We start from the raw sequence: 72089 nt of genomic DNA, 5'->3' as shown, positions 1-72089 counted from the left end.
CCTCAACCAACTTGGAATAGTGGTCCGTTATAACCAGGATATATTGGTGTCCACGCGCGGAGCGAGGGAGGGGTCCCATGATATCGCACGCGACCACTTGCCACGGATAGTTGCTAACTACCGGCTTCATCATGCCAGCGGGTTTCCCCGCCCGAGGCTTGGCTACCTGGCAAACAGGACATGTACGGGCGTAGCCCAGCACATCCTTTCTCATACCTGGCCAGGTCGCGACACGGCATAACTTGTCATAAGTCTTACTGCCGCTGCCATGGCCTGCCAGCGCGGAGTCATGGAAGTACTGGAGGAATCGTTTCCGCAACTTCCTCGGGACCACGACTCGGAAGGGGGATGCAATCGCCTCTTCCTCGTCAAGTTGGGGGATGTAGCGGAACAGTAAGCCATCATCGCCCAGCAGATACGCGTCGTACTTGCCCTCAGCATTCCCGGTGCAAGCTGCACTACTCGCAAGCTCTGTCAGCACCCGCTGGCATAGACCGTCTGCTTTCTGGGCCTCAATTAGCTCTTCCCTACTGACCGCTACTCCCCAAGGCAGATTTCTTTCTGCCTCGCTTCTTGGCAGGCGAGTAGTCGCCGCCACCAGCTGCTGCGCCTTCTCTCTCTCGCAGCACAGCGCGGCAACTCTGTCCGCCTCCTTTCTCTCTTTAAATACGCAGGGCGCGACACTCGCGCCCGCCCTCTCCTCCTCTTCAGTAGCGGCGACGCCGCTTTCAGCAAGGCTGGTCTGCGCCTCTTCTGCGCTTCTGCCAGCCTTCAACGGTGCGCGCGATAAAGCATCGGCCGCCTTATTCATGCTTCCGCGGCGGTACTCAATGGCGTACGCGTAACGTTGCAACTTCAGCGCCCATCTCGCGAGTGTGCCTGCGGTGTTTTTCAGCCTCTTTAACCACGAAAGTGCCTGGTGATCTGTCTGCACGGTGAAAACCGCTCCGTCTAGGTACATGTCGAACTTTGACAATGCGAACATTAACGCCAGGCATTCCTTTTGGGTCACGGAGTAATTCCGCTCCGCTGATGTAAGCGTGCGGCTAGCGAACGCGACAGGGCGCAGCTTACCCTCGTGCTCCTGCAACAAAACAGCTCCTACACCAGCATCACTAGCATCTGTCTGCAAGACAAACTGCTTGTTCAGGTCGGGGAGGCGCAAGCTAGCGGTATTCGCTATCGCGCGAGCCAAAGCAACAAAAGCGTCGTTCTGTTCCTTGCCCCAGACCCACTTCGAGCCTTTCCGCAACAGCTGGTTCAACGGCCTAGCGAGCTCTGAACCACTAGGGATGAATTGTCTGTAGAAGGCAACCATTCCCAAAATCCTCTGCAAGCTTTTCATGTCCGTCGGGCAGGGGTAGTTCAGAATTGCCTGCAGTTTGTCATCGTTCGGTCTCAAAGTGCCATCATCAACCACAATTCCCAAGAGGTTCACTCTCTTTGATGCCAAGTGCACTTTCTTTGGGTTGATCGTTATACCCGCACGTCTCATTCTTTCAAGAACTGAATTCAGGTGAATGAGATGCTCTTCGAACGACTGCGAGAATATCACGACGTCGTTGAGGTACGCCATCGCGTAGTTGAACCTTGCATCGCTGAGCACGATGTCCATCAATCGCATGAATGTGCTCTTTGCATTAGACAAACCAAACGGGAGTCGAGTAAATTCGAAGAGCCCGCGGTGACAGGTGAATGCGGTTTTCTGAATGTCACCTTCCGCCACCTCAATCTGCAGGTACCCTCTGCTTGCATCCAGGACTGTGAAGAACCTTGCGTTCCCTAACGCGTACATCACAGCCTCGATCGACTGGAAAGGGTACGCAACCGTAGGCGTCAGTGAGCTCAGCTTTCGATAATCAACACACAGCCTGACCTAACCATCTTTCTTTGGTGCTAGAATCACTGGGGACGCCCAGGGACTTTGTGAGGGTCTCACCGCGCCGGTATCAATCATCTCGTCAAGGGCGCTGTCGAGAAGCTGTCTCTTATGCGCGCTTAACGGCCGCGGGTTACATCTGAAAAGGCGCGCATCACCCGTTTCGATCTCGTGCTGAAGCAAGTCGGTTCTGCCTGGTTTCTCTGTGAAGCAATCCGAAAACGGGAGTAAAGTTTCCACGAGCCTTCGGCGCCGACTACCGGTTCCTGAGAAGGACGCGATAATTGCTTCTAATGGGCTACCATTCAGTGTCGCGGGGGAGCCGTCTACCAGACAAGCGTGGACGCTCGCCCGCTGGGCGACGATTTCCTGTTTGGGTGCGCTAACAAAGGGAATGAGGGGGGTGAAGGGGCTGTAGCGATAGCCGTTCTCCCCCATGTCAAGCACAATGCCTTCGCTCGAAAGAAAATCTCTTCCCAGAATAACTGGTATGGCTAAGCCGGGCAGATAGACGAAGCGATGCCTCCGCTTCCTGCCGTCAAAACGCAGGACCAGACGTACCGCTCCCTCCGCTTTTGCCGTCCCTGCTGCTAAGCTCAAAGGGGTTTCGGCTGGCCTGACAACACATCATCAGGCCTCGAACACGGCAGGCCTCGAACACATCATCACCGACCAATGACAGAGTTGAGCCCGTGTCCACGAGTGCCGAGTAGCTTTGACCAGCTAACCACACTGGCATAAAAGGGCTCGAGCGCGACAACATTCCTTGCGCTCTACAGGCGAGGGGGACAAAAGCCTCTGAGCCCCCGGGGCGGTCGCTCGGTGACGCGGCGTGGGAGTACATTTCCCATTTTCCGCCGTGGCTACCACGAAATGTTCCCGCCGACGGCGACAGGCTGGTGCTACCAATTATAGCCGCTGGCGGTCCGCGTTTCCCTGCATGCGCCTTGCTTGACACTCTCGTGCCACGTGGCCCGGCTGGTTGCAATTTCAGCAAAGCCGATCGTTCACCTGCCGCGCGGTCGGGGGATGCCGCGTTCCACGAAGCGGTTGGGGACGTTTTTCCCCTCTCTCCGAGCCTATGCGGGCGTCGCTGGCGAGCCCAGCTCGACGCTGCTGCTCGAACGCGTACGGGTCAAGAGCGCGAGGAATCGCGGAGCCTTCCGCTGGCCTTTCCTGCCCTACCGTCATTACGTCTGCGCCTCTGGCGCGCGGCGCGGAGTCTTGGCCTCCGGCCCAGGCGCATCGCGGCTCTAGCGATTCGGCTGGCCTGGGGGGTGGCTAGTAGTGCAATTCAGCGAGTAAATCCGCCTGTACTACCTTCGCTCCCTGTGCTAGGGCCTCGAGGTTTGCAAAACCACGTCCCCGCAAATACGGCTTGAAGCGCGGATGGCATTGCCTCATCACGCGCGCGACCTATTCAAGATCGGTTGCGCTGGGATCTGCCCTCTTGTAGAGCTCCTGCACTGCACGTACATACCCGAGGAGGTTCTCCTCTGGGTGCTGTGTGCGCAACGCTAGCTCCTCAAGCATCCGGCGCTCGTAATGGGGCGGCAAGAACTCGGCGCGGAAGCGATCTGTGAAGTCTGCCATCGGCTGGAAGGCCGGCTTGCAGCGTCTCCATCGCGCCGCGCTCTCAACAAGTGCTACGGGAATTACCTGCGCTAGCACCACGTTGTCTGGGGAACCCAGTGCCGTCTGATAATCATCTAGCTCTTGCAAGAACTCGTGGACTGACTTCACGTCCGAGTAGCCGGAGGAACCTCTACATTTATCCGCGGACGCGAGACTGTCGCCGCTGCTGCGGCTTGGTTGACGCTAGCCACCGAACCGAGCTGACGGGTGAACACAGACAATATTTCGTTCATCTGCCTCATCAGGGCGGCCGCATCAAACTCTTGCTTTTGTAATGCCCTAACCCTGCCTTAAGGCAGTACTCCAATGTCAATACCATTTTGATAGCTATGGCTGTCCAACAGCACTCATGTCTTTTATACACTTCTTGTTACTAATCGTTTACCCAAGTGGTGGCTTATACTACGGGGGCGAAAGTCTTTGGACTGTGTATTTGGAGATTTTGGACTAGAATCGCGATGCAAACGAATAGAGGCTTTACAAAAGTTAGCGCCATCTAGTGAAATAAACAGAAACTGTGCGCGGCGGCCATGTTTTGTTCAGTCCGCCCGCGCCTCCCATCGAGTACGCTGTCAACGTGCGCCTTCGTAGAACCCGTGCATGCACTGAAAGGTGCATTGGAATGCTCACAAGCGATTGTTTCATTTTTTAACATCACAGCAGTCGCTGTTAGCTCCAAGCTGTATTCGGAATGATGCCAGCATGTTGTTGCGTGCCCTTCTGCAGCCAGCGCACCGTCGTAGACGCGCACGGAATCAAGGTATACGCGTGTATGTGACCGTTCGTTTGCAGTCTTAATCGGCTTTACAAGGGTCACTTGCATCATGTAAAGCATTACTGCACGCCCCTCTGATTGGGAGCTAACTCACAGAATGTGCTATCGCCTAAAACAGCAAGGTTGTTTTTCGCGCTATGGAGCCTTGTGAACTTGAAGGATAAGCTTATGCTTCGATGGAGGACACGGGAGAAGGAGCAATGCATCTATAACGAAAGCTATTGTGCAAATACGTTCTTTGAAACATTTTGTACGTAGGTTGCATTTACCATTGCGAATTGGATTTAAGACACGGGCATGATTACCGAAACTACTTTTCACAGTCGTACGAAATGGTAGCGCTTGGTGCCGAGAGCAATACGGTTGTCTAGTGCGCCCGAGGTGCGTGTTTCACGCTGCAAAAGCAAGCGGCTGCCAAACCCGCGGCGTCTAGAAAAGCAGGAGAGGATGACATCCCACTAGTGTTTTGTAACATGCTCACGTGCAGCCCGTTTCGACCGGTCCGCCTCCAGAGCGCGCAGCTCAGGTTTTATACGTGCCAGCGCGGCCGATAAAATAACGAAGCGTGCGCTTCACTTTTGTGTGTTTTTTCGAGTCAACCGATGGTTCGCTAATTCACAGTTACCTGAAATTCACTGGAATTATTAAATATGTCGATTTCTTGCTTATTCCCCCTGTCAGAAAGTAAACATTTGAAGACGCGTAATCTCATATGAAAGCGCTGACAGCGGGAGCTTCGAGGAACTCGGAGAAGGAGGAACTCGGCTGAAACGAAAATAAATTTGAAAAGTCAACTCACATTACTGCTAAGTGTTTGTGCTTTGTGCTACTGACTGTGTTCATAAAATCAGATTTATATTATATCATATAGTTATAAAAAAATTAGGGGGTCACTTAAGCTCCACAGTTAAAGGTATACAACGCGATAGTGTCTCTCTCTCATACACACACACGCACGATGCTTTCTTTCTTCACGTGTTATATTTTAGCTCTTTTATTTATTTATTCATTTTATTTACCAAATACTGCAGCTCCTAACTGGGCCCTAGCAGGAGGGGCGAAAAGAATACAATGCAGTGAAATATGAATTCATCAAAAGTAACATACTACACACAAGTGTTGTATGTTATATGTTGTTATGCATGTTATATTTCTATGTTATGTATGTTATGTTATATTTGTATCATTTCTTTATTATTTTTATTTTATTTTACGTTTTATATTTTATACACCATTACGCATGCGTCAGCAACAATCGGCTTTCCATTCTGAGCAATTTGACACTTTTGAACACATTCTTCAATTATTTCAATTAATCAATTACACATTCTAAATTTTCTTTCTTAGCATCACCAAGCACTAGTTTTTCATTCTGACACCTTTAAACCCTTACTCTCCATTTTTTTCGTTTCTTTATTTCATCAATTGATCAAATAATTACAAAGATTTTATTAACTCGTCATCGCCTATCGCACACCAATCAGTATTCAATCACTGGAAGCACAAATTACCATGGCACTTTTTTTTTACGCAGCCCCCGATTATTTCCGAGACTAATGCCAACTACCGCGTCGACGGCATGGGATGGAAAATGCTAAGCGCCAGTCCACCTTCAGCCAAATTACGCACGATCCTTTTATCATAAAATAAAAAGGAAATAAAAACATTCCCCCTTAAAATCAGGTACAGTGTTTCAGCTGGCAGCATCTATACAGACCATATTTTTTTGTAATTTGCGGTGCGTAGTTGAGAAATTTATGGCATACATGCACAGCTGGTTGCCAAAATTATGTAACCATATTTCAGTAACTAACATCCATGCTTTATACCGTCGGTAATACATCAGGAGTTTGTGGTTGCCGGCTTTCTTTTTGTGTTTTGTGTGACTGTAAGCCTTGCTATTGTAATGTCACATATAGCGCTGTGGGTGAACAAATAACTTTACTTTTAACTCTTTTAGAAGATGAAAACCGCACAATCACTGCTGCGGGTTATGCTTCCACATTGGGCTTTAGCCACATGTTAAATATCTATCTTTATTCTGCTGCTGCAGCTTGCATATGTTATCAGTTACACTAACATAAGTTACTTTGTCACAGCTGGTCTAAGGATATGCTTTCTAGACACTTGTGGCCTCGATGTTGATGTCGATATACCACTGACACACCCAGGGAGTGTCTTCGGGAAGGGTACATGGAAACCAGCGAAACGTTGTGCAGTTTACAGAATAAAGAGGTAACAATTTTAAATGATGTTATTATTAGTCACTTCTTTTCAGAGCAGGAATAATGAGTTTAGAAATGTGCCTGTTAAACCGTTTCTGCCACCAATGCGTACCTGTGTAATACTGAAATGCTCTGGCTGTGCTTTATGTTAATATACAGCATCCTTTATGCTTAATTCCTCTGCATGTGCACTCCTAGTCTTGGGCATTGCTGAAGGCGCGTAGCAGCCAACATTTATAACATTCTATGTTTGGTCAGAGTGGCATGTTCAAAAAGACGCCATAAAAACATTAAAATACTGAATGCCAGGTTCTGGTGAAACTACATTTGTATCTTTTGGTATTCTGCATGGGTTTTGCGTCAGTTATATGACCTTTTTATATAGTATGTGACCGTTCTGAATGGAGATGCATGTATACAGTGCCATCTGGAAAAAGCAATTGAGGGAAACTGGCAGTTGCCCTTGGAGATGTGTAATCAAATTTCAGCACAGATAACTTTAATTTCATTTTCCCTTCTATTGCAGGAAAAGCCCAATCTGCTCTTTCTAGCTTAGGCCTGCAAGACCAGCAACAGCTGATCGAGCGAATGCGCAGGATAGTAGCGGCTCCTGGAATCCCAGCCTGCGGAGGCCGCCCACAGAGGACCTGATCATCTCTTCGGTAATTCCCAAATATTATGTTTTAATAAATACCTTTTCCTCCTCCACCTCCCCGAGGGAAAAGCTGTCAAGGCCAAGGATAATTTAAAACATTATTCAAGCAGACTCTTAATAGTCCAGTTAGCTTGCATTTTACCATGCCATTCCATCTATTTTGCATGCAGTTTTAATGTGAATATTTTTTAGTGTAGACTATTTCTGTATGCAGCTTTTGCAATAAAGCCTAAAAAAACGAAAATGCTGTTTTTGCAATCTCGCATGCTGGTATACTTATGCACTTTGCATGTTTTCAGGAATGGCGCATTTGTGTAAAGCTCAGCTAGCATATGTGCCTATTTGATGGAAGTTTTAATTGCACACTGTTGTTCAGTGCTTTGTTGTGTGAAAGTAAAGCAGACAACAGGAAACTTGAACCTGTTGCATATTCTGCTGTCTGCTTTGCTCTCACGACAAATGCATTGAGCACTAGTATGTGATTGAAATTTCCATAGCACATGCTTGCTGAGCTTTACACGAATGTTATTGGCACATTTTCACACCAATAGCGGGTCCTGCAAGCAAGTCCCGGGAAACGTCCGAATTTACGCCTATGGCTCTCCGTCGGACGTCCGTGGGACGCCATCCGGATCCACGAACGATAGTCCGACGGACGTCCGCTGCACGTATATCGAACATAACCGGATTTCCGTCGGACGTCCGAACGACCGAAAACGGACGTCCGTTGGTCGTCTATGGTCGTCTGGGAGCCCTTGTCATGTCCGAACAAAGAACGTCCCTTCACCCGAACAAAGAGTCGTCCAATGTTCCAAGAGAAGGCCACACGTTGGGCGCCAGATGTGATGTTTTAATGAGGGGATAATTTCGTTTTTGCTGCTTATTTGTAGCTGACTGTCCAAATCACTGACCCCACCCCGTGATCGCGTGCGCTAGCGAGCCCGCGCCGATGAATCTAGGTCGTCTGACTCACCAGCAAGGTTACGGGCGAATGTTCTTCCACGCTATGGCAGGGGATAAACTCCAAGGCGCGACAGGACGGGCAGGCGGGAAATGTCCCGCGAAGCTTGGACTCGCCGGCGACTGCGGAGTACCGGATGCGTCCGCTGGCGTCGAGTTCCCGGTGCTGAAGATCTGACATTTACCGCGTGCGCAGTGACAGGCCAGGGATGGCGCTTTTGCTACCGCCCGGTGGCACCATCTCTCGATAGTTCATGTTAACGTTAACTATCTACGCTGGCGCCATTTCGTGACAGCTAGAGTAACTACCGCGGGGGAAAGCAGACTTTAAATGGAACTATGGCGAGATCATTCCGCACATCCCCCAGTGCATGCTGTGGGATTCGGGCTTTCCGCAGCTTGCCTTCGCGTTGTCTCCACCTGCTCCCGTGTTGTTCTCTTTCTATATCTCTCGCCTCTGGCGGCGGAGAGGTGTCGGGACGGCTTATCACTGTCGCTCGACCACAGCTCCGTCCCGGCATCCCAATGGCTTTTTCTCATAGGTGCCTTTTGGCGGGAACACAACACGGCACCGCTTCGATGCCACGCTCGCGCGATGGTCCGAACGGGACCGAGAGACCCCTTCGAAACTTCGCAAGGTGCGCATGCTACTGCTTTTGTCTGCCGGCATTTATCCGCGTTGACCGGTGTGTACTCATGCTCGCCCGTTCCAGGTCTTACCTGAGAGCGCAGCACGTGAAATCACAACGGCATTTGTGGTTTTACGTGGGTGTAGGACACCAACCACCGCGGGTTCGAGCGTCACGCGAGCCGAGGCCCGATCAGCTGTCACCACGCGCACACTGGAACACCGCAGCGCGCTCTCAACCTCCGCCGGGAGGAGAACGCTTCGCTGCAGTGACACAAGCCCCCAAGTTTACAAAGGAGACGTTTATTAAACGCCATCCTCCAGCGATATACACAAACACTCAGTCACCACCTCCCGAGAGCGCGCGAGGAGCAAGGCTCCGCTGCGCGCACGAAGTGACGAGGAATGGGCGCCGCAAGCACGGAAGGGCGTGCTGTGTTCTCTATCTCACGGAGACCAAAAGGCTTCCTTAAAAGATAGTGGGCAATCAACGCAAGTTACTTTGTCGCGGGTCGTTGGATCACGATCGACAGGCACGAGCTGCGCTATCAGGTACGGCCCGGAGCGGGCGAACTCGAGTACACACTGGTCTGCGCGGACAAATGCCGGCAGATAAGAACGAAGAGTCGGACACGACTGAACTGAACTGAAGAACAGCTGCGTACGCACCTTGCGATATCTCGGAGGGGGTCTCTCTCTCGGCCCCGCTCGGACGGTCGCGCGAGCGCGGCCGTCAAAGCAGGGCTGTGTTCCCGCCAAAAGGCGCTAATGAGAAAAAGCCATTGGGATGCTGGGGCAGAGCTGTGGTCGAACGACAGTGACAAGTCGTCCCGACACCTCTCTGCCTCCAAAGGCGGGAGAAAGGGAAAGAAGGAACAACATGGGAGCGGATGGCGGCAGCGCAAAGGACAGCCGCGGAAAGCCCGAGCCCCACGTGATTCGGGCTTTCCAGATTACGTGGATTCGGGCTACGTGGCATATGCCCACGTAGAAACCACAATGCCAATCTGGTAGCATAAAACTGGCTTTCGCTAACCCTAATGACGATTGTGAGGGTCAAGCTACTACACAGCACGCGTTGTGGGCATTGGATACATCTGTGTCGACCTTTTTCACGCAGATGAATCAGAAGCGGGCAACACCAGACCGCACCCGGTCGCCCTCGACCGGAGGTCAGGAATCCCTTCGGCCATCGCGCTACCGGAATCAGGCATCCCACCATCGTCACGATGCCGCATCATCAATGTGGGAGCATCCCCGTCGCAAGGAATACCGCCGCCACTTGCAGGAGAGGCCACACCATCGCCTCCCCGGGACGCCGCCAACTGGAGCTTCCAGGAGGCGATGACGCACTAGTGAGGTACGTGTCATGGACACCGTGGAAGCCCAAGGAGCGAGGGAAGATCGGCACGCCCTCAGCGAGGCTGTTCATTATCTTCCGAGGGCGCACGGTCACCAACGCGCTGACCAGCGGGCCGGGGCACGCGCCCTTTCCCTTGCCCCCCGGAGCTAAAATGTGCCCGTGCGGGGTGCTCCTCATCTGTAAGTCTCACGAGGCGGGTGAACTGCATGCTGAGAGGATGGGGGGGTCATCGACTCTGGGCGGAGGCAACCCTGCGGCGGCGGCTCCCACCGCGGCGTCAAAGGAGATGGAACGAGCAGAGCGGGAGGCCGAGATTGCGGAGTGGTTACTCCACGTCGCCACACGCCACTCCGTCGACCGAGGCTAACCTCCCTCAGCCGTGGCTGCACCACAAACCCTGGCACCGGCGCCGGCCCCCAGCGACGACGCTGCTCTTGCCCCGGTGTCCAGGACCAAAAAATTGAATGAGGGCCACCGGAAGTAGAGGCGACACCCGAATGAGAGCCGGCAACCCGAGGGCTGGACATGTACCTTGACATATGGGCCGCCGATCTGTAATAAACCTGTTTCACGTTGACTGCTTCTGCGTTCAGGAGGCTTCTTAAGGAGGTGAGGATGTGGGGACACATGTATATCTACTATCATTTCTAACCAGCGGCGAACGCGGCAGAGTCAAGAGACGACGCGCGCCCGCCAGGAGATGGTAGGGGAGAAGGCCTTCGCTCCCCATACAATGCCGCGACATCACGGCATCACACTGGTCGCTTAGGGAAGGACGCATTCCAAATGTGAGGAGGAACTACTTGCTTCTCGTTGTCTCCAGAGAAGCAACCCATGGCGTCTCGGTATGAAATGCCGAGAGGGATAAAACCGGGGTAGTCGCGATGGGAAGGCCTCTTTTGTGTCGCCTGCTCCCAATACCTTCGTGCGGACTACTCTGACCTTCCCTGCCCGGCCGACGACCACGACGACCTGGTGAGCCACCCAAACTTTATTGCTTTATTTTATCGCATCGAACATGCTTCCGCAATGTGTGTTTTGCTTTACGTAAGGATAAATAAGCGATCACCTAGCGTGCTCAGTTGTTGCCTATTTCGTCCGAACTTACCGTGGCTCCGACTCTGCCCCACGAGTTGGGGACATGTGTCGTGTACAAGAAACGCCTGCGTGTATAGTTGGCACGGGAGCTCACCTTCCCCGCCGTCTGTGCGCAGTGGGACCCCCTAATTGATGACCTAGCTGGACACGAAAAGTAGAAAGGTAGGCTTGAAAATCAATATGCAGAAGACTAAGGTAATGTGCACCAGTCTCGAAATAGAAAAGCAGTTCACAGTGGGTAGCGGAGCACTCGAAGTGGTGGGCGAATATATCTACGTAGGACAAGATTGTAACCGCGGATACAGACCACGAAATTTAAATAACTAAGAGAATAAGATTGGGATAGAGCGCATTTGACAAGTACTCGCATTCATGCCTAGCAGCTTACCGGTATCGCTTAAGAGGAAAGTTTACAACAGTTGCATCTTACCGGCACTAACCTTAACCGGGGAGGCTAACGAAACGGGTTCTACTTAAATTGAGAACAACGCAGACAGCTAAGGAACGGAAAATTGTTGTGACATTAAGAGATAGAAAGTGGCAGGATGGATGAGATACATAACTTAAGTTGATGATATTCCAGTCGAAATCAAAAGGAGATGGACAAGGGCAGGTGATGTAGCGCGAAGGGAAGATAACAGATGGTCGCTAAGGGTAACAGACTGAATTCCAAGCGAAGGAAAGCGTCGCAAGGGGTGGCAGAAAATTAGCTAGGCGGACGTGGTTAGCAAGTTTGCAGGGACCAAGTGGAGGCAGCTAGCACTGGACCGGGTAAATTGAAGGAAGATGGGAGAGGCCTTCATCCTGCATTGGCTATAGTCGGGCTGCTGCTGCTGCTGCTGATGATGATTATGAATCATTATCATCATTCCGGGGCGCACTCGGTCTTCGAGTCTTTCCACGTGCACCTCCGTGCACACGGAAACACGAACTCAGAAGAAGCAGTGCCTTCGAGCAGTGTGGCAGCGTTTTGTGACACCTCCTACGCCTGTGTTTTAAAACGCTGCTTGTTCTAGCTAACAGCGTTGGAAGTCCACTCAACACACGCAGATACCAGCAGGGGAATGCCTCTCTGCCTGCGGCTGCCTCCATATGGAATGTTCGCGCAGTCCATCCAGCAGCGGGCTGACCCGGCGTGGCCATAGCAGCGCTTTAACGCCGCTGGAGACACACTCGTCACCTCCATCATCGAAACGGCTGGCGCCGAGATCCCCAGGTGGTCGAAATTACTCCGTAGCCCTCCACTACGGCTCCTCTTTCTCTCTTTCCACTTTCATTCCCACCTTCCTCCCTTCCCTTACGGCGCGGTTCGGGTGTCCACAGAGCAAGTGTGACAGTTACTGCGCCTTTCCCTTCCTGTGAACCAATTTAACTTAACAGTGGCCAGGCTATATATAGTAACACTGCCCACGGTAACGGACCCCTACGAAACTTCCATCGACGGCGCGCCACCTGCAAACGCCACTTTATTTACTGCCCGATGCCGCTGCCAATACCATTAACATGTCGATGATTGGGTCCCTGACGTAGTATATCTAGTTCCAGGGAAAGAAAGCGAGCTCTCGCTTTGTGCTTTCCTCTACTAGCGGCAGGAGACAGGTAGGGTCGGCATCTCTTGCAGGCGTAATTCCGTCTCCTCAACGGTAGGGTCCCGCAATTTTTTCTCCCCACTGGTTCCCACTCAGCGGGTTAAACTGCAATTGTTATCGAGAGGTGTCTGTGAACGCAACCTAAAGGTAACATACACTCACTAAAGGCAGGAAATGATTATGGTGAAAATAATTAAATAGTGTTACCGTTTTGAGAACGGTGGCTCTGTTCACGGCTATAGTTTCGTGGCTATTAATAATTAAAAACATCTCATGATGCAACCTTCCCAAGAAAGATATTGGTAGCTCATTTTAATGTTTTGCAATTAAAAAAAATAGAAAAAAAAAGTTGGACATACAGGAATCGAACATAAGTTTTAATTGCGAAGTGCTCAGGTAAGTAGTGTTAATCCAATGCGCCACTGAGGCTTTTTTTTTCTTTTTTCTTTATTTCCTGACTGAGGACGTACACAAAAAGGACACATGTGACATCAATAACATGACAAAATAAAAGATCAAGCTTCGGCCTTCCTTAGCTGAAGTTGTCGGATTAAAAATCCCTCATATGTGACAACCCTTCAAAACTAACCAACCATTCTGACTCTAGTTTTAACGCTTTCTGTTCATCCACATATGCCCGTATGCTCTCTCTAAAGAGCTGTCTCGCTGAACGTGCATCGACGTCACCATGCTCTACAGCCATTCTGCTTTTCCATATGCTGTGGAGAGCCAGTAGCATCAAAAGATCCAACGGTGTATCATTGTTCGCTTCTACTGGCAAGAATCGAATACCATGTGGGCTTATGGGTAGTTCCTTTTTAAGCGTCCTCTGGAGCACGTCCCATAAAAATACGGCGTCCCAGCATTCGAGAAACACGTGTTCAATCGTCTCCTCTTTCCTGCATATTATGCAGTGGACACCCCAGGGTACAAAAAGCCCTTTCTGTTCCTTCCATTTCTTTACCTCCAATGTTCCAGTGTGCAGCTTAAAAAAGAACGTTTTCATCCCTGCCGGCACCATCATCCTCTTCACTCTTTTAAGAACATTTTTGCCCCCGGTAGACGAGTACACAGCTCTGTACAACGGTTCTGGAAGCACCACATCGCACAAGTCTTTATACAGTTTTTTCCGGTTTACACTCCACAAATAGTCTAAAGTAAACCGCACAATCAAGAACCTGTACGCCAAGACCACTTCCCTTAGATACCCGTGGACACCTCCTGACATGCGGTCAGAAGAAACGACAATTCCCGGGAGAGCTTGACCCAGGCGTAACTGACAGACCGTACGAAGAAATGGATTTTTCACATTCCTCAAAAACATGAAACGATTGACTAACTGGCGCAGAAACAGATGTGCCAAACCAAGCCCGCCGTCCTTCACCCGGCGGAAGAGATTTGTCCGACTTGTCCGTTCCCACGAAGACCCCCACACAAAGACGGCAAAGATACGATGCATCTTTTGGACATTAGCTCTTGAACAATATAACACTTGAAGCACGTACCAAACTTTTGTCACTAAAAACAAATTACAAATCGTGGCCTTCGCAAACACCGACCACTGCCATCCATTCCATTTGTCCACACTATCTTTCAATTTACCGACTTGGCTTTTCCAGTATGGGTCACTGTCCCGATACGATTCAAGAGGGGCACCAAGGTAGCTGACAGGGTTGGTAACGAATTCCATGTTAGCAAAAATGCCTGGGGTCGCTGGCCAGTCACCGTGCCAGAAGCCCAGGCACTTGCCCCAGTTAACAGCACTGCCGCTTACAGCGCAAAAATCTTTTACAGTTTTCACAACTTCTACGATGCTTTCGTAGTCTACACAAAACATCGCGACATCATCGGCATAAGCCAAAAGCTTCACTTCTGCTTGATGCAGCTTGAAGCCCCGCATTTTCTCATGCTTGATAATGCTTGATAATGGGGCAAAGTCAAAGTATTATGCTACAAAGCGCTCCAGCAAAAGTAAGGGTTCACAAAGTTTCAGAAACGGTATACGTTGGCCAGTTCACTCAAAACTGGCATCTATTCAGGTTTCTCCCTTTGGTTATTATAGATGGCGGTCAGGTTGTTGTTACTCTCAATGAAATACTCACTCGCTGAGCGAGCATCCACGTCCGCGTGTCTCACAACCATTCTCGTTTTCCATACACTGTGGAGGCGAAGCAACATGAATAAGTCATATGGCACACCCCCTTGATTATGGACCGGCAGGAACCGTATACCATAGGGTGTATTTGGCAACTCCTTTTTTAAAGCCCTCTGCAACATATCCCACAGAAAGACTGCATCCCAGCAGTCGAGAAAAATATGGTCAATGGTTTCCGGCTTATGGCAAATCAAGCATTCCACCGACCACGGAACAAAGACACCTTTTTCCCTCAACAACGGTTTAACAGGCAATGTACCACTGTGTAATAGGAAGAAAAAATGTTTTGCTGACGACCGCGCTGCATCTTTTTAACTCCTTTTAGGACAACCTTACCTTCCCCTCCACAGTGTAATGGTCGATACAACGGCACTGGCATCATTACATCAAGCAGGTCCTTATACAGTTGCTTTTGGGTTACAGCGCTTAGGTATTCCATTGAGAATCTCACTTTTAATATGTTAAAGGAAGCCACAACCTCAGGCAAAAAAAAAAGCCACTGAGGCAATGAGTACGGCAGGCTTCAAATGCGGTCTTATTCATTTTACAATATTTGCACTATCTATCGCCAGGTGACGCTGCTAAGAGGATCCTACTATAGTGCCTAGAATATATTCTAGGCATTATAATCCTACTAAGGCTCCTCCATTTTTTTAAAGGTAGCGACAACTACTCGAGCGCCCTCGCGAGGGGTTCAGGGGACAGCGCTAACAGACGACGCGCCGCAGTCTTTCTTGAATACTTCGTACTCCTGAAGCCGCGCTCGGTGCACACATAAACCGGTTAATTCAACAGATTTGTGTCCTATCCTGCTTAAGAAGCTTCAAAAGACAGGAATAATAACTTAAATATGCGTGTGCAGCATAAACGCCAAAAAAAGAAAAAAACGCGGGCGTAAATGAGCCAGCCCATTCTACTGAACCATTCGCATCATTACAGCGGTTAGAAAACTGTTCATTATTATGCTTTGATATTAGTAGCAAACTTTAAGTAGAAACGATATTTCAGTAAACTTATTGGGCTCGTTTCCTTACTAAAAAATATGCAGACTGCGAGTTTTCTGCAACTTTTGGGAACGTCGTTGCGCACAGAGCTCTAATGCAATATGGGCGTCATTGCGTTTGTAACCGTTTAAGTATACTCAGTTTTAAACATTTTTTTGGCTCGAGTTTATTTCGTTTACACAGTATTCCAATAGATTTATTTTGGAGAAAAAGTCGGTTTCTCTGCAGCTGTACATTACCAACGCATGTATATCTTCCAACAAGTAAACAAAAATCGGGTATAATGCGATACAAAGCTCACGAATAACGTTTTCTCAATTTATATTCTTAATTTGCTTTATATTGCCGGGCAGTAATGTCACCAGTAAGCTTGGATGCCGCCTCTTGAAACTTGACGAGTCCCTGTGCGCGTCCAGCGGAACTTCGATGCAACGCCGCAAAACTCCTCCGTTAAAACAATGGCTCAATAGCGTTTCACACACACACGGTTGATTTCACACTTTTCATGGTACAAATCTTTGTTTTTGTTTTTTAATTTTTATACACCGATACTTAGCATAGGCAAATATTGACTTTTTATTTCGATCGTTTTGACAAATTTGCACCCTCCTGTTTTTCCAATGTTTCATTTTTCATTTATATCAATCAACTGATCAATGCATGGTCTAAATTTTCATAACAAGCATTATCAAGCATTGCATTTTCATTCTGAGCATTTTGACATCATTGATTCCACGCGTTATATTGCAGTCCTGATCTGTTCAGGGAAAGCAAGGGGGCGCGACACGGCAGTGACTTTTCACTAGGCATCCACAGCACAAGTAATAGCGATATAGTCATAGCGTTCTTGATATTTTGCTCATGAAATAGCATATGCCCAAACAAAGGCCATCCCGGGCAAGCAAACGGCTTTTTAAGCAGACAGAAATCACTTCGCATAGTCGGGTGTTTTCCGTGGCCATAAAAATCTTACGCCCGATCTCATGAGGCCATAGCTTCCTTCTCTTGCTATTATCGTCACCGCGAGGAGTGGAAAATGACTTTTTCGCGTCTTCGGCACGGTTCCGGCAGACGGAAAGCACGGCAGCTCTGCGCAGCCGCATGTCACGCGTGTGCTTCAAAATTTAAGTTCAAAGATGTAACTCTTGCGCCCGCTTAAGCACTAAGTACTGTACATGCACTCCCACAAATGCAATAGAGACATGTGAAGTACTTTTTGCTCAATTAATCGGCCAATATCTCGCTGTCAAGCGCAGATCGCCGTGCATTTCAGCGGCGCAGCGAGCACCGCTGGACCCTTTGGGCGGAGCTTGGCGGCGAAGAGGTCACGTGCAGCCAACCGGCCTATTGGAGGGAGCGGCGGTGGATCAAGACCTGTCGCTACCTTTAAAAAATAGAGGATCCTTAGATCCTACTAAAGCTTTAGATCCTAACGTTGAGAGAACGGAATCACGCCTCTTGCAGCCCGCTTGGATGCAGCCACACGCACCGCAAAGATGCTATCAAGGTTTGTATATGGAGGTCGTAGTAACTGAGAAGTCTCCCCCCGCCCCTCCCTCCATCTGATTCAACAACCTTCAACCTATGCGACTCAGCAGATCTCAACGCACAATCGACAGAAGATGTAGAGAAAATGTGGCCAAAAATAATCAACAGAGAACCAAGAAGCACCCGCTACGAGATAGGACGAGTGCGTTGGTAGGGCCGTGATGCAGATCTGAGAATATTTGTAACACATAACTCTAACGGCATTTTAGTGTGAGTCATTTGCACGGAGTAGGTGCAGACTGATGAGATTAGAAAGTGCAGAGTAGATAGCACGCTTTAATTCTCTTACTGTACAACATTTGAAGCGTGCTGAAGTGCGCTTGAAGTGATGTATGTATAGGTAAGGGCCAAAATATTGCGGAACACGCTTCTGGTTACGCGTGACAAAAGTTTTTATTGCTGAGGTATGCTAATTATTATCATGGCCGTAACAGTACGTCATACACCACACGCTTCATGACTCCATGTGATCTAGATAAATAAAAGGGCTAGAAGGGAACACATCAAGCGCAGTACCCTTTTATCTGCGCTTGCGTTCTATTCTCGTCAGGCATGGCAGTAATTGAATTACAGTAATAAAATTACTGTAATTTAATTAATTACTTTTTTCAGGAATTTGTAATGTAATGAATTTCTTTTTCGATTCGGTAATTTAGTAATGTAATAAATTAATTTTTGGTAGTAATTTCGCAGCAAAAGTTTCAATTCCTTTCGAAATTACTTTTATAAAGTGCGCCACTACTCCTTTAATAGACAACAAAGCAGAGTTTCGTGAAAGCAGGAATTAGGCGTCTCATAGCCTGAGTCGCTTTGGGACGTTAAACCCCACCAACCAGGAACGACATGCGGCAAGCCGAAGCCAGCGTAACGGATCGGCAAAAGGAGACAGAATTGAGCAGAACAGTGCGTCTGAGACAGGTTCACAGTGCGGCTATCCCATCGCCACCATTCTCCAAGCAGCAGGATACAAGGCGAAAAGAGAATGCTGAAGGGCCAGATGGTGCAAGAAGGCCGGAGTTGAAAACTAGTTGGGAGCTCGGAGCAGTGGCACTCCCTGTTGCGTCGGCTAGGGCACAGTGGTGCTTGTTACACTTGTCACCCCGGAGCGACGGAGGATTGGGGTTGGGGGAGATAGGCGGAAGGGTCCATGGCGTGAGCCACCGTGGCTTGAGCATTACTGAGCCGTGAGCACAAGATGCCGACGTCGATTCTTGGGACTGCGGAAGTAATAAATAACCTAGCTTGTTTGGGCCTTCAAATGGTGGAGACAGCTCCGGGCAAGCAAGACGCTGGTTTGGTGGGTCATTTCACAATCGTTCGACCATGCTTCTGTTTTTTTTTTCTTTGCTGTGGTCTTGTTTTGTTAGTGACAAGTGGTGTAGGAAAGAGGAAAGGAATAGCTCTCGGGGATGGAATTTGGCGGGAATACGAAAGAATGTGTGTGCTTTGCGTCTGGAGAACAAGTTGCTGTTTTGTTTACTAGCTTTACTTAGATTATGCATGGACGGAAACTAGAAAGTAATATAAAATTAATTGATTTACTCAGTAAAAGTAACTGTAATGTAATTTAATTACTTTTCTGCGATTTTCAACAAAGTAATTAGTAATGTAATTTAATTCCTTTTCAAAAGTAATTTTGCCATGTATGATTCTCGTTTTTTTCTATTTGTGCACAGTACTCTTTTATTTATACTGCTTGACTGACTCACCCAACGACGCAGTCTCGTATATCTAGAGTATCGGAAAGCCCTTACCTGCGCAAAAACTGCGATCACTACGTCACAAACGCCTATAAACAAGTTATGTCGCTTTTTACCGACTGAAGTCTCTGCTGTGTCCTTTCGTCCACAGCCTTATTCGCTTCCGTACTTCCCTGACTATGAAGAGAGCACACCCCGGCTATCAGTTAAGTTAGTTTTTAGATATTTAGATCCAATAAACGTCTTTACCTCCACCACCTAAAACGCCGGTGAAATTTGATGCGTTCAACGGAACGCTGGTTGTGTTCTATGCAACGCTCGGTCGCCCGCAGCCAAATCTTTCGCTCCACACTCGAGTGCCGTAGCCACGAATGGCAAGCGCAATGAAACCCTCAGGAGACGGCGTGCAGAAGAAACGGATGAAGAGCGCGCTGCACGTCTCGAGTAAAGAAGGAATAGGGCTTTGGCCGGTTTAATCGTTGAGCCTGGAGACGTCGAATGTGGCCGGCGCGCAGACTTTGCACAGAGTGGGCGAGCACGAGTTGGCCACACGACAGTTTCACCGCTGCTTCACGAACAACCCCTTTGGAAGTGTGTGTTCTGTGTGCGACCTGCTGTGGCATAGAAATGATCTAACACCGGTGAGTGAACTTATGCATCCGACTCTTCATTTGGCCACAAGCGCAGCCATGCAGCCGTTGTTTTCGCAATTCAACTAGGGTTAGCCAGAGCTAAACCACAGCCTACTTTTTATTTTTGTCAGATGTAGCGGTACTAGTCGCACTTTTCTTGAAAAACGTCCAATACAAACTTGTCTCCTTGTGGCTTATCTCCTGGCTGGTACAGAAACGCCAGCGTTTGTGACATGAAGTCGAAGGTTTCTGCATAAAAAAGCAAATAAAAACGGCCACTAAAATACCAGGAATTCACAGCCATTTACCGAAAGGACGAGTTTTTTTTTTTTTTTTTAGTTTTCTGCATGTGAGGTAGACAACGCTTTAAGGTTTCGTTTATCCCTCTTCCATCGTCACTACGATTTTTTTTTTCAGACAAAATAAAACAGAAGTAGCGCTGACATTTTTTTCGGGTGCTTATTGACGAGGCACTGGTGACAGCTCCGGGTCTGGTCAAAGTTAGTACATACAGGTATGGTTATTTCTAGTTGTTTTTATAGAAAATAGAATGGTGGGGGGGGGGGGGGGGGGGGGGGCGGGGGAGATGATGTAAATATATGCAAATATAAATAAAACAAAGATTTCATGGCTAGTACTTCTTTGCATTTCCCAGAGAAAGCATTACATTCCTGGACTGCTGTCATGCCATATTTATGCAAACAATTACGGCAATTAAAACACTGAGCTTGGTTCGTTATCGACATTAATCTTACTTTGTGAAGAGGCCATTAATGACTGTCCCCAAACGATTCTAATAACTATGTTTAAAAAGAAAATGACACAAATAAGGTATAGATTTACCTGGCCTTGTTTACTGCGGTAAACATGCAGGGTGTCCCGGATAACTTTAGCCAAGGGTTTAAATAAAACATGTGAAGTAGGTCAGAAAACCATTTGAACACAGCTGTCGGTTGTCAAGCGCATCACAGTCAGTTTTGTGTTTTGCAATTAATTAACGAGATAATTTGCTAAATTACTAAATATTGATTATAGAGAATAAACGTGATTAAAAAGGTTGATCACTTTCAGAAACTCCCTTTCTATTTATTTGCGGTAAAGAACGCCTCACGTGTATCTTTTTTTCCGAGTTGCAAAGGCTGCGAAATACGAAAACAATCGCGTGACTATAGCACATCAGCGCGCCATGATAATGATGCTCTCAATCGGGGCTTGAGTGAATTAAATAACCTGCTGCTGCGACTCGACCGCTCATTTCTAGCAGTAGTCTGATATGCTGGGAACGGTTGCACAAAGCTCGCCGCGTTCGCTGGCCTTGCACCGTCACGTGTGCCAACTGGCTGTCTCGGGCGAAGGAACCATCGCAGACATGGAGGAAGGATGATCGCAGACCTATCAGCCTGCTGCTGCAACGGGGCAGCAGAGTCACCAGCCGCAGCTTATTTCGTTCTCTCAAACCACAATTGAGAGCATCACAACTGTGGCGCGTGAATGTCTCAGTCACGCGTTTGTTTGTTTTTTGATGCGAAAGCATTACTTTGCTATGTTCGCAGATTTCTGTCCGCAGACCGCGTCAGCCAAAATCGCGTCCGCAGCATTAATTAGTAATTGAGAAGTGGTAGAAGTTAATGAGTGATGCCAATCGATAGAGGGTGACGTAATATTGTGTCCTAAAATAATTAGACAAATAAGTTATTTTGGTAATTAATTAGAGGCAAGAAATGTTAAAGTCAAGGCGAAAAGGGTCTCATTAGCCAATGCCTTGGCGCCACATTTGAATGTGTCAAATACTAAAATAGTTCATTATACCAGTCAAGGTAACGTCAAGGATGTGACGTCACGCAACTTGAAGTCGAGCAAAAAAAAAAAAAAATAACGGTACAGGAAAGGATTAGCGCGCAATTTGAAAGTACCATAGACTAAAGTAGTTAACTAAAGCTGTCAATTAGGGTAACGTCAAGGATGTGACGTCACGCAACCGGAAGTAGAGCTGAAAAAAGCCATAGGAAGGGATTGGCGCGCAATGTAAAAGTGCCAAAGACTAAAACGGGTAAAAAAGCAGTGAATTGAGCAACTAGAAGCAACCAGAAGCAATCAACAGCAGCATCCGTGCTTTCGCATTATTCCAATGCAGATTCTGCAGCGCTCTATTTTTTTTTTTTGTATTTCACTGGCTTTCATTGTAGCTCGGAAAAAAAAACATATACGTGAAGCGTTCCTTATTGTAAATAAATGGAATGGTGATCTGTAACAGTGCTCTATAACTTGCAAATCACATTTGTTGCCTAAAGTCAATATTTGTCATTTATAAAGGTATCTTAATTACTGGTTTCATTATTTGCAAAAGAAAAAAATATCTGTGGTGCACCGGACAGCTGGCAGCTCTATGCAATTGGCTTTCCTGGCTGACCTCAAGTGCTTTATAGTTCAACCCTTGAGCGGAGACACCATGTATAATGATCTAATTGGAGCGCCCTTCCATCTTCAGGTTAGCCTTATTTAACATACAATTCTGCTAGATGGGTTATGCATATAGGAACATGGAGAATAACCGTCAATACGTAATGCTTCTTTAAACATTAAGCACGGTTGTTTTCGTACTACTACGACAGCGACAACAAAATGATTGCAATCGTGACCTAAGCAGACTCCGTGCCAGAACCCCCTCCCCTTCCTCTCTCTTTTTTTTTTCTTTTTTGCAACAGGTGGAGTCCTCTGACCTTTAAGTTCTGGGTCTGATGAAATGCACAGAATTGATTTATTCGCAGTGCCAACCACAGGGGTAAGACTTTAACGCGGCAATCGCGTTTGTGCGCAATCCTTTTCAGCGTCTAGCAGCATCTCGAAATGCGCCCTGAAACTTTGTTAGCCGGGGCAGGCGGTATTGCCCAATCCCTTGCTGTTTTGCTTAAACCTTGTTGGAATCAGCCGTCTGAGTAGGACCTTTAAGCGATGAAAGCAGCTACGTGCCTGACCCAACGCTATGCAGCATGGTGCTCCAAGCGTAGATCATTGACGGGTTCGGAACAATATGGACAAATTCAATGATACAGATACAGGCGGCGTTGGTAGCTGCTGCATACGTTATGCGAGGCTGGTGCCTGGAGGGGTGTCTGCAGGGGGCAAGCCTACAGTCTCAAACATAAAACGGTAGTAGTACTTAATAGGAAAACAGGGAGCAACGTTGTCTCTCGTATGCCGCTGCGCTGGAGGTAGCAAAATATGAAGCAATAACACCTGGTGATTTTGTTGAGCGCTTATAAACTTTTGTTTCATATCTACGGCAGGTGAGTGCGCAGTCTGTGCAGGCGGATTTTACAGCAACACGGACATCATGAAGGCTATCGCCTTGATGATGATTAGATTATTTATTAACTAAAGTCGCTTTTTAATTTCAAGGAGCAATGTTATACTTCGAAATTGAAGGACGTCGAAATCAAAGGCGAGACCCTTTTTAAAATTTGTGTTAATCGGTAGTATTTCATGGGAATATTGAATGCCAAAAATGTGCATTTTATAGCTTTTTGAGCTGGCTGTCCCAGATTGCATTGTTTATATTGACGTCTTTACGCGCAACAAAAGAGATTGCAACAACCTGTCCAATAATCTTCGCACAAAAAGCCTACAGCTATTTATCATCATAGCACATGACTTTGTACTATCTCATCCAAAATTTGTATCCACCCCTTATGTAATGCCCCTCAAAAGGGGTCTTTAAGGAAATAAAAATGAAATGAAACGTGCCCGAAACAATGTTAGCATCTTCAACATTATGAGATACGCAAGCGCCGTCTATTATTTGTTGTATAAGAAATAAAACAGACGCCATTTCATTCTTCTGCAATGCCAGGAAGTCAACTCAAGGAGATTTTAAATGAGTACCTTTAACGGTGGATAGTTCAGACCACACTGCCGATTATGGAAAATTAAATACGGGTCTCACCTTCGGTGTTGGTGGCATTAAGATAAAATCGCACCTTAAGAGAAACATACTGAAACGCTTAGTTAGATTTAGTTATTAATAGTATAACCATCAGGATCCATCGCGTACATAATTTCAGCCTTGACGTAAAACCCACCTGCCCAGACTGCAAAAGCGTATGCTCGTAGTTTTAAAAGTATACGTTTGTAAACAGGCTGAAAATGGCCCTGTATTTACCAACTCCTGGTAACAAAACCGTGTACAATCCCTATGATTTTAGTGTTGTAACTGGTACAAACTTTCACACCAAAACATTCTTTACTTAATTGGAGACGTTCACGAAACTAACGCCACGTTGCAGCGGCGCCGCGAATAGCAAGGATCCGCAAGCGGAACCGCGCCGTTTGTTTCACTGCGTGAGTGATTCACTCGGTCGTTGTTCGTTGCAAAGAAACGTCACTTGACACCAGCCCTGTTAGGTGGATGGCATCCATGCTGGAGAGACAGAAAAAGAGCGAGCTTTCTAGTACCAGCAATGCAGGGAGAGCGCATGGACAGGAACTTTGCACACTGTGCAGAAGAGAGAGAGAGAGCTTACAGAACCATGACAGCGCAGTTCCTATCACGCACCGAGCCTCTCTATCTAAAGAAAATATTTTTGTGAACTTGCGTATTCTTACAAAATTGCTCATTCAGTTTCAGTTGACAACTCATTAACTCGTTGTAGGGCCTATAACAGCACAAAAGATATCGAGAGCAGAATCGAGAGGGGCAAGATGGCTGCGCAGTATGAAATAGCACTGAACAAGGCTTGAGGCGGAACCCCAGTTTGTAACCCGAACCAGCTGAGGCTACCCCTAAACTTCGTCAGTTCTCTTCAACCGCTGAAAAGAAACTCAAATGTCATTAAGCTATCGAAACGCATTCTTCTGATGCAAGCAAACAGGAGGTGAATTGCCTGGATGCAATCGAGTCTCCTTTGAATTCCAGTTACCAGGAGTCAGTTATTGACGCTCAGTTAATTTGGCTTCTTAATAATGTCCCTACAGTTTAATTCGTATGGAATACTCAGCAAAAAGGTCATCATTAGTGATAGAGGTCGAATGTTTCTGAACAGCATTTAAAACATGTCTGCAATGCTTAACAAAAAAAAAAAAAGAAAAAGAAAAACAAAACGTTCTAAACGTGCCAGAAGTCTACATCAGGCATCGATTTTAAAAACTTACTTTTCACTATTGATGCCGACGAAGATTCACTTCAATTAACATAGGTACCTATACAACTCAGCTTACACTGTTGTTAGTTATAAGACTGCGTGTCTCCGACGCAAGCTTGCACTTTAATTTGCTTTCTTTTGGAATGCACATAAAGAACATTTTTTTTTTATTGTTAGGATGTTCCCGAAAGTGATCGTTCACGAACCTTCAACTTCGACCGAGATATTCCTTTCTGCAAGTCAGAGGTATGCTATACGCAATCGCTCCCGCGCATTCAACGAACTTTGTTTCATATGGTTCATCGCGCACATCTACACTCTTATGCAGGGCAAGGTGTTGTAAGTTTGCATAGCTTCTGCAGTTTATTTGGCGTTGAAAAAACAACTCTGACGCTTCCTATTGTCTAATTTTCTTCAAGCGATGGGACAGCCGTGATTGTACGGAATGACGGATAGCTTCTGCTTGTTTGTAAAAAGTTAGGGTGAGCCAGGTTGAGTGGACTAGGTCTGTACCAGAAGGCTTTCAGCAACACTTACAAGGACATCCCTGGAAGCCCAGCATCAGCCTGTGTGCCTGTTCGTGAAAGCTTTCTGCTATTAGTTGAAGAGAAAATTTTCTTAAAGCATTTGAGAGGCATGATTCGGCGATTTTGCTTTTGCCGTAAGTCTGATCCTTCGGGAATAACAGTCAGATATCAAGCAATGGATACATTCGTTTCATGGCTCCTCGTTGACAATGACGAGATGCGAAAAGCCTGCGCGTACAAAATTCAGTGTGTTAAGTGTGTTAATATAGCTATAGTGGTTAGAAAGAACCAGAATCACAGTAAAGAAATATTAACTACTTGTCCACGTGTATAACAGCTTTTGTTGCTTTGAAGTCTCGAAGGCGGCTGTAAAGGGCACTGTCATGTTCGATTAAGTAAAATAACTAATAAAGGTAGTGCAAAAACATGTATATGACCCATTTCCGGAGTCCCCCACTACGGCGTCTCTCATAGCCCAAGCAGCTTTGGGACGTTAAACCTCACAAACACAAATATACATATTCATTAGAAATAGTTGCCTATCTGCGCTAATAAAAGTAAGCTTGAGGTAAAGAACAAGACGTTTTGAAAAAAAGAAAACACTGCTAGGCGTAGCCAGTAAATAGACACTTCTTGTATATTTACCGCTCCTCGATCGGTTCACAGTAAACTGTCCGAAGTTGGCGCTCGTGCGTGTTCTTTCTCGTCCTTGCCTCATAAGGCGTCATTTTTGTACGTTGCATCTGCGATGTTCCAGGACGAGTGCTATAGGTGCATGTCACTTTATATAGGATAAAAGTTTATATTATTTTCGAAACATTTTCATATCAAAGATCATTGAACTGGGCAGACTGAATTTTAGTTGCAAAGTTGTGACCAATTCGTTGTGATAGTTTTATACAAACACCTACTTAAGAAACAATTGGTTCTGACTGGGCTGTAACATGCAAAGCCCGCAGCTTCTTAATTTAAACAGAATAACAATTTTTGTGAGGCTACACACGAGGTGTTAATTGTTAACAACCATCACCGAGCACGCAGGACCAACGGAAGCACCAGTTTTGTGGATAGACGTCCCTGCATAATTAGAGGAATTATTACATAATTTATGTAGGATGATTTGTTGTTCAGGGAGGGGGTGATAAAATTGCTTGAAATACATTCCGTTATAATATTTGGCATTTCGTTTTTACCCTAGGGTTTTGCTGTGACCGTAAACTTGTTCCCAGACGTGCATATGCCAAGAACCGATTATAATAAGCCGAAAAGACTTTATAAGAGCGGCATGGTGGCCTTACATTCATTAAGTTTTATTTCTAGCTTACGAGTATAAATAAAGTTTCTCTATGAAAATAGCGCGCGGAGAAGTCGAAGTCAAATTTCTCCTGCTTTTCCTTGGACAAACCATTAAAAATCTATATTTGTATTAAAGTAGCACGAGAACCCTCCCCCCCCCCCCCCCCCCCCCTTCATGGATCACTGCCTTGTCGTCGTGGCGGAAGGGCACCCTGTCGGAAATTTTTCTCATGGTGGTTATGATGGAACCATGATCATAGTGGATTATGGTAGTGGGCATATGGTCGTTATGGTGGGCATGGTTGTTATGGTGTGCATGGTCGTTATGGTGGGCATGGTTGTTATGGTGGGCATGGTTGTTATGGTGTGCATGGTCATTATGGTGTGCATGGTCATTATGGTGCGCATGGTCGTTATGGTGTACTACATGGTCGTTATGGTGTGCATGGTGGATAGCAAGGTAGGTATGTACAGCCATGGCCGGTCTCGAGGGAGAGAGTGCGCTCTTTCTTCCGGCATCCTCAATAGCCGCGGGAGCAATGGGAACGTTTTTCCTCGAGTTACGCTCTCCACCGCTGCAAGGCACGCGACCTGCTCACTGTTCGCTCCGTACCTGCTTCAGCGGTGCCGGGTGGCTTCTGCCTGGTTTCATGTTGTCGCTCGCGGGTTTCGTGGTGAGTGCAGCCCAAAATGAAAGAACACGGAATAGATGCTGCAGCGGCATGTCGTCAGTGTACTATCGTCAGTGTACTATACACGAGAACAGTCATTATATAAAAAAACACTGTCGCTCAGCGGACGCTCGGAAGCATATATGACATACATTGCGGCATGTTAGCTACTTTTGCCCATTTCAATCCGAATTTTTTCCAAGCCTGCACAAAAATGCAAAAAAAAAAAAAAATCAGCAGTGATCACATTGAAGCTTCTTCAAGGCTAACATTACAGCAACTCCTCTGCAACAGCAAAACCGTCTTTCAGCGCTAGATGCAAAACCATCCATATATAGCACCGAAGATGGAAATAATTTCATAAAAATATAATGTGAGTTGCATAATGCTTGCATGATATAAAGTATTAGCATAACAGTCAAAGTAGACTCTAAGGTTGAGTTTTTAATGTTATTATAATTTATATATTAGGAAATGTGTTGTATTTAAACATTATTTTAAAATGCTGTTTTAAAGAAATTTTACATATTATGCTTATAAAAACAAAGGAATGGTTTGATATTCATGACACCACTTGTGCTGTAAGCGGTAAAAAGAGGCTAATAAATGACGCAGCTGGTGATACTCAATTGCAGTGGCTGACAAACGAGTTCACTTGCTTATAAAGCACCCAAGAAACTTCTAAAGCATTAAAGAAGGGAACTTTCACTGAGGAAATGTTTCAAGGAATTCTGTTCATCATGAGTCTACTGTACAAGTTTTAGAATACCTCCTGGGGAATGGTGTCGGCTCCGCCCTCACCAGGAAACTCAATAGCGACCCCATTGAGGCTCTCTTAGGGAAAGCAAGGCTAATGTGCGGAAAGAACGAGATGCTAGACGCAAGGGCCGTAACAGCGGCACTTGACCACGTTGTCAAGACGGAAGTTTCATCTTGGAGCAAAATCAAGGCAGCTTTCGTCAATGCCGAAGAAATCATTTCTGCTTGGCCGCAATCAGTAACCGAAGAAATGAAGGAATTGTGGTGGCATCTCCTGTCATCCCATTACCCACTGTCACATATTCAGGTTTAGCTTACTTCGATGAATACATTGATAAGTTAATCAGTGACTTCGGGTGTGACGCTTGCACTATCTTGAAACTAGCTAAAGAAGCAGCCTCATGTACACTCTTCTACGAGGACAAGAATTATAGTCAACACCGCTTGTCCTTCGTTGAAGGACAAGGGGTGTTGACTATATTTTATTCCTCGTACATGATAAATCTTAGACGCTGATTATGGCATCTTTGTATAAACCAAAGGAGTGAAATGTCAGGACCTGCCGGTTGCATCTGACGCGGGCTGGACAAAGAGCGAGTGCGTTTCCTTTGCGCATGAACGGCTTTAGCAGAGGCACAGCAGTGGGGCGGTGGCGACCCCACCGAGGTGCGGCGGGAGGTCAAAACAGACCCCACTAGGTGAGGCCGTAAGAGAAGAGAAGCGCGCTCTCCCTCGAGACCGGCCTTGGTACAGCACACTGAATGGTGTGTCATCTTGTGTACCACATATAGTTACAGTTCATTGGTGAAGAAAATACAGAATGCTGGTAGTGCCCCTATTTTCCCTGATGGCTAAGGAGCCGATGCTGTATTTGCTAACCTGCTAAGTGATATACTGAGCATGCAAGCTTACAGCTTCTGTGCATCCAGGTAGCAGCAGAAATGGCTCACCTACTGAAGCACGCACTGAATAAGCAGCATATAGAAAGTCGAGCTCAGATTCCAGCTTTATTGGAATCATCGGCAACTGAGATTTTCCTGCGATGTCCTTGCCGGCTGGCCTCAATGAAGAAGCGCCGCAGATGTTGACGGCATGACTGAATTTGTACTTCATCAGGCACATCTGTTTTCGGATGTTTTGCTATGTACTGCATCAGACAATCTGAAAAAAAGAAAACACATGTATCTTTTCAATTCTCCTTCATCAGCCCATGCCATACACAAATAGATCTTGCATATGGCTATGCAAGTGGTAGTACACAAAAATAGCAAAATGAAACATGGCAGTTCCATTTTGACACAGCCCTGTAGCACTGCGCATGTTAGAACAGTGGTTTTCAGCCATTGGACCCCTTTAGATGGGGGGGAGACGTTTCGATAGCAGGTCACACAAATTTGAGTCAAGGCTATAACTTAGCCTCTAAAAGGCATGCACTTGATAAGCCACACCATGGCCTGCAGAGGAGATGGGGGAGAGGCAACATGCTGGCACCGGTGTGCATGCTGCTGAAAGAATTTGGCTCCTCGCAGCACTGCGCAGCTCACTTGGTAGATGCTTTGCATAGATGCCCAGCCAGCAGTGCAGCCCAAGTTTCGAGTTTCAAAAATGCCGGCGTCAACGAACCTGGTAAACTGTAAACACTCTCTCGCTTTCTACCTCTCGAACAAGCTCTCAATTTCTGTAGTCCTGAGTTTATTTCGCTTTGAGAAACTGCATTTTGCTTTCAACCTCCATGCTTAACATTTTAACCCACTGCAAAAAAAACCCACTGCAGTAATGTTTAACAGCCTCGGGAAGGAATAGCAGTTTACCAATAGGTAGCGAAGTACTAAAAGTAGCAAGAATATATATACTTAGGACAGGCAGTAAGAACAGATCTAGACAACGAAAGGAGAATAACGAAAAATATGATGGGATAGGGTAGATTTGGCAAGTACTCGCAGATAATGACTAGAGCTGAACCAGGATAATTCGAATTATGGTTCCATCAAACTTGTGGAATATCCCCTTGAAAACTCCATGCAAAAGTATAGGGAAGCTGCATCGTACATCGAACTCCAATTTCACTGGTCCTTCCCCAAAGACTATCGCACCACCCTCGGCAATTTGATGCACAACGTTTTTCGAGCCACGCGCGGAAGGAATGAGAGAGAACAGTTTGACGACGGCTGATCTAGAACAGCGCCGCGGCCTTTCCCCAAAGAAGCGCGCCTTCAGCCCACCGCCGTGAAGTGTCACTCATGCGGTTAGCACTTTATATTTATTTCTGGGCCATAGCAGCCGCTTCTTGATGGATGGAAAAAGCAAGGTGCCCCTGTGCTGTCCGATATCAGTGCACATTAAAGAGCCCCAGGTGGTCGAAATTTCCTGAACCCGCCACTATGGTGTCTCTCATAGCCTTAGCCACTTTGGGACATTAAACCTAAAGAGCCAAACCAAACTTACATCTCGTGATATAACAGGTAGAAAATGCAGTGAACCATATTTTTTGCATAAGTATGTTTAATTGCTTAACTATTGTATTGGTCATAACTGAAGGCCAAAGGGTTGCTGAAATATAGTCACAAAACAGTTCACTTCTGCCTCTTTATTTGGTATTGTTCATTTCAAACATGCATTCCATGTTTGTTTTAATTTAACAGAACTTTCTATGTGCTTTTGTATACCATAGCTGAACAGTTTGCACACACGGGCAAGACAGCCAGCAGACATTAGGTGCCGCCCCTTGGTCAATGCAAGGTGTGTCATTACAACTCAGGCTGCTTCAGACCAAGTGGATCACCACCACTAGTCACATTAGACTATTGCAGCAGACACTCAAAATTATGCAAAGTTAAGGCTAGTGCACAGCCTACAAAATTCCATATCATGCACTAGGCAGAAGCTGATGTTCAAAAACACTGCATAGGGTCAAAAGGTGTACATTAACTTAGCCTGACAGTGGTGCAGCAGTCTATGTCAGAAACATCTTCACCTCAATCCACAATTTATTGTTGCTTGACAGAGAGAACATCTTTTTTTATAGTATATGGCTATGCAAGCTAAAGTAAGTAGGCTGGTTGGTTTATAAAAGAGCTGTGAAGAAGGGTCTAGGGCAAGTTGGAGTTTGCAAGCTGAGCCAATATTTTGACAAGAGAACTTCTCATCTGGGCAGTTCAATCATTACTGCAGGGTTTAAATGCACCTTTGCTTCTGTACAAAAGCCAGGTAGGGAAGAGGGAGGGCTAGAAAGAACTCTGAAAATCAAGTACCACCAGAATGTCATCCTTCTGAAGAGCACCAACGAATTCACTGCGCAAAAGGTAGCAGCAGTTACCTCGTTATTCATTCAAGCCAAAACTCATATCATCCAATCTTGCATGATGGCCCCCGTGAATTCGTACCGGGACGTAATTCACGAAACTGGGAAAGGTCTTTCGGAAACCGAACATTTATAAACTCTTCAACCGCGGCATGCGACGATCCTTTCCACTTGCATGATGAGAAAGACCAAGACAGTGCTAATAACGTTTGAAGGCACCCATGTACCTTGACAAATTCTGTTCTGCCATGTCTTGTACAGATGCAAGCTTGAAGCAGGGCTAGAAGTGAAAGAATATTTCCTTGGGTATCAATTTCTATGAGCCTGCAACCTGTGACAAGGTGACCTAAAACGAAAATAAAGAGTGGCAGCAGCAGGATAAGCTACAAGATAACCACCTGAAGCAGGTTGGATTATGACACCTGTTTCTTGAAAGGATACAGACAGGCATCGTAAAGAGATCTAACAAGATATATGGCCACAAGGGAATACTGAGCTTTCCAGAAGAGGGCAATAGAAAAAAAAAAGCAAATCAGAGTAGACTACACCTGCCTAGCGAGACATTATCTGAAGAAAAGGATTCAAGTGGAGCCAAAGCAGTGGTGACAAGGAAACGTGTTTAGAAAAACACTTGCAGCTTTGCTGTTGTCTGAAGAAGGGGGGGGGGGGGGGGGGGGAGGTAGTGGATTTTACACATGCTGAGAATAAACTGTACAATTAATGCTTTATGGGGATGTTGTCCCTACTAACTATAGTGCAGAGGGAATGTATGTAAGGAATTCTAATTTTCCTTTCGAGATATTTGCACTACAGTAATCCCTCGTTATAACGATATCGTTTTATTCGAAATATCTTTCGGTCCCGACCAAAATGCATTCATTTTAAGCCGCATGACTCGAAGTGCACGAAGAGCTTGACCCGCTTACAGCGAAGTGGCGAGCGGAGGCATCGCCGAGCGGCAGCGATGCTTTTGCGCATACAGGCGCAACAGCATGAGGCAACAATCCCTGGAGATGTGTCATGCAATGGCAATGCCAATGCCTGTCGTTGCTGGTGGCGCACACCGCACGGAACGATGGGACTCGGGACTGCGCTACTACACTGCGATGCCGACTTCCATTGCAAGCAGTGACTTTCTCTTGCTCCTTTCGAAAATTAACAATATCTAGCCACACTATCTTTTTGTTTCCTTTACTACCCTACCAAGCTTTTACTGAATTGTCTCAATGCACTCATATGCACGCATCAGACGAAGGGAGCATCTGCAGGTCCTTCGCTCAAACCGGACTACGAACCCCCCCCCCCCCCCCCCCCCAAAAAAAGTCAGAAGTTGAGTACCCCTTAAACCTGCTTTAAATGCTGAGTCATTATCTACCTTGAATTATACCTTTTTCTGCTACTGCCACTTTTTATTTTCGTTTTCAGGTCACAGGGTTCACCGGTTCCAGGCTCATAAATTTATACCCCGAGGAAACATTCTCTCACTCCTTGCCTTGCTTCTTTCTTCTCCCTCCCTAACTTTCGTTCTTCTGAGGCAAAAGTGCATTTAAACCCTGCTAGTTATGATGGTGCTACCCAGACAAGGACAAGTCCCCTTGTCACAACACTGGCTCAGCTTGCGAACTGAGGCTTCTCCTCTACCCTTCTTCAGTGCTCTTTCATACTCTGAAGCCATCTTTCTCAAATTCAGCCTTGCTTGGTTCATGGGGTTTAAAGCACCAAAGTGGCTCATGCTAAGATGATCTAAGTACTAAGTACATATCCTAAAATACTGAAAATATATTCAGTATAATAGAATTTCTACTGGGAAAGTTCACTTACTTTTGAATATGTCGACTAAAATGGCATGGTGTGCTCCATGGTAGTTGAGCCTGCAATGTAGCAACAGGCTTCCGCAGTTAGGCTCTGGACAGCAGCTCTTTCACGCATCCAAGGTGTTCCAGCAATTTCCAGGACCAAATCGGTGTTGAGTGGCACAAGCAGCCCAGCCATAACCACACCTGCAGTTATAAAGGTGGCTCTCAGGCACATTGCAAGAATGATACAGAAAACTTAATAGCTTGAAAATGCCATGCACAGTGGGTTTGTATCAGCTTTTCTATAGGCATAGCTAATAATGTGCACTTACAATGCATACAGGAAGAACCCGAGATTATTCTGACAGAACAGTGCAGTAACCACAATAATAATACATCCTTTCTTTATGGCCATTCCATGTTGAATGCATCTGGATGCTTGACCCTCTCAATGTTTTTTTTATAATTTGCAGCATTTACTACAGTCAAAAGCCATTTCCTTATCTAGGGGTTAAAGATCCTATCATGTGATAGCCTTTTGAATTTTTCTGACTACTGTACGACTGTATTCATGGAAAACTCAGTGGCTATGCAGTGAAGGCTACACAAGAAAGGGAAAGAAATAGGCTTTTGCCCCCATACTGTCGGGACAGCAAAAAACCCGCACCATCCTTTCAACCTCCCCTCATCACCTCTCCCCTGAACAACCCACTGTCAGTGGCATGGAGACAAAGGCTGGACTCATTCCCTTTCTTGTGTAGCCTTCGCTGTCAAACACAAGAAAGTTGTCAGGGAGTTAAGTGTCCATAAAAATAATACAAACCTTTAAAATTTCTGAAAAAAAAAAAAAAATGTATATGAGCTGTACTTCTATATTATGCATGAAGAACTTGTCACTGCAAAATCATTCATTATCGATTTAGTTTTTTTTTTTTTTTTCAGTTCAAGGTGTCATCTTTAAGCTTTTAAAAACTCAGCTCGAAATATCTGAGTATTATGAAATCTTTAGCCAGAACATTTACTACTCCAGGATGATCTAGATCTGAGCTAGTTGTTTCATGTCAAAGTTGAAGCTATAGCCTAATAGAAAAAGACACAAGGAATACGAAAGTACATGAGGCTGACTAACAACTAATCTTTGTTCAAGGATGCACAAGAATATGAAAGCAAAAGGAAGAGGATAAAGAAGTGAAGGGCGTTAACACGAAAAATGCACTCAGTTGTCACAATGAAATAAATGAAGTCAATGCCGCAGGATAAGAGCAGAATATAAAGAAGAAAATGTATGAACATGGGTGCTGTAAAAGGCCAACCTGGAAGAGATTAAATCTAAAACCAATGCGTGAAGAAATGTGGCTAAACACAAGCGACGACAACAAAAAAAAAAGGGGGGGGGGGGGGGGGGAAGAGGTTGGGGCGGCTAGAAGCACAAACAAGAAAACCAACTTAGTCAAACACTAGGGCACTAAAAACTTGTAGGACTGTCCAAGACATTTCTGCTCTTCTTCAGTAGGTGCCACAGAGGCCATGCTAATAGTCATTAATTGCCACTGCTTCCAGCACGTTTTGAGTTACCTGGGTGCTCTTCCTAGCCAAGCAGGTCAGCTCGTGCACCAGTGGGCAGATCCTGTGGGCTTGCAATGCTTGCAGTGCTGAGATGTATGCCCCCCTAAGCGTTTTAATGTGCTCAAAGGTTAATAATATTGAAAAGGTGCCCAGGTGCGATATGCGTGGTTGTGAAGTGGTGTTGGCTTCAGGTTTCCCATCTAGTGTGGTAAAGTGTACGTAAAACAGATTGGTAGGTGCTATAATGAACGAGCAAAGAAGCACGCAAGGTATTCCAACAATGCTTCTCGGGAGGGGGGCATTTGTCTCAACACTGCAAGCATTGGGAGCCCACAACAAGAATGTGCAGTGAATGCAGGCAGCGCTGGAAGCGGTGGCAATTAATGACTACGGGGATCTTCATCAGCACTGTCTTGTGGCACTCGTCGAAAAGAAGAAATACCTCGGACAGTTGTACAAGTTTTTAGCACCCTAGTGCTTGACTAAGTTGGCTCTCATTGGTGTCTCCAGCCATCACCGTTCCACCCACCGCCCCCCCCCCCTTTTGTTATCGCGGCGCTTGTGTTTCAGCCGCGTTTCCTCACATTGGTTTTAGCTTTTAATCTCACGCACGTCATTTTTTTGTGTTAATAATGCCCCACATTCCCTCTCCCTTTCACATTTATATTCGTCTGCACCCTGGAATAAGGATGAGTTGTTGGTCAACCTTGTGTCTTGTTGCCTTCCATGTGAGTGTGTTTTTCTGTTAGGCTATAGTTTCACCTTTGATATGTACTATTCGGGAAGAGACTATTTCCCCTCAGTTTCAATAAATAACTTACATGAAAAACACCAAACGTGCAAGCATTCTGTAGTGTACTGAGTATTCAGATGAAAATTACACACTAAGAAAATTACATGCGCACACAGAAAACACGAAGTTTGCTTAAATTTGACATGATGTGTGACTGCTCATGCACATTTCAGGTTTAGAATCAAAGCTCATGAAGTCATGAACCTGAGAATAAAGAAGTTTGGCCTCAAAAAGCTGAACTGTAGCCAGAATATGTATTTGTCATTCAACTTTATAAACACCATGAATCCACATTCGCTCCTCCTTTCCTAAACTTTGTTTCAAGCAGGAAAAAAAAAAAAGGGAGCACGAGCAGTCACACACAGCATGTAAGGTTGACTAGATAAGCAAACTGTAACATGTTCGGCTGCAGACACGAGCAAAATGCAGTTGCAGCGTTACAGCCTTGTCAAGAGTACACTCCCTCAGAAAGTCGAAAACAACTTGTATCAAACTGCACTCCAGCTGTCGTCAGCCACCACAAATATGCTGAGGCCTTGTCTCAGCTTCAGTGGCCAACACTTTGCAATGCCTGCGTCAGTTTAGGGCACGCTGTTGAGCATTCGGGTTAAGCATGCTGATGGCCCTAACAAAAGTAACATGAGTATGTCTATATTAATCCAGTAAACATACATGATGCAATTGAGGCTCACAATAGCACACCTGTACAAATAACAATGACCCAGCAAAACAGCACTGTCAGGTCAGCTGGCACTGTACCATGTTACAGACTGGAGTAGTGATGTGCCCAGAAATGAAAGTAGCATCCATGCAGTGCAGACCTTGAATGGCTGGAAAGTGCAGCTTCCAGCATGAACCATGCCTGCAGTCTTTGTTACACAAAGATCCAGCTATGAAGCTTGGGAGACGGACTCCATCAGATGCCAAGTTTTAACACCTGCATGAAGATGTATGGTAAAATTGGTGCATTTTTTTGCCTTTATGTCTGATGAAATAAGACTAAACAAGGCAATAGCTGCACCTAAAGGTATATTTCATATGGCAATAAAGTTTTTCTAGTCCTGCAGCAATATCAGTATGGCAGAGAGACAACGTGCTGGGTCGATAAAGAAAATTAACCTCAAGCAAGATAGTTAAACGCATTAGTACTGGCTCCCTACAAGGAAATTCAAATTTCACATTCACACAGAGGTTATTACAAGACATTTTCAGGCTGCTGCGTGGCGTACTACTAATGTGCCGCATGGCCTTAAACTTGTTTCCCCGCATTAAACTCTGAACTGTAAATTTTTTCTTTTGTATCCCTGTATGTGCCAGAGCACTGAACGAAGGTTGAGAGGATGCCTCAGTTTGCAAGTCGAGCCACAGTTCTATAAAGAGGACTTGTCTTCATTTGGGCAGCTAGACGAAGACAAATCCACTTGTCGAAACGTTGGCTTGGGTTAAGATCTGAGGCTCCCCTTCTACCCCTGTTCAGTGATCTTTTAAACTGTGCAGCCACCCTGTATGTGCCAGGCATTTGTCGAGACCTTACCGCAGTTGCTTAAGTAGTTTTCTACGCTCTAAATGCCACTTTCTTGAGATTAGCAAAATCTAATAGTTTGTTAACTGGAACCAGCACACTACACTAATGTTAGTTTGGCACAGTCTTAAAATAAATTAATCTCCAAAGGTGAATGCATAATTAAATTTTGTGCCATTTGGTTCAGGCCTTTGTCATAATCCTTTTTCTCACCTACCGTTATTTTCTACGTATAATGCCTCGTGTAAACCTGCCCATAGCCCAGAATTCCATGTTTCAGTGTTTGCAAATAAATATATACGTAGTGTAGCAACAAATCATTACCACGAGAGTGCACCCGTCAGTTTATAGTACACAGCCACGTGCCAATGCTAAGGTGCATACTATGAATGAAATTACTACGATTATTAGGATAATTTTTCCAATTATAAACATACGAATTCTGAAATATGTTAGCAGTAAATAAAACACAAAGTTCTGGTAACCGCGGTTACCAAGTGCCAGCTGGTGCCAGCTGCAGTTGTATTGAAAACCTACCGCTTTCATAAAATCATTGCGGAGGTAGCCGACTCACCATTCCTTCAAAATAAAGAAAATGAGTTCACGTCCTGACAAAATATTTCGTCCTCACCTTATATCGAGTCGAATTTAGCACGCTGCTTCTCAGTACGAGCCCTCACAAGCCGCCGAGTTGTACGCGTTTGGGGCTTATATGTGGCTATCGTCAACGCGGTGTTCAGAATCGCTCACTGGGGGTCTTTCAAGAAGCCCGAAGCAACAACTCATGTTCCTGCATAAATAGATACGCGCTGTAAACTAGCTGTGGCCCTCTCCGTTTTTATTCTTCATACGCTGTCAAAATCAATCCCTGCTCATTCAATGTAGCCCACAACGGTCGCTCGAGAAATTGCACGTGCATTTCACTCCGCGACGCGCGATCCAAAGTCTGTAATTTCCACATTTGTACAATGCGCTGTGTCAGATTCGCTCTTTCATTTTTGCGTCCAGTACCCTAGAGCCCAGCAAGAATGGAATGCGAGCGGAAAATCAAACCAACGGGCAAAATACTCACCGGCTTTGCTAGTGACGACAGCACCGCGCTCGTCCTTACGTCGTTACTTTGCTCCGAAGACGCTGGACGTGCGCCCGGGAAAAGTGGCCATCTTCAGATTCAACCGTACATCTTACAAGCATACAAGCTTACGAGCAGTGTATTTCCAAACAGCAAAGCTGTATCGCGGCTGCCGCGGCCGTTGCGCCCACCTACGTCGCAAGCCCATTTTTCGACCACATTTTTCGTGACCGGTTCGCCAAGTGGCCGTTAAGTGTCTCTTACTCACTCATCTTTTTTTATTTATTAACTTCTCCAATGGCTTACTATTTATAATATTACGCCTTTTCGACACCACTCAATATTTTAACATTATTTAAAAGCTAATGGGTTCAAAATTAGAAACAATTACTATTTCTCACTCTGTTTCTTTTATTTTAGTGTATGGTATGCAGCGCTAACCGACAGCGGTAAAATTATGAACTAAACTGCAAGCTACAGACGGCGCGCTTTGAGAGGGATAATCTTGTTACGGTGGGTTTGGCAATCCCCGGTCAGCTGATTTTTGATCGCACCCGTATAAAATGTGTAAACGTTTGTGATACTCTGAGTGCAACGTCGCAAGTGACAACTGAAGCAACCTGCCTTGCCGTCGGAACACCAAGAAGCTTCATGGCGTGTGACAAGCTGTGTACGTGCGCGTGTGCATGTCGTGTCAAATGAGGCTATAGTCGTGTAGTACGATCAGCCTCAAGCATGCCACGCTAGCCACGCGAAAAGCATCTGTGTTTGTAGATAATCCGTGTTTCAGCGCGCGAGCGCACGTTTCGTACGATCGGCCACAAGCGTGCCATTCATTAATAAGCCGATGCGAGGAACCCCCGTGTTTGTAAATAAATAAGCCGTGTTTCTACGTGCCTGTGTGCGTGTCGTGTACGATGGGCCAAGTGCGTCACTCATCCATAAAACGAAGCGAGAAACGCCTGTGTTTGTAGATTGGCACGCAGCAATTGTATGTGGGGAGGGCACAGTGAAGCGGAAACAGCCATTTCGAAGCTTTCCTCGAGTGGCTGTCTCGTCTGGAAGAAAGTGCATGAAGCTGCGTTCGGAATTTGGGCTTGGAGCGGCGAAGATCGCACCTACTGTTTAGAAAAAAATTAAAAAAAAAACCCATTGGTACGTTTGAAATTTTGTATTCGCTGCCGGGAGGCAGTGTACGTAATTATTTATAGCTACATATCTTATTGACGTAGAATTACTTCACGGAAGTGGTTACTTGAAGGCGGAAAAAAAAAAAAGTTCAGCATCAAAACGATTCCTTTGTAGCTTCACTGGTTTGTAATGTTCGTGTATTCAACTCTGTGCCCAGGGCAACAGCAGCAAGTGTGCATGGTGGGCAATGAAGATCAAAACTGCTGACCGTTTAGGCCACACTTGTGTGGGTCCAAGTTGGAAATTGAGCCTTAAGCGCTTACTAAAATCTGAAACATTGTGAAAGCTGTTTTGCATGGTTGCGATCATACTTGACAAGTCTGGCAATCCACTACCTGCCTGCTGGCAACTTTTGGGGAAAAAAAAAAAAAAAACAGTGCATCGTGAGAGTATCATTGGAAAACTAAGTTATGCCAAACAACTGACAGCTGCTAATAGTATTAACCACTTGTAGTTACCCAAGCTTACCGATTTCACGATGTTTGCAAAAGTGGAGCTATCCATTAACTTGCGATGCAGGATGAATAAGCAAGCACTTGGTTATGAATGCAAGAAGAAATTTTGAAACTGTTTCGAAACTGTAGTGTGCCATTAGTTCATTCATTGATCTTATGCTTTCTTAAACAATTCCCACTTGCACTGTTTCTCCTATTCCTTGAAGTTCAGTTTAGAAAAAAATTGTCAGCTTGTTACCGCAAGTATGTCATTAGGTTGGCTTGACCTTCATAACAACACATTAATGTCTGCTTTTAAATTACCTCGTAATTCTGCTATACAGGTAGGTGATGCCTCTAGGGTGTTGAAATCACAAATCTGTGCCCCTAACTTGAAATATGGCCTGATCAAACTCAATCATTTCACATGCCGGTTGACCCTTTTCTTTGCTTCACAGTCACTATATAATTATTATTATTACTATATTATTAGGACGCTATATTATTTGCATAGTCGTGCTGTTCGCACTACCGAGGCAAGAGCAGAAAGTCTACTTCATAGAAGTGAACTGTGGGGCTGCAATTATGCTAACAAAGTAAACGACAGGACAACAAAAATATAATGAACACAGGTTGCCAAGCTCACCTTTGTTTTTTAACCTCCTTTGCTCTATATGATTACTATGGTCAGTGATGTGTGCAGTATAAAGTGAAAGTTTGTACAATTCCCAGATACAAGGCATGATTGCAGGGTTTCGAACAGAAATGAGAGTTCCTCTTTGCTGCGCTTAGCTCTCTCTGTATTCAGAAAACAACTTGACTGCATTGTTTGCTGTCTTTTCGACAGAGGCACTATTGATTGCAATTCAAGTTATCCAGCGAGATTGTTTGATTAGCTTTTAGGCACATATTTTAATTCAGCATATGGCTGCATTCTCACTCTTATTCTGTTTAGATTATAGATGAGAATGAGTCGGTGGCGGAGGGCTATATGGGTGCTGTAATGCTTTCAACAAACGTCGAGTACAACCGCATGCATCTGCCTTTTGTCCTGTGCCTTATCTTGGTACGGTGAAATGCAGGAAATGTAATTCACCACAAGTTATAAAGCACTATTAGTTATTTCTGATGGAATTCTTGAGACGGTATTTTCTCGATAGTTGGTCGTCATCTTGTGAAGCAAAAAAAAAAACAGGCCATAGCACAATTTTTGAGCTTGGCTGTGCTCACTTTGTCTTTGTGTTCTTTTCTGTGTCCTGTTTTTTAGCTCTGCTTCTTATGATGGTGCATAGTTATTTCATTATACTTAGAATTATCGCATTTTTTAATATATTTATTGACCTGATGTTGATCTGCTAATTGTAATTTTTTGCAAAAAGCACTTGGGTTCTATGCAGTTTAGAGGGCTTAGGTAATGCATTACAGATTTGTTGAATCAATATTTTAATGTTCAGCTGCAGCCATGATGAAACCTTTGATCCAAACAGCCAGAACACATCTGGCTGATTGTTAGTATTATGCATAGCACATATGACATCGATGTATATGAAAGCTTTACAAGTGTGAAAGTATTTCAGGTTCCTCCTTTCCAAGTTGCATTTTGCCTTCATGGTTAGTCTTTTTCTTGTAGACATTTTATTCTTTCAGTAACTCTTAGAGAGCTGACAGTAGTCGTAAAACATCACTGAAGGAACAGAAATGAGTTCTGCTATTTCCTTAAATTGACATCATTTCATTAGGTAATGTCAGTGGAGCTCTGGAATGAAGACCCCACTCATAGGCTGAAGCAATTCCTTGTGTTTTTCCACCTCCTCCTTATAGCTGCGTTTATTTTTGATGTTCAGGAAACTGTGACATGGTCGCTTATCATACTTGTTCTGATAACATTGCTTAGGACACTTATATATGGGTAAGCAAAGATGTTCCAGCAATAAAATTTTGTGTGGGATGAGTTCTTCAGTACCTCCAAGAATTTCTTTGGCATGATTTTTATTAGTGTAGTGGCCATGATGCATCCACTTTTCACCAGTCATACTTAATCAGACAGTTTTGAGTTAGCTTACAAACAGTACTTTCTATTTGTTTTGTATCTGTGAAGTGTTAAATTGCAGACAAAGCAAAATTAGATGTGTGCACCTCTCACTTTTCAAAATTATTGAACAACTTGTATAATTATAAACTGGCAAAAACTATACAGTGTGCCCCAAGGATAAATTGCTGTGGTAAGCTTCTCACCATGAGCATCAGCATTTATTGTAGTCTGAATAGTATAAGATTGAAAACGCATTTGTTTTCCTCAATGTCTTCATATATACCTTGTGAACATGAAAATAGCGTTCAGCATTTTATGCTGCCTGCCATAATGCTTACTGAATAAACCATATTTCGACCTCTAATGCTCGTTGCCAACTCTGCAAGAAAACAACCTTTCAAAAGTGATTCTGGCTTACATATTTTCAGCGGCCTAGCATTCTTTGAGAAATACTTGTTTCTGACAACAACCATCCTCACTCAGCCCTATGACATCCCATTTCATACCCTCTAGTTCCTCTAACAGCACTGCTAAACTAGCATCACTAGCTAGGGTTCTAGCGTTAAACGTTGCCAGGGTCAGTTTCCAATGGCGGCCTGTCCAGTAGTATTGCATCGTACCTGTACTCACCTATGGGGCTGAAACGTGGAGGCTAACCAAAAGGGTTCTACTTAAGTTGAGGACAACTCAGAGGGCTATGGAACGAAAAATGGTAGGGGTAACATTAAGAAATAGGAAGCGTGCAGAGTGGGTCAGAAAAATAACTCAAGTTACTGACATTCTAGTAGAAACTAAGAAGAAATGGGCATGGGCAGGACATGTAGTGCGAAGAGAGGATAACCGATGGTCAGTCAGGGTAACAAACTGGATTCCAAGGGAAGGAAAGTGTAGCAGGGGGCAGCAGAAAGGGTGGGGGAGGTTAAGAAGTTCGCAGGGGTCAAGTGGATACAGCTAGCACAGAACCGGGTTATAACATTAGAGAAATATGGAAGAGACCTTCGCCCTGCAGTGGGTATAGTCAGGCTGATAATGATGATGATGATAACTATTCCTGTTCTGAAAACCCAAAACATATTTTTCTTTTTAACTATACTCGTATACATACCTCTTTTAAAGCGGGTAAGTAGAACTACATGCTACAGTGTCATTGCCTTGTTTGAAGACAGCATAAAGCTGCTTTGAACAATGCTGTTACTGTTCACATACTCAGCATATGGCTTGGTGGATTTTTTTGCTTTCATATATCATATGCCAACCATTATTTATCTTTGGGATATTACACTGGGCGTTACGAAGTTTCTTGGGACAGGCTTATTTCCTTACTTTTTCTTTTATCAGCTCATATGGCACATGCATCAGCAATCTCGTTGCAGCTAATCCCAAAATGTATCCTATGGCTACAAAAGATTTTATGTGGCTGTTGCATCATTTAAAATGTCCCTATGGAAAGTGTTACAGGGTTTTGCTGGAATGTAGTGCTCAAATTAAGTGCACTCTCAGAGAGCCTCTGTATGAATTGTACTGCTTTTGAGACTTCTGATGAGGGTCAGCATAACATTCACAAGGAGAAAGAGAATGACAGTACATGCAGTGTTGTTTTTCCTAATTCCATATTATGTGCCACTTCCACTTATATGCAGCTAGCTCAAGCATATGGAGCTTGTTTCACAATGTGGAAACGCCACTACAGCACATACATTTGATCCTCTGCACTTGGAGCTATTGCTAAGGCCCGCGATTCTGCACATTGTGCCATAGTGTATATATCTTTATTTTTCCTCTTTTCTCCCTATCGCTCACCTCTTTGATTTCGTCTTCTGCTTCCTCACTACCCATTTATTTCTGCCGTCCCAATTCAGGTGCTTCAGATATCAGATAGCAGATACCGGGGCTGACAAACACCTTTTCCTTCCTTTCGGATATATAATAAACTAATTACATACTACTGCTACTGCACATGTGCTAGAAAATTGCTTTTCCAGCCGTAATAGGTACCTCTGACAAAATTTGCATTGCATTCATTTTCATAGCAGAGGCTGACTACTGTTCTCCCTGGAAGCGAATGTCATGTCTGTATACATATGAGCAAGGCGCAAGCTGAGTAGCTGGGCTTTCATTTTTCTTTCGATCGCCACCACATCGCGGTGCTGCAGCGTAGCTTGCGAGATGCGAAATTGCGTGGAATTTGTGCAACGCGTACACATGAAACCTGCGGCAACGGCTGCGTGAGCGAAGGCTCTTCGGCTTACTTTCACCCGAGCTGTATTAAACTCTATATAAGAGATTTTGCGAGAAAACAAAGCTGTGTGCTGGGGCTTCGCCATGTTTTCCCCAGTTTACAAGCGAAGCTTACCTGAAACGGATATTTCATGTTTCTGATTTTCCACGGCCGTGTAGCTTCGCTCACAGCGTGCATAGACATCGCGGCGGCGGCGGCGGCATACGTTGACTTAGCTATGACGTATAATCTTTTATAAGTGAAGTTATTTGTTCTCTTTGAAGATAAAAACGTCTTCCGAGGCCAGTCCTCGCGGATGAACGGTCGTTGAATGCGGCCGGCACGCGATTATACAAGCACGCTGTACACGGCGATGTGCGAATCGTATAGGCACTGCCGCTGTCGTTTGCGTGGCTGCACACCCGCCACGCACAACCGGCCAATGCAGACATCAACCTGCTTAGTTTGTGGGAAGGCAGATGAGGCGTGAAAAACCAGTGAGCTCCTCGTCGCGATCGCGGCTTCCGATGTAGCATCCGATGTACTACATTCGAATATAGCCTGCACGCTCGCTTGCGGGGAATAAGGCGAGCAGCATAACTGGTATATTTGTCGAATGTACGTGGCTTTAGGACATTCTACTACGTGCACTTTAATGCTCAAGAATCGACTCGATACGTCGGACATACCTATATACTTCGTTCTACCACACCGCCATATGGTGCGCTATGCACGAGATGAGCCAGCCAAGTTGGCCGCCATTCTTCATTACCGCCCACCTTGACCACCTTGACACCAAGGCTGCCCCACGATGGCCCCACCGTAGGGAACCATAACCACCGTATCCACCACAGAAGCAAGATCACACACCATGCACACCTTTTGCTACCATCGCCAGTATGGCGCCACGAATTCAGTCGGGTTTTTGGTGGTTAGGGTGGAAAATGGTGGCCATGGTTATTTTTCGGTGGTCATGATGTGGGCAGTATGGTGGTCGAGATTGACCACCATAAAGCATGCCCATCATGGACACGAAAAAAACACCATGGCCACCGTTTTTCCACTCTAAATACCATAAACCCACCACAAAACGATGGTGGTTTTATGGTAATCTACGGTGGGATTTTCGATAGGGCACCCTTTCAACATAACAGTTATCCAAGTCTATACACCGACCACTACTGCTGAAGAAGCTGACGTTGAGAGATTTTATGCGGACTTACAATGCCTTTTAGACCGCACCCCATCATCAGACGTCGTTTTTCTCATAGGAGACTGGAATGCTAAGGTCGGGAGTGAAGAAATATCTGGAATTATAGGCAAGTTCGGTCTTGGCGAGCCAAATGAAGCTGGGCAGAGGCTAGTAGAGTTTTGTCAAGAAAACAACCTGACCATAGTGAGTACTCATTTTCAACAACACAAGAGGCGCCTGTACACATGGACTTCACCGGACGGTCTGTACAAGAATCAGATCCGATTATATTCTTTGCCGGCAGAGATGGAGAAGCGCTATACAAGCAGTAAAAACAAGGCCTGTGGCCGATTGTGGCACCGATCATCAGCTTCTTGTTGCCAAAATTAAGCTTCGATTGAGGAAAACGCAGAAAACTAGAAGGCCTTTCAGGTATGATCTGGATCAAATTCCATTAGAATATGCTGTGGAAGTGAGGAATCGATTTCAAGAATTAGATCTAGAAGACAGAGAGCCCGAAGAGATGTGGACCGATGTTCGTGACATAATACAAGAAGTTGCTACTAAGGTAGTTCCAAAGCAAACGAAATGCAAGAAAGCAAACTGGTTATCTGAAGAGGCTTTGCAAATAGCTGAGGAAAGGAGGATGGCAAAAGTTATGGGGGAAAGAGAACGATACAAGGTTCTCAATGCGGATTTTCAGAAAATAGCAAGGAGAGATAAGAATGCCTTCCTGAACGTACAGTGCCAAGCAGTTGAGGACAACAAACAGCCAATTAAGGAACACAAGAGCTCTGTATAAGACAATCAAAGATATCAAAGGAAGCTTCTGTGCTAAGCTGGGCATGATAAAGGACAAACGAGGCAAGGACCTCACTGAAGTCTCAGAGATAAAGAAGAGGTGGCAGGAATACACAGAAGAACTGTACAAGAAGGGCCCGAAAGTGCAAACCCAACATAAGACAGTTGTGATTACTGATCTCGAGCCGGGCATCCTGAAGAGTGAAGTTGAATGGGCCTTAGCCAGCCTTGCTAAGAATAAAGCTAGCGGAATTGATGGCATTCCAGCTGAGTTGCTTCAAAACCTCGACCATGACGCTGTTAACATTCTGCATACATTGTCAGAAGATTTGGACAACCCTGCAGTGGCCACAGGATTGGAGGAGGTCAGTTTACATCCCCATCCCAAAGAAAGGCAGTGCCAAAGATTGTTCCAACTACCGCACGATCGCGCTTATTTCGCATGCTAGCAAGGTGATGTTGCAAATCCTGCAAGGTAGGCTGCAGCAGTATGTGGATCGGGAGCTTCCGGACGTGCAAGCTGGGTTTCGCAAGGGCAAAGGAACTAGAGACCAAATTGCCAACCTTCGCTGGATCATGGAAAAAGCAAGAGAGTTCCAGAAACCCATCTACTTCTGCTTTATTGATTATGCAAAAGCGTTTGACTGCGTAGATCACAGCAGATTGTGGCAAGCTCTCCAAGAGATGGGAGTTCCAATTCACCTCATCTGTCTCCTCAGGAACCTGTATGAAGGGCAAGAGGCCACAGTCAGAACTGGGCATGATCTTACTGATTGGTTTTTGATCGAGAAAGGAGTGAGACAAGGCTGCATACTGACGCCCTGCCTATTTAACTTATATGCAGAGTGCATCATGAGGAAGGCCGGTCTGGACGAGTCTTCAGCTGGAGTGAAGATTGCTGGAAAACGTATCAACAACCTTAGATATGCGGATGATACAACTTTAATGGCAAAAAGTGAAGTGGAACTCAAGAGACTTCTGATGCGCGTACAAGAAGAGAGTGAGAAATTTGGGCTTAAACTGAACATTAAAAAGACAAAGATCATGGCGTCTTGCCCTATCAAGTCCTGGAGCATCAATGGACAAGAAGTGGAAGCTGTGAAAGATTTTCTCTTCTTGGGCTCCAAGATTACCTCGGAAGGAGACTGCAGCCATGAAATTAGGAGACGTCTGCTTCTGGGAAAGAGAGAAAGGGTTAGCCTTGACCGCCTAGTAAAGAGCAGAGACATTACACTGCCAACCAAGATCCGTATAACTCGTGCTATCGTCTTCCCAGCTGTGATGTATGGATGCGAAAGTTGGACTGTGAAAAAGGCTGACCGCCGAAGAATTGATGCGTTTGAATTGTGGTGCTGGCGAAGACTCTTGAGAGTTCCTTGGACTGCCAGAAGATCAAATCAGTCGATATTGTCGACCATAAACCCTGACTGCTCACTGGAGGGTCAAATTCTAAAGTTAAAGCTCAGCTACTTTGGTCATCTGATGAGAAGAGAGGAGTCGCTGGAGAAAGATTTGATGTTGGGAAAGGTTGAGGGTCGCCGGGGAAGGGGTAGGCAGCGAACGCGATGGTTAGATGGCATCCTCCAGGCACTGCAGATGAAGTTATGTGATGTTAGGAAGATGGTGAAAGACCAGAAAGCGTGGCGTGACATGGTCCATAGGGTCACGAAGAGTCGAACACGACTGAACGACTGAACTGAACTGAGTACGAGAACAATAAAATTTACCAGAACGAAAAAGCGCAAAGCGGATGCAACTTGAAAGGTTAAAACTCATGGCATAATAAAAAAATTTATATTTTGTTTTAAAGCTAAGCGCGTGAGAGCTGCTGGGACGCCGTTAACCTGTAGGGCTAAATATGAAAAAAATTGCGTCTTTAGGTTTGTCATTCACCCGTTGTACTATTCTCCAACGTTAGTGTAATTACATTCTCCTCAAAGCGCGGAGTCGTGCACCTTTCGCCGCTCCGCGTATACTCTCGAGCCATTCTTTCAGGTTAGACGACGTTTATTCCTTGTCACTAGCTTATTCATTTCCGTCGAGTAACACACACACACACACACACACACACACACACACACACACACACACACACACACACACACACACACACACACACACACACACACACACACACACACACACACACACACACACACACACACACACACACACACACACACACACACACACACACACACACACACACACACACACACACACACACACACACACACACACACACACACACACACACACACACACACACACACACACACACACACACACACACACACACACACACACACACACACACACACACACACACACACACACACACACACACACACACACACACACACACACACACACACACACACACACACACACACACACACACACACACACACACACACACACACACACACACACACACACACACACACACACACACACACACACACACACACACACACACACACACACACACACACACACACACACACACACACACACACACACACACACACACACACACACACACACACACACACACACACACACACACACACACACACACACACACACACACACACACACACACACACACACACACACACACACACACACACACACACACACACACACACACACACACACACACACACACACACACACACACACACACACACACACACACACACACACACACACACACACACACACACACACACACACACACACACACACACACACACACACACACACACACACACACACACACACACACACACACACACACACACACACACACACACACACACACACACACACACACACACACACACACACACACACACACACACACACACACACACACACACACACACACACACACACACACACACACACACACACACACACACACACACACACACACACACACACACACACACACACACACACACACACACACACACACACACGTCAAATTCTAAAATTTTCACATTTTCACGATTCACCTAGGCAGTGGCCAGAAGTCTTTCTTAATACCGCCATATTGGATAAACTCAGGCGACCTATATTCGTGGAAATTGCAAACATCCCTTTTCAAGTAAGCATAGCGACTGCAGTTTTTCATAACCAATGTCACAAAAATTACTCAGGCAATTCGCGCTTACATAATTGAATTACACGAGATATGTATTGTCCTCTTCTAAATTAAGGTACATAAAATTATAACAAAGAAAACCGTAAAAAGAAGGGGGGGGGTGCAAACTCAACTCGCAAGCCAATGTTTCGTCAAAAGGAATTCTTTTCGTCCGAGCAGTGTGATCATCTTGTCGAAACGTTGACTTCCAAGCTGAAGATGCCCCCTTCCCCCCCCCCCCTCCCACCCCCTTACCTTTGTTCGGCTTTCTTCGACATTGTGTAGCCACCTCCTTCACCTCGTACTACTCCCCCCCCCCTTTCCAGCAAGGCAAAAAGAAAAAAAGTCTAGTGACTGTCTATCCTGTACGTTTGCTTAAAAAGACACTGGTAACAACTCCAACCAGTTTTTGTTCTAGATAAAAACAAATTTTATGGCCTTTATGGATGTGTTGATGTTTGTTGTTCAGCAAAAGATGCATTTATTGCCGAAAAAAAATAAATGCGCTTAATAACGTCCCCGCCACTGGTCTGATACTCATGTCAAGCAAGATTGTATAACAGGAGTTAGTAAAATGTTCGGTGTTCATTTTCACTAAATTTCTTTTTAAGACAGAGCGAATATTTGCCAACAGTTTAAAAACACCATGTCAGATTTAGTAAAAGCTGCACTTACAGTGAACAGCAATAGCACTTTCTCGAGGGCAAGAACGTTTCCTCGCAAGCACTAAGCCGCACGGTATGTGCATCCTTGATTGATTAGGAGTCTTCATGCCCCGCCTTTGCGTTTGAGACCCATGAGAGCCTTCGCGGCATCCACATAGACCAATATGTCTTACGAGTTGAGGAAGACGACTCCTACAGTGGCACGTATTCAGGTTCTCACATGGTGTTATTACTGTAGATACGGAAAAGAGAGTTGTGTGGTATGGAGACTCCTGACCAAGGGTGCACGTACTGCGCGCGACTTGGCGATTGCTTGGCCGTTTGCAGCACATTTGTACTCAGGGATGTTATGGGCATCCGTAATCGGTCGTCTCTCAAAACACATTTCTTTACCGCCATGTCAAGGGGGACCTTATGGTACCTCCGAAGGCCAAAGTTTCTGCCACGCTGAGGAGAATACTCGTTGTCACTTATTAAAGGGAACCTAAAAAAATGTTGATGGTCATTTTCTGGAGCAACCGATCTGTACAGACGGTGTATACAAATATTTTTATAGTATCATTTGCATTTTTTTTTTACTTTTCTTTGCAGTTGATTAGCGCGACGCCTGATCGCGCGTTCTTAGCTGCCCCTGACGAACTGACGCAAAGTAGGCTATCAGGTTTTGCGCGAATCCGCTCGTTGGGCGCGTCCGTATGACATTGGCGGGAAGAAGCGCAGCAGCGCGCAGTCACCAGCCTGTTTTCATTATTTTTCTTTTTTTTTTTTTGCGCGCGCATCGGTGAGCGTTTACTGAGGGGAAGAGGAAGGGCATCATTCTCGATTGAAATTTTAGCCATGCAGTAATGAGCGTTGTAGTACCTATCGTGAATGGTCTCTTTTTTTTTTGCCTTAAGTTAATATTAATTCATGGTCTATACCTTTCGGTCTATGGGGGCGTCGTAAGGGCTGTAATATGGCTCAAATGTTCAAATGTAAACCATGTGGCCTGAAAATTTACCACAAGGCTCCACGTGTACTTCATTCTGCTTCTCTTTCTCCATCCGCCCCGAAACGAGAGCGAAGGTCGGGTGGATCAGAGGAACTGAGGCATGGACAACTTCGCTGTTGGCTTGTCGCGCATGATGGCGGCGATGCGTGTGGGTGGTTTTATTTTTCGCCTTCTTTCGTTTTTTCCATTTCTGATCTCCTTCCTCTATACCTAAGCAATGGTGACAATAGTCTAGTTAGTGATAGTCAATATGGCTGTGATCTTTTAGCCTATTTTTCAATAGCTACTTACTTCTATACTACTGGTAAACTACTGCCTCTTGTGCCTATACCCAAAGGGAGAGACTCAGTCTTACCACCTTTTCTTACCTCATAATCGCCCGCGAATCCTCGCTCTCAGTTATGTTACGGTGCTGGCAGAATAGACAATTTCAGCGCCCTCTTGTTTGCCACGCAGCGCAGCGCTCCTCGAGAGCATTTGAGCAGACTCACCTACGTCATCTGGCGCTCGAGTTCCGCACAGGCTGCGGCCTGCGACCAGGAGGCGCGGCTTCTCGCACGCTCCTCCGTCGGGTCCCAGGGAGAAGCGCTTGAACCGCACCTGCACCTGGCACACTGAGGGATCGAACTTGCGCACGACGTAGAGGCAAGCGCCGCCTGCCGGCGATGGACCCTGCAGCCGGAACTGCTCCTTGGCGAACGTGCCGCCGCACGGAGAACCTGTGCCGATATCCGCGAGAGAGCGACACTGTATTCTCTTCCTCCGGAAATTGCGAACAGATCTCTGCGCGCTACAGAGCTCTGGCACGCTTCATTACTGTCCATTAGATGACGCAGCGAAATGTTGATTTAATTACCAACATCATCAGAAAGCTTTCGAGTGCGGCCATTTCTGTATACGTTTGTCTCCTACAACTTGAAGTTGTTATGCTGCCAGAAAATCAGGGGACGAACTCTCAAACCTTGCTGCCACAATTGAACTGACAGACAGCAGCCGTGCACGGGAGTTATGTCCTTGCCAGATGCTTTGATATATTGTTCTACATCCCGATTCTCTGGAGACAACTTTCCGCCCACTTTTCAACTGTAAGACGCACACGCACGCACACGTTTGGTTTCCAACAAAAACCCAAAAGCAGGCAATAAGGTGCATTAAATTCTAAAATCTATAAGGTAATGCTCAAGATAAAACTGTCATTTTTATTTTTTCACTGGTGCTTTATTTTTCTCAGCTGTAAAACAATACCGTAGCTCTGAATTCTCATTTGGTAAAAACATTCCGTATGTGGCAAGAAGCTTTTCCGTAAACTTCATTTTCTCGATTTCATTGTGCTGTTGTGCACTCGCGCGAGGTTGAGTGAGTGTAAAAGCGCACTAGCTGCCTTGGATTCCCAGTGACCCATCCAAGGAGCAACTATAGGTACAGGCGACAAAGGGACAGCAACCACGAGTCAGGTAACTGCAACGCACTCCTCTGCCGAACCTGCCCAGTCGCGCACGAAAGCCACACGGTTCAGGCAAGCCGAAATACTGGTTGTCTCAGTGAATAGTTAAAGCAATTCCTGAAAAAAGAAAGTTCAAAATAAGCAAACATATTTAATGAACAAAGTTTCAGCCGCAGCTAAGAAAATCTACTACAGTACTCTTCTAGTTAAGTATATTACCTAATGGTTAATACTCACTAATTAATTTCTTAATGAACACAACTGTGTGATTAGTGGTAATGGGAATTTGAAGCCGTGGGCGAGACAACGTCGTATGATGGTCTGGAACAAAGGTAAAAAAAAAAAACAAAAAAAAAACACGAATTTTCTAAAGCGCTACAGCACGAAGAAACCCAGCGCTTTTCTTTTCTTCCCATATAATATCGAAATGGAGTGCATTTCACGAGCAAGAAGCGCATGGAAAAAGGCACGTCAGCTCGTGACGGGATGGCAACTGCGGGAAGGCCGAACTGCAGCCTGCCCTACTGTACCGCGTCATGCCCCTTCTCTTGCGTCGCTCTAAGCGAAAAAAAAAAAAATTACTAGGCAGCTGGCAATGTCCGCCATTTTCTTGCTGCAAACGGCGAAGCAAGAGAATCTGCTGTAGATGATGTGAAACTGTGCGCACATGCAGTTCGAACTGGGCCCGTCGTCATAGCAACACACACATCATCAACAGACCTCGCGTTTCCACTAAGCTACCCGCGCGTCTGATCAATGCCACACCTAGACGTTTCCTCTGCTTTACACATCTGGCTTCTTAACACAGGCAGTCGACGTCGACGTCGCTGTGGTTGTGGCTCTAGTGCGAGCCGAACTTGCTGTAACTAATGCGGATGGTTATTGTGTCTCAGACGCTATGCTTAACACAAACCGCTTGTTTCGTCTTGCCTTGGGAAAGAGAGCCGGCCTTGGACCTCACGAGTGCTTCTCACGGCTCTCAAAAAACAAACAAACACGAGTGCAGCCAAGCTCATTTTCCCATGAGGAAGAAAAGCATAGTCGCTGTTTCACTCGGACGTCCATTAACTGTCGCCGACGAGGAAATGTTTTTCCGACCTGAGTATCTTACCGGCATTACGAAGTGGCTGAATGACAACCGAGAATGTCAAGTCGCTGCCATGTTCCTATGAGGCAAATTGCCCTGACATGCCTAAATACATGCCAGCATTTTCATGCAAAAAGAAAACAAAAATAAGAGAACGACAACGACGAAAAACCGACAACGAAGTACATATGCTCTTGGATAATCTCGCTACATACTGCTCAACAAGGTAAACATAAGGGGAAGAAAATATCACTCCATTGATCCGAAATAGAGATATATGACGCTGTAATGCTAATGCATAGAGGCTGGGTATGTTCCGAAATAAAAGAAGCAAGTTCGCTTTTTTTTTTTTTTACAATAGCGTGCAAAAAGTACAATCGAATGGTTCCAGGTTTTACGACTCTTGCTTCCGAGAATATCGCTAAAACTGTGAGTAAGCAGCTGCAGAAAGTCATTGCCCTTTTTGTACGTCGTCTTCCATTCTGTTAAAAAGCTATGTCATAACAACCCGTGCAGTCACCTGCGCTGACGAACTACAAAACAATAGGGCTTATGATGTAGATGCTTTAGGAATCAAACCGGTCAAGCATATTTAGTAGAAATAGCCCCAGTTTTAACACACATTTACAACATTTAACTGTTAACTGGAGAATTTTCTCTTCATATTGCTAGAGTAATAATAATGAAGAAAGGAGGCAATAAAGATCAGGCGGCTAATTATTGTCCTCTGTTTATGTTTTCGTTGCTTTCGGAAAGCTCAGAAAACGTCAATAATTCTAGAAATGACGACTTCGCAGTAAAGTATAACGTGATAACCGAACATCAGTTTGGATTTAGGGAATTTCTCTCGGCAGGAGACGCCCTTTTAATACATAAGGAAACAATATTGGAAAACTTTGAAAATGTGTTGTCGCCACTGCAACACCAAGTCTAAAACCAAGCAGTTCCGGAGTTACGCTAGGTAAATCCACACACACACACACACAAGATGCGACAATTCTCAATCTACCCACTGCAACGATATTGCCGCATTACGTACATCAGCAATAGAGGCAATAAATTCTGGTACACGAAGGACACCCAGAGGGCAAGCAAAAAATCCAGTATGGTTCGTTTGACATGTACCTTGTTTTGGACACGAGTTTTCGATCTGGGTCAGCTGCAGCGCAAAACCAGTGCCGCTGACCTGTCCATTAGAGTAGAATTCCATCTGCAGGCCTTCTGCAGAGACTGGGAGCACTGGCGCACGGCACGATGCGCAGCACATGAAAAAAGGACGCTGTTAGATGCAGAACCCCCCTCCCCCCCCCCCCCCCCCTCCCGAAGAATAGTATTCGATGGGGAAAATAGCCGGAAAACACAAGGATACAGGGGGAGGCGATGCAGTAGGGACAATAACTTTACCGTAGTAATACGGAAAGTTGAGCTAGTTGGTACATGATTGCAAATTACGAGCGCTGCGACGGAGAACAACGAGAGAGTAATGACAATGTGAAGCGCATGTGCCTTTGGTTGTATTCTGCGAGTATTTAATCTGTGTTCTTCGAATAAACTTTCAGTTGATAGTAGCGCCTGTCCTTGTCATTTCTCTCTCGTTGTTGTTCTCCGTCGCAGCGCTCGTAATTTGCAAACTTTATCGTTTGGCACAGCACTGGCATGAAGGGTAAAGAATTTGCAGTGATAATTGAGGTCGGGTATCAATGAGACATACCTACCCTTGACTTGTACGTCACCGCACTGAATTAAAGATTGACTGACTGATCAATCAATCAATCAATCAATCAATCAATCAATCAATCAATCAATCAATCAATCAATCAATCAATCAATCAATCAATCAATCAATCAGTGTGGTGGCGTCCTTTTTTAAGGCAAGGTAGGTCTCACTCATGGGCCCACTTCCCTTGGAATTCTTTTATCGGTATTACGTGTCCCGCTGAACCCCATTCCTGCCTCTACCCCCCGTGAGGGTCAGCGGCTTTGCCGTTCGTCTCCTGAACCCATGGTCACCAGTTCGGTCTTCCGCGCTGACTGCATTTCGATGGAGATGACATGCGATAGCTTCCTTATGCAGCGCGATGTAAGAGCATGGTTGATGGTGCTAATTGATCAAGATTAATTCAGAACCATAAGCTATTGCGTGCCTCGTAGTCCAATGGTCCTTAAATTCTCATCGTATGCAGCGATGGCGAACCAAAGCAGTGCTATCGTAGCGTCACTCGCGCCCATCGGCGAAAGAACTACCGTTCAGTCTACGGAGGGGAGAACTCGTTCCTCTGATGTGCGTGAGATGGCGTAACGGTACCGCCGTTTTGGTTCGCCGTCGCTGCAGACGACGATGATTTCAGGACTGACTGTGACCGAGTGAGGTAAAAACTCAAACTGAACATAGCATTAGAAAAAAAAACAAAAAAAAAAAACAACAACTTGGTACTCAATTTTAGAATTGCTTGAAATTGTAAGTTGGAACAAGCGAACAGTTAGGCCGAGAGAATTTTCTTTCGGTGTGTTCGAGCGACGCGACATATGGTATGGTGAGGCCACCCAAAAATAATAAAAAATAACTTGCCTCTGCCCGTGCCACAGTGGGGACATTCGTGAATACGATCGAATAATGTGCAAAAGGTACACTAGCGTCTTAAAAGCAAGTGAACATTTCTGACACCAGATGCTGGTTAGGTTGGAGCGTGAAGGGCTGGCGCCTTCGCTCTCATAGATGAACTATTATTGATTGCTAAGCGACGGGAGTGGTCCAGTTACGCTGACGCTTTGAACATTTCATTCCCTGCAATGTCCACCTGAGCGCCAGCAAATTGCGACCAGTATAATCATCACAAATATGCAGCTCCACAGTGCCCAATCTAAAGCCTGCCTTCAGGCTTAAACGGTCAATATTAAACGGTCCCTTCTTTGCAGAGGAGGCGGCGGGTAATTTGGCGCGAATTATGACATCACAGTTAGATACATTTCATTTACACGCTGTGCGGAGCTATATTATCGCTAACTGGTATCACGTCCTTCACTTTCTCATGCCAAACTACTCAGGAACGAGGAAACAACGCATAGAAAGCATAAAACAACGTCTACGTTGGGTTTAGTTCTTGATCGCTGCCGAGAGTTAATCGTATTCGCAAAACATTTGTGCGCGCGGATGGAAAGCAAGAGCTAGCTCTTCGCCTCTCCGTTCTTGTATTTTATACCCGTTTGGGTTCTCATACGTCCCGGACAGACATGGCAGTAACTGAATTACAATAAGGAAATTGCTGTAATTTAATTACCTTTTTCGGTAATTTGTACTGTCATGAATTACTTTTTCGGTTTGGTATTTTAGTAATGCAATAATTACTTTTTGGCAGTAATTTCGCAGCAAAGCTAATTTATTCCTGTCGAAATTACTTTTTACTAAAGTGTGCCCCTACTCCTTCAATAGACAAGAAAGTAGACTGGCGCGAAAGCAGGAACGACGTCTGGAAAGCCGAAGCCAGCTCAACGGGTCGGCAAAAGGAAACAGAATTGAGCAGAACAGTGCGCCTGAGACCTCCTGTGCAGCAGGATCACACAGTACTGCTATCCCATAGCAATCATTCTCCAAGCAGCATGCTATACAAGGCGTCAAGGGAATGCCGAAGGGACAAATGGTGGAAGAAGGCCGGAGTTTAAAACTAGTTGGGAGTGCCGCGCGCGGCGCAATGGCACTCATTGTTGCCTGGTGCCTGCTTACACTGGTTACTAGTGGTGCCTGGTTAGACTCGTCACCACGGGGCGAGAGAGGGTTTGGATGGGGTGAGACAGACGAAAGGGTCAATGGAGTGAGCCACCGTGGCGTGAGCATTACTGAGCGCAAGGTGACGACATAGATTCTTGGGAGTGGTGAAGCAATAAATAAGCTAGCTTCTTTGGGCTCTTCAAATGGTGGAGGCAGCTCCGGGCCAGTAAGACGCTAGGTTCGCCATTAATTTCACGACCGTTCGACCATGCTTCTGATTTTTTTTTTCTGTTGTCTTACTTTGAAATGGCAAGAGCTGTAGAAAAGAGGGAAGGAATAGCTCTCTGGGATGGAATTTGGCGGGAAGACGACGAATGTATGTGCTTCGTGCCTAGAGAACAAGTTATTGTTTTGTTTACTAGCTTTACTTAGTTTTTGCATAGATGAAAAGTAGAAAGTAATTGAATTACTCAGTAGAAGTAATTGTAATGTAACTTCATTACTTTTTGGGAGCAGTAATGAGTAATGTAGCGTAATCACTTTTCTGTGATTTTCAACAAAAGTAGTTAGTAATTTAATTAATTTCTTTTCAAAAATAATTTTGCCATGTATGGTCCCAGACCAGTATCAACTAGGATCCTTGCGTTGTGTTGTGTGCTTCTCTCTCTGTCAGCATCTTTCCGCTGGTTTTAATCCTTACCAACTAGGATCCTGTTACACTAATTATGAAAGCCAACAAAAAAGGTGCAAGAGAGAACCTTCGAGTTAGGAATCGGATTACAGGACCGCTCAATTTGCCGGGCCCAGGTTTTGATGCGTACGCGCGCGCTTTGTTTCAGAGAACCTCTTGATTCTCGATGAACACAGGACACGCCAAGCAAGTGTTCGCAAGCATGCGCCAGTCTAAAGTGGCACAAAGTTCACGTTGTTGCGGGCACTGAAGCAAAAAGTGGTAGGTTCGCGGTGAGGTAGAGCACATTTCCTGGCACGAGTGTGCCGGCGTGCCACCATTGGCGCGGCTATCGTTCTCTCATCCACTAACCGAGAGGCGGCGGCGGCTCGACTCCGCAGATGCGCTCTCCCGTTGAGCGGAGCAGTACGGCGTCACCGGCGTCGCATCGAGGAGCGTGGCCATCCACGTCTAGCTCCTCAAATTTGAGCTCCACCGCGCACACTCCGGCCCCCTGCGCACCGATCAGGAATCAGAGAGAATGTGATTCTTGAAGGAAAGGTCAACCGGAAGCGAGCAAAATAATTGTCACAGTAATTCCAGTGTTGATTTGAACAAGTGCCCGTTATTCTTTGCCGGCCTACCATTGGACATTGTGCTCGGTCTAAGGAACCCGAGGCGTGTATACGAGGAAAAGGAATCACGTGAGAAGCGTGCACTTTCACCCACCTGCGGCCGGAGCGTGTACTTGCAGCGGACGTTCGGGGGATAGGACATGGGGTACCCGGGCGACGTCAGCCGACCGCTTCGCGTCAGCGTCTTGTCGCAGTGCTGCGCGGACGCAAGCGAGGCCAGTCCGGCCGCCAGAGACAGCAGCAGCGGCAACGCCATGGAAGATCAGTGCGTTCGTACGGTGTGCCGCGTCGATGTTTAACTACCGCACTCGCGCCTGCCCGCAGCTCTAGCGGGGAGACTGTGCAGCCCGGCACCTGGCACTCGCGGCCTCAGCCTTCCGTGATCGCTGAGGTGCTCGTGGATCTGATCCGAACGAACGTAATTCCGCATTAGCACTCGTCGGGTGACCCACTCGTGGAGGCAAGGATGCTCGTTGAAAGACTTATGCTTCTTTGTGGCTGTCAGTGAGAGATTATTTCTGACACTCGTTTAGGTGGGTGGGTAGGATCCGGAGACGGGATTCCTGTAATCTCCTTCCTTCATGTGCGGGATAGTTAGACTCACTTTGAAGGAGCCCCGCAATCCTCTGTTAACGCACATCGCCCCGGATCAACTGTCACTCATCGGAGTTAGGCATTAGAGGTATCTTGCAAAGTCAGCTTCAACGTTGAGCTTAGTCTGGCAGCACGTCGACCGCAAGTACGGCCTTTCGCGTTCATATCACAATATTTTGTCTTCGCTCGCGAAGAGCAAGTAATCCGGGTATAAGTCTCATTGGTTTTGCTTGCTGTTCATTAGCTTTAATATCAGCCATAGCCATTGTCCCGGCATTTTATTTTTACTGCGCCAGAATATGTGAGCCCCGTTCGCTCACATCTTGCGGCAATCAGTGATTCCACTGCGCACATAGACCTATATACTATAGAAGCAGGATGAATCCAGCGCACTCTTCAAAAGCCGCTGTAGTTTTGAAGAGATACCGTAAAAGGTGGTTTCTGATTGTAACACGTACAGAAAGCTTACCGATTTTCCTATAGTCCCTGGTCTGTAGGGTTGTTGCCAGTCAGGTCCACTCCAAGGATTTCGCTTGTTTCATTGGGACATTCCAGACCAATCGTAAGGCCGATAACATAAAAATCGTTCTCAAGTTCATGAAAAAATCCCATACTTTGAAGGATGACTCATTAGGCGGGAACATAAGCTTGCATGAGACAACATATATTTTTTTTCTTTCCCTCAGTACTGACCTACATGAAGCATCGCCGCCTCAAAAAATTCGACATTCACCAACAGAAGCAGCCGGAGTAGTGTAGCGAAAGGGCTGGGTGCTTCAGCGTGACAGAACGTGTGGGGTTTTCGCTTTTGAGTACTTTGGTGTTGGTGGGTCATGCAGCAACGGATTACTTGGCGTGTGTAGGTTTCTTACGCTTAGGTGTGGTAATCGTACGCTCGCCTAGCTTTGGGCTCGAGTTCCGGTCTACTTGCTCTGACAGAAAGTAGCGTGATGGTCACATGACCTTGGAAGCTCCCTCCATCGTTTGCTCTTAGCCGCTCTTAGCGGACGATGCCAGCCATCATGCGACCACGACTCAGTTCTATCGTTATCGCGCAGGTACGCCGCGTACATGTTTACCTTTTGGTAGGCGATAGATAACAGCGGCGCGAATCAATCGATGCTTTTCGCGAATGGAGCGCGGCATGCCTGAATGCGAAGCGTTTGGCAGAACTCAGTTCGGCGGGGTTTTGGTTTGGTTTGGTTTTGAGGTTTAACGTCCCAAAGCGACTCAGGCTATGAGAGACGCTGTAGTGGAGGACTGTGGAAATTTCGACCACCTTGGGTTCTTTAACATGCACTGACATCGCACAGCACACGGGCGCCTAGCTTTTCGCCTCCATCGAAAAGCGGCCGTCGAGGCCGGCATTCGATCCCGCGTCCTTGGGCACAGTAGTCGAGCGCCCTAACCACTGCGCCACCCCGACGGGGCGAACACATACCGGCGGTGTTTACGTGGCTTTGTGTCTCTCGTTCCAAGGACCCAACTCGCTGCACTCGAAAGCAGATGAAAACACTAGCAAAAAGAAGCGTTAGCTGCTCCACACACACAGAGGTTCAGTTTCAACGCTTTCAGACCTGCGCGCTAAAGAAATCTCGAAAAAGGTGAACTGCCGCACAGCAGCAGCAAACAATACGTACTCGGGGCTCTGGACGCGTCCGTTTGCAGTTAATTTCAAGACAAGAAAACGAAGATGCAAAATTAAAACAGCTGACAACTGATTAGGAGACCAGCTATGAATATTTGGCCACGGTTTAACGCATGATGTCGTCTGCAGGAGCACGAAAAGTACTCAGAATGCGGACAGCGTCTAACTCAATATTGCCGTCGGTACTGCGGCGCTACGTTACCGGGAGCTTTACTGGTGGTCGGAGTTTTTGGGCTGCCCTAGAGAGAGAGAAAAGAGAAACGAATGTACAACTCTTGACAGCAAATAGTCCGCGACTGTCCCTGACTACCCGGGACTGAAAGTCGAATGTGCCCACTGTGGTGACAAAATGTACAGCCTTTGTCAAAATTGTAGAACCCAGGGCGTCTGCTTCTGAGTGTGTAGTGGCGCTGATTTAGCCCTATTGGAGTTCCTTCTCTTTGGAGAGGGCAGGGCAAAAATTTTGTCACCATCAAGGGATTCGGAACACTGAACATACATTACAAGCCGCACGAAGTGGCTCAGAAGCAGACACTCTAGGCTCTACAATTTTGACAAAGACTGTACCTGGGAATAGAAAGCACTTGATAGGGTGCCATATTGCCGGCCATCGAATCTAGTTTTACTGTAAAAATTAGGCATGTCATCATTTGAAACAAACACAATAAAATACTGTATGAAAGATGAGATCTTTAAAACGGCTCTGAAACACCTCATTCTATGCCGAAAGGAAACCTTAGGATAGCTAAGAGGCTTTCAGAGTGATGCTGAACTGAAATAATGCCTCCTAAACCCACCACAAGAATGGATAAGGAAACGAACGACATTAGGTCGTTCTCGTTTTCATCGATTCAAATTATTTCTAGATTCTTTCGTTTTCAAAATTACGGAAGCAGCTCATCAGCCGTCGTGTTCGCCTAGGCTTTCGTAGTTAATAAAAGCAAAAGGACGGTAGCAAACAAAAGCCTTTTTTTGTGTGTGAAAGAAACTATGTAGCCAAGTGGACAGAAATTGAAAGTATAATCATTGCCGTCGATCTCGTAAGTGCTTAAAATCTATCAGTGAGCTTTTCACCCATTTGAGTTACCTGTCAAGGTGATACCGAAAACTCAAAAGCGGTCGTAATTCCAGACCATTATTTTAGGTATAACTATTGTAAGGCGGCTTTGGTCAGCGTACGGCGTTTTCGGCGTGCACGCAGCCGAAAAAGAAAACGATCTCTCGCACTCGCATCACAACGCACGGTCCAGCATTTCCCTCATCATCATCAGCACCGACAATGAAGTAGCGGCCCAGAAGATTAGGCGCATCATGCAGCTGAGCTTCGGGGGCAAGAGCTACGCCGTCAACGCCCACGTGGCAGCACCGTAAGGAACGCTGCGCGGGGTCGTCCACGGCGTGGACCCGGGAACCTCAACGGAAGAACTCAAGACCAACCTCAGAGTCCGCACGCAAGGCGTGAAGATCCTGGCAGCCAGAATGCTCGGGAAATCCAGCACGGCCGTCATCACCTTCGACGGCCCCATTCTCCCGAAGCAGGTGCTGTACTACGGCGGGGAGATGTGGTGCTACCCGTACCGGCCCACGAGGCAGGTGTGCTACGCCTGCGGCCAACAGGGGCACCGAATGGACGTCTGCCCGAACCCGGAATCCAGGACCTGCAGGCAGTGCGGATGCCAGAATCCGGCACCAATGCACACCCAAGTGCCTGCTGTGCGGCGGCGATCACGCGGTGGGCACGAGAGACTGCAAACAACGCCTCAAGTCAGCGAGCGAGCTGAGGTGGGAACCCCAGCAGCAGCAGCGGCGCAGCCGAGGCCGGGGAAGAAGACCAAGATGGTTCCGGGACGAGAGCCAGGACCCGGGCCGGAGCAGCCGCGGCAGCAGCCGGAGCCAGAGCCGAGGGTCCAACCGGGACGGGTCCTACCCACCCCTGGGCAACGCCAGCAAGCAACAGCCGCAGCAAAAGCAGCAGCCGTGGCAACAGAAAAAGAAAAAGAGCGGCGGAGGTGTTAAGGTGAGCTGGGGAGACGGTCCTCCCAATCACTTTTTGCTCCGCACTCTAACACTAACAACATACAAATCACACAAGACAAACAACTATTAGAAGAGATTACGAGCCTCAGGCGCGAACTAGAGCAAAGTCGCGAGGAAGCGAGGCAACTAAAGAAACAACTAAACGACATTATCAGAGAGAAACAACAAATGAGGGCGGGTTATTCGCCGGCTAGAACGCCGACTCCACCACTTCAAGCGATGGACATTGGGCAACAAAACCACGAAGCGGGAAACCCAATTGATGATATAAAAAACCTCATAATGGCTCTACAGGGACAGATGCAGCAAATGCAAAGTGAACTGCAACAGACACAACAAAAGTTTGGCCTGCAAGAACAGAACTTTAGAACCTATGTTAAAAACAACACCACGCAAAGAACCACCAACGACGCCAGAGACAGACTATACAACAAACGCAGGTTCGGCGCAGAGACCCCCAACACAAACAACAATACCAAACAGGGCAGAACGCCACCGACAACTAGAACTTTGGCAATGGAACTGCAGGGGGTACAAGCGTAAGCAAGGACTCCTGCAGTAATTCATATACACCAGAGGAACCCCACCGGATGTAATTATGTTACAAGAAACAAACAACACCCCAACGCTCAGGGGCTACAGGTGTCAGGAAAGCGGACGCACTGCGACCCTCATAAGCAAACAAGTAGTAGCCATAGCACACAAAGAAATAGAGGACACCCAGGTCGAACACGTAATTACAGAGATAATTCCCAAAAAGAAAACAAATTCCAAAAGCACCTATATCGTAAATCTATACAGCCCACCCAAGCAAACAAATGGGAACTTTATTAGGCTCTTTGCGGAGGCGAAAAAGTTGGCGGGACAAAACACCTTAATCATAGCGGGCGATTTTAACGCCAAGAGTCCGAGATGGGGCTATAACAGAGAGGACAAAAAGGGGCGCGGCATCTGCACGGCGGCAGAGAACGTAGGATGCGAGCTGCTAACCGACGAGAATTAACCGACTAGGCAGGGGAACAGCGTCAGTCCAGACACGAGTCCCGACCTAACCTTCATAAGGGGCGCCAAACAAGCGGAGTGGGAAAACCTACTCGAGAACCTTGGAAGCGACCACCACATAATAAGGATCTGCACAGTGGCGGAGAACGTCAGGAGGAAGATTGGCACGGCTCGGCTGACGGACTGGGACGCCTTCAGAGCGCACTGCAAGCAGCTCGAGGGCGACATCGGTTCTGCGGAATAGTGGAGCCAACAACTCAGACGAATCCAAGACCTATACACTAAAGAAGTAGACAGAACGGAACAAACGCCGGAGGTGGACAAGCGGCTCCTCAAGCCATGGGAGGCGAGATGCGGGCTCACCAAGCGGTGGAAGAGACAAAAACTCAACAGGAAGCTAAAGAGGAAAATTGCCGATATAACCAAGCAAACGGAGCAGTACGTGACGCAGCTGGCCAGGCAGGGGTGGCAGCAATTCAGCAACTCGCTGAACGGCACCCTCAGCACAGCCAGAACGTGGCAGATCCTCAAGGCCCTCATGGACCCGAGCAAAAACAAATCCGAAGGCAGCAAGTCGATACAGAGGCTGGTGCACCAATACGAAGGCACGGACGAACAACTACTCGAAGAGGTCCGGATCAAGTGCTACGGCAAAGATCAGGTCAACAGCTACCGAGAAGAATACCGCGGCGAGGAGAACCCGGCCATGGACCGACCCATCACGAGAGAGGAGGTCGTCGAGACGATAAGATCGGCAACGAAGAACACGGCGGCGGGGGCGGACAAGATTCGGAACTCGCTAATAAGAAACCTCAGTGACGAGGCGATAGATCAGCTTACGACCTACCTCAACAAGCTCTGGCAAGAGGGAAGAGTGCCGGCGGAGTGGAAACACGCCGTCGTCGTGATGATTCCGAAGCCAGGCAAAAAGCTGCAGATCGAGAACCTCAGGCCGATATCTCTAACGTCGTGCCTGGGCAAGCTGTACGAGAAAGTGATCACGAAAAGAATCCAGTCGCACCTGGAAAACGAACAATGGTACCCGGACAGCATGTACGGGTTCAGAGCCAACCTCTCTACGCAAGACGTGCTGCTCCAACTCAAGGAGCAAGTGCTCGAGGCGATGCCGAAGGCGGGCGAAAACGTCGTCATGGCCCTCGACATAAAGGGGGCTTTCGACAACGTAAGCCACGCGGCCATCATGGAAGGCATCAACAACACCAACTGCGGGAGGAGAACGCACGATTACGTCAGAGCTTTCCTGAGCGACAGAACGGCGACCGTGGGGCTGGGCGAGCTGAGAAGCGACGTCTTCCCCACGTCGTGCAAAGGCACACCCCAAGGATCCGTCATATCACCTGTCCTCTTCAACGTGTCAATGATTGGACTTGCAAGACGGCTCAAGGAGATCCAGGGCATCCAACACGCGATGTACGCCGATGACATCACGATATTGGTCACCCAAGGATCACTCGGGGAGAAGCAAGAAAACCTACAGGAAGCGGCAACTTGCGTAGAAACTTGCACCAGAAAGAGGGGCCTAAGATGCTCGACGAAGTCGGAACTCCTCAGGGTCGGCAAGCATCCCACCCAAGCGACACTGGAGGTCGTTCTCGAGGGACAGAACATCCCGGAAAAGAACATGATAAAGATCCTGGGCATGTGGTTGCAAGGAAGCCGGAAATGCAGCCACACCATCAGCCTGCTGAGTAAGGCGGCAGAGCAGGTGGGCCGTATGATCAACAGAGTCTCCCAAAAGAGATATGGAATGAGAGAAGAAGACACTCTCAAGCTAGTTAACAGCCTAATTGTCAGCCGAGTCACGTACTCCCTGCCGTACCACGCGACGACCAAGGCGGAAAGAGAGCAAGCCGACATCATTCTCAGGAAAGCGTACAGGACTGCTCTGCACCTACCCAAGCACACGTCGAACGAAAAGTTGCTCCAGCTAGGCATCAGCAACACCTTCAATGAGCTCGCCGAAGCTCTGCTGGGAACGCAAATCACGAGACTCAGAGGCACCCCCACGGGACGAGCGCTCCTGAGAAGGTTGGGTCGGGACACGAGCGGACTGGTAGACAGATACGCGGACGTACCGGACCACCTTAGGAAAACCATTAACGTGGTACCATTGCCGAAAAACATGGACCCCAATCTTCTCGAAAACAGACGAAAAGCGAGGGCCGAGTACGTTGAGAGAACGCTAGCCCAGTTAGACAACACCGTATACACGGACGCTGCCGTATATCCGCGCGATAGAGAACCCGTAGCCGCGACGGTAGTAGAAAAGAAGGAAGGAAACATGATCACGTGTGCCACGGCAAAGGTCGCCGGCACAGCGGAGGCCGAAGAAATTGCCGTTGCGCTGGCGGCAACAGAAGGCTACAGAACGGGCCGATCTCTCAACATACTGACGGACTCGAAGGAGACGTGCAGGGACTACACGAGGGGCAGGATCAGCAAAACAACCCTTAAAATACCCAGCGGGGTAACCTCCGCCGAGGAGAAACCCAGGCATAACCTAATCTGGATCCCGGGCCACACGGGCATAGGGGGGAACGAAATGGCAGACAGCCTAGCTCGAGGTCACGCATTCCGACAAGGGCAGTCAAATGCTCCGGAGCTCCGCCTACAGGCTTGCGAGGGGGGATACGCAGAGATCTTGCACTTGCATAGGGGAGCTAGAATTAGATATCCACCACCACACAAAGCCCTAACAAAGGAGGAAGCGACCGGCTGGCGCAGATTACAGACAAACTCCTTTCCTAACCTACACATACTTAATAAAATGTTCCCGACACAATACAGAGCCACCTGCCCTTGGTGCGATGCCACACCTACACTTTATCATATCACGTGGGAATGCGAACGCAACAAAGCATTCCACCAACACGAAGACCCGAGTGCGGAGCAATGGGAGAGTCGGCTCACCAGCGGCGAGCTCGCGACCCAAAGGGCTTTAGTACAGCACGCGACTGATGCAGCACGACTCAGTGGAGCCTTGGAATAGGGGCCCACCCTTGCTGACGAGAAGCCTCAAGTCGCCAGCGCCAGAGAAGACGACGGAGACTTCACAACCGCGAAACCCTTGAAATATCCAATAGAGTTTTCACTCACTCACTCTCCTTGTGACCTTGACGAGACGGCGTGGCGCGTACGGACAGAAGGAAATACGGGCGCAATCAGCGTTTTCGATGACGTAGAAAAAGTTCAGGTTATTTGGTGTAAACACCATGCGCAGCAAGCCATTGTATAAATGTGCAGTGCGTGAAAGCCAACTCAACAAACTTTCAGATGCGTATTTTTGATGTCCGATATTTCGAGCCACATTGCCGATAACGATAATTTAACAACGAGATTCATCTTTGGTGTGGACGACCTTCGGTTTCGTAATGTATCATTAGCCCCTAAAATCAGTCATTCAAAAGTTGCCGTATTAATTTTAGTTAATTAATCGTCTGGTAGTTAGGCTCCATCATCATCATCATCATCATCATCATCATCATCATCATCATCATCATCATCATCCGGAATACGCCCACTGCAGGGCGAAGGCTTTTCCCATTTTCTTCCAATTAACCAGTCCTGTGCTAGAAGCATCGACTTGACCTCTGCAAATTTCTTAATCTCATCCACCCACCTAATTTTCTGCCGCCCCCTGTTACGCTTTCCTTCCCTTGGAATCCAATTGGTTACTCTCAAAGGGCAACTCCGGAGGTTTTTCGACATTTGAATATTCTAGTAAACATTAACGGTAGGTTCTCCTCTCCGTCCTGACGCATTCTACAAAATTTGGGTGCTGTACAATAATCTGTTTGCGCGCAACACGACTTTAAAATATACCGTTTTCATGGCTTAAGTTGAGAGTATTTCTGCGGGCAACACTGAGTTTCTGACGTCACAGACAGTATACCGGCGTTACTGTCCACTTCCCACGTCATTATGAAATTGTGAGGCTTATATTGAACTACCTCAGACATTTTATGCAGTGCATCATAATTTCCATACTTTATTTTCACCATCCAACGTACGTACGAGTGTTTTTCTAATACTGAGTGTGACGTCACGATTTCGTCAACTGGGACGTCGTTTCTGGCCGTGAAAGCGATTTCGTTTTCAATTTGCTGTTTATCCTTTTTAAAAATACTTCTAATTAGAATTTCGAAAAAACGTTTTTTTTTGTGTGTTGGAGTCAGGACATGCCGAGGAATGTAATTCAACCAAAAACACAAAATGACGAAAAAGACCACCAGAGTTGTCCTTTAAGGACCATCAGTTATCCTTTCTTCGCACAACATGTCCTGCCCATGCCCATTTCTTCTTCTTAATTTCCACTAGAATGTCAGTAACTTGAGTTATTTCTCTGACCCATTCTATAATGCATACGTAATGTCTGCCTTGCCGTGCAGTCCACCGGCCACATCAGCGTATCTTTCATAGCTTTTGAAAGAAATAAATTGCAGTGAATAATTTGAGACGGCCTGTATAATTATTGGTGTTATATAAAGCTGAATCACTCTCTTTTTCGTGTGTCATCGTCCTTCGGCGTCGTGTCAGATATGCCCCCTCCCCCCCCCCCCCCAACCAAATTGACTTGAACCCCTAAACGCGAACCTTGAACCTTAATAACATCTGTACTCTTACATGCTCTAAGACAACTGCCTCAAAATCTTCGTATCAACCACGCAGTCATATCCCGCAAAACGCCTACTCAGTGTGACTTCGACGATGACTGAGATGTGTCCTCTCTTTAGCAGCAGCGTCACCTGCCGCTCTGCGTGTTTGGAAGTCGAAACGCCATACGCAGCGGCTGCGCCATAACGGGAAGTTGTTAAGTGTCGATCCTCACAGATTTGTTGGCGCGACTACAAACTGAGCTGAAAATCTCAAGGTAGATCTCAAGAAATCAAGGTAAACCTCAAGAAGATACCTTGTAACACGGGCGAGCTGCACGAAACGTGCAAAGTGGCATCGAATATAGAGCTGTGGTACCCTTTAGATTTCCGACAAAAGTGCACGCATGACTGCCGTGGTTATCAAGTTCCGTTAATTGATTTTATTCGATTAGGCGACCGATGGAGGCAATTATCCACTTATTTTGTTCCTGCTAGGTAGCTTATACGCGCAAGAAGGGCCTTCGTTTGCTGCTCGTGGTTTGTTGTCAAAATATTTCTGAGAGCCCAATTTTGAAAATACCTTTATAGCCTTGAGTTGTGTAAATTTTTCACAAAAGCGACATTATTTGCGCTCTGATTTTATTCTGAGAGCCATACTGTTGTACTCTTTCATTCAGAGACCAGTTCACGAAATTGTAATAGCCTCGTAATATTATTCCACTTCAGCAGCTCATTACTTATAGAAGTGATTAAATGGTATCAATAATCACAGTAACAGAGGGTCATCGTTGACGTGCGTTCGTTTACTGCGCGAATAATTGTCTGCAGTACACATGTGAGCCGAGTCTAGTTAACTTTTATGTAGGTTGAACCCGGAGGTGCGCGTACCGCACCAATTCGGCACAATTCACTGAGAAGTGGGTGACGCTTTTTGACAAAGCATTGGATTATTTTAGTTCTTATTTACGTTCAAGAAAAACGCTGTGAACTCGGTGATGTCAAGCTACTATAAGTGAGCTCGACGGGACTTCTCTCCCGCAGATGTGCCTCGGTCATCCCACGAAACCTATAGGGGGCTCATGCTGTGCGGTCATCCGTTCGAGTACCGTCGTTAGTCATCTTAACCCGGATTTGCGATGGCTAAAAGCACGACGCAGACACGATGAGTTTCTTTCTGACGCTCTTATCTGCCGGTGGATAGGCTCGCGGATGCATTTGCCTAATTATCTTGCCTCATTAAGACGGCACGAAGGGCGCACTCGAACGTGACGCTGTGGGCAGCTGCTTTCGTGTCATAAACAAAAGGCCATGACGCGCGTGTTTTCTTTCTTTATGCACCCGCTCCAAGGATAGCGGGTGAAACCTTATTCGCAGTGTGAAAGGAGCCTTCCAAAGAACAATACTTGTGCGCATTCATTAGCTCAAACATATTCACTTTAGACATATAGCTCGAGAACTTGTTGCTGTTGAGATCGTTTGGTGACTTCAATGAAGAAAAGACCGGTAAATAGGATACGCCGAAGCTCTGCTGTCAGCGGGACGCTGATTCCTGCGTGAAGAACGAAAGACTCAGAAATAGCACTCATGCGCAGATGGATGTTATTACGATAATTTGAGAGAGAAAACATTCTGGCCGCAAATTGCGCACGGTGATGCTTTGTGCTTTTCGTGATAGTTTAAATTCGCAGATCTTCTGCCTTTAATGCGTTCACATGAGTTTAAAAAGGAACTCTCCGCAGTAGGCGCCCACTCTACGCCAGTATGAGTAATCACGAGAGATAAGAAAGAATATCAAGAGTAAAGCCACTAGACATGAACGTGACCCAAGTCCTCCGATTCGTATGCATGCCAGAAACTTGGTATTGTAATTCTCAACCTGTCCTGGTCACAGCTGCTCGTTGTTTCTACCATACGCCACTCGTAGGGGGTGCGGAGCTACATTGCAATTATAACAGGCGATAGAATCGCAATGTCGAGCGGCCAAAAAACAAGCCTTAAACAGGCAATCATAAAGTCAAAATATACGTCAGAAGCAATCCGTGGTTCATATTGTAACCACGAAATAGACGCTGTAATGGCAGGTATGTGGGGGACATGAACTACTTTTAGCAAGAAAACAAGAAAGACAAGCATCTGTACTTAGCACTTCCGTGAATAAAGAAGCCAGACGACATAACATGCAGGGATTTCCTTTTTTTTTGTTTTCACTAAAATAAGTTGTACAAGTCGACTAAATATGCAAGAGGAACATCTGTAAAAATTTTTTGCTGGCATGTTTGTTTTCGCAGCACACCGTAGACAGGATTTGAACATTTTCAACCCCATATTATGAGACATATTCGGTACGTGTACAGTTACGCTTCACTCTTAAGTCCTGCCGGCGTAGTCACTGAGTTGACTTGTTTAATATCCGCTAGCCGGGCCCGGTGACGTCATCAACAAAATCTATCCATGTAGTAATAATCACGATACTGTTTACATTGGCGCCAAGGATGCATACAAGAAGAAAGTGCACTGCCACAGGTCCAGCGATGCGCAATATGGTAATGATGCATGTGGTTTCTGGCGTACGTTTGGCGAAATTGCTGCACATAACAGAGAAAAACGGACTAATGGGTGAATAGTGTTAGAATGCATACGACACTCGCGCGAAAGGACAGCGATCAAGGAAGAAAAGTGTTGGCTTCTTCCTTGTCCGTTGTTTTTTCGCGCGGGTGTAATGTGCATTGAATATTTTTTTTTTTTTATGTTGGGTTGGTTATGTTGCTTGGCTATGCTGTCCCCGTGGAAGCGTGCTAGCCTCCCGCATGGCTGCAACTGAAGTAGCTTAGGGGGACTGCTCGGACATGTTGTTAGTCTATGAGTTATATAGAATATTTTTACCAAGTCCTGTAATATTTTGCTTAGCTTCCGGTATTTAATATTGCCAGTTTCCTTCGACGCTCTTCCGAGAGTATACCATTCATTATAGTTATGTCGTGTTTCGTTAGGACGCGAAACTCGAGATAAAGATCGAAGTCTTGCGCTTCGACAGCACATTCGCATTTGTTCTCTCCTGTAATACTACATCGCTGGAAATAAAATGAAAATCGTCCATGCCCAGTAATGGCTTTTTATACCTAGTGATTTGTGGAGAATGTCCGTGGCGAGTGCTTAGTGCTCCTAATAAAATTAAAATCCAAATACAGTCCTTTCCCATTCTACCGGACATTATTTCATTTATTTGCAAATTCCAGTTGTTCTTTTTTAACGAAATGTTTCGTTATTTATAGCTTTTCTTCCGCTTCTGTCTCGGGCACTTCCTCCGCTCGCAGACTTGCTGTTTTTTTTTTTTTTTTCGGCATTTCTGTGTCGCCTAGCACAAAGTAAACTATTTGGTATCGACGAAGCCTTTGCAGTTTTTTTTTTTTTTTTCGTGGCTGTGGGAATAATGGGGTGGGTGCTGCTTGGCTTCTTTACAGCTTTAACTCTTCCCGCACCGTGCCCACTGATTAAGGGCCGCCGTTGACCCATAGCTATTTCGCGCTATTTTAGTGCTACCAACGAGCTTTGCAGGTCTTTTGCACTATTGTTTACGCAGTCCAAGAAGTAAACTTTCCCTTTCGAAGCCATTTGCAGCTTTTCCACGAAGCGATGAATTCTAACGCGGGACTGTAGAGAGCAATGCGCATTTTTCTTTAGTGAGTAT

At 46.3% G+C, this 72089-nt stretch overlaps 1 protein-coding gene and 1 long non-coding RNA gene across 3 annotated transcripts; both read right to left on the bottom strand.

Annotated features, from left to right (window-relative positions):
* Positions 1-19988: 19988 nt before the first annotated feature.
* LOC146202123 (neuropilin-1-like) lies at positions 19989-58760 on the bottom strand. Its single transcript, XM_084600210.1, has 5 exons — positions 58599-58760; positions 58242-58383; positions 54619-54732; positions 51454-51681; positions 19989-20095 (listed from the first exon to the last, which is right to left on the bottom strand). Exons 1-5 carry the CDS (start codon positions 58758-58760, stop codon positions 19989-19991), a joined length of 753 nt encoding a protein of 250 aa, XP_084456336.1.
* On the bottom strand, positions 29226-39353 carry LOC146202124 (uncharacterized). 2 transcript variants are annotated; one of them, XR_014703651.1, is made up of 4 exons: positions 38288-39353; positions 36396-36630; positions 33360-33538; positions 29226-29398 (listed from the first exon to the last, which is right to left on the bottom strand). It is a non-coding gene; the product is annotated as an uncharacterized LOC146202124 (long non-coding RNA). The 2 variants fall into 2 exon arrangements; XR_014703650.1 differs by having other exon boundaries at positions 36515-36630; positions 38288-38581.
* Positions 58761-72089: the final 13329 nt, after the last annotated feature.

The sequence above is a fragment of the Amblyomma maculatum genome, chromosome 1 (genome assembly GCF_055883805.1).
Source record: "Amblyomma maculatum isolate TAMU_Amacu chromosome 1, ASM5588380v1, whole genome shotgun sequence".
In the NCBI taxonomy this organism is placed as follows: Eukaryota; Metazoa; Arthropoda; class Arachnida; order Ixodida; family Ixodidae; genus Amblyomma; species Amblyomma maculatum.
This window is presented reverse-complemented; position numbering and strand designations above follow the sequence as displayed.

Coding starts and splice junctions, on each gene's coding strand:
- LOC146202123 (XM_084600210.1), bottom strand. CDS start 58,760: ATGGCGTTGCCGCTGCTGCTGTCTCTGGCGGCCGGACTGGCCTCGCTT. Junction 58,384..58,598: donor AGTACACGCTCCGGCCGCAG/GTGGGTGAAAGT, acceptor ATCGGTGCGCAG/GGGGCCGGAGTGTGCGCGGT. Junction 51,682..54,618: donor AAACTCGTGTCCAAAACAAG/GTACATGTCAAA, acceptor ATATCGGCACAG/GTTCTCCGTGCGGCGGCACG.